Source organism: Malurus melanocephalus, unplaced genomic scaffold (genome assembly GCF_030028575.1).
Source record: "Malurus melanocephalus ecotype Western Australia unplaced genomic scaffold, MMel_1.1 scaffold_36, whole genome shotgun sequence".
Lineage (NCBI taxonomy): Eukaryota > Metazoa > Chordata > Aves > Passeriformes > Maluridae > Malurus > Malurus melanocephalus.
In genome coordinates, this window is record NW_026623268.1 from 3,256,093 (window position 1) to 3,328,181 (window position 72,089).

Genomic DNA, 72,089 nt, shown 5'->3' on the forward strand with positions numbered 1-72,089 from the left:
TGCTATCTTTAAACGTATTTCCAGTTAAACTAGTTTCAAACTGACCATGTAAAAAGGAACAACTTATTTAAAAGCCATTGAAACTATACAATCACACTTATGTCCAGGAACTGGTCTGGTTGAGCACTGAAACCGAGTGCAAACACAAGTTGGAATTTGACTTTTAAAAAATGGTTTGGTTCCTGTTTACATGGACTAGACAGTTCTRTTGAAACTCAGTCAGCTGGAATCAGGTTTAAACAGGCTGAATTCAAACCTGGATTTGGAGCATGGCTCAAAGCCCACTTCTTCAGGTTGCAGTACTTAAAAAAAACTAGTGCAAATGGCATCTTATCACAGCATTGCAAACACGCAGTGTTCCTCTCCTTGTCCAAAYATGGTTGCCATCAGGTCACACCACAAGGGAGGAATATGCAGCAATCAGTCAGCCAGAACAGCTCAACCTACAGAAGTTCTTTATTTTACCACAGCAGGAAAGGCACTCTGGACACAGCAGGATCAGTAAACCCTCAGCTTCACTTTTTTTTTTTCCTGGAGCAGTCCACTACTCCTCTTTGACAATGCAAATCCATTCTGACAGTAGCAATATATGCAGCTGCCTTAAACAAGGAAACAAAAACTCACCTAAGCAAAAAACAGGAGTATTGGCTCATTACATGAATTAACTTCAGCAGACAGACTTCATTTCCTCCCATATCACAACTCTGTAGCTGTCACTACCCTTACGGAAGCAAATGCCACTTCACAAAATAAAGGTGCTCTTCTGTCTCTGAATTATGCTGGCTCTCAAATGAACTGTGCTTTTGTTGGGCATCCACTRACTCATTACTGAAAGTTGACCTTCCAGTGATTTTCATCTTAGAGGGCTCCTGCAGATGGCAAAGAAAGAGACTGTGTGTTCCATTGTCCCACTYGCTTTCAAGGGAAGAGTCATTCAGTAGTTACTCTAACAGTACATCAAGGTGCATCTCCAGTTCTTCTCTTCCAGTCCTTTCAAGCCATGATGGCTGAAATCTAAGAGTGGAAATCTCAAAGCTCACCAGAAAAACACATCCTTAACTCCAAAATCTCTCCTGGTTCCAGACAGACTTGTTCCTTTCCACMCAACACCTGCCTCTTGTATATCACGCCTTCTCTAGTTCTTGACACTTTTGTCAAATGAGGCAGCCCAAAGACTGAGCAGCAGCAGCCTACTTTGCATTGGGAACTCTGTGAAAGGTTTGTACTACCCATGTCTTGGTACTAATGAGGCCAAAATATCTTAATTTCAAATCTAAGCAGAAATTCAGGACATGAATAGATTTCTAATCCCCCAATTACTCTAGYCTTGTCTTTGCAATTGGATGAGTATCTCCCCTTTTTTGTCCATGAAACCCCTGTGTACATTAGAGAGGCGATCCCTCCACTACAGGACCAAAGCAGATGCACTCATCTTTTACATTCTTCTCCCAGTTTCTCTACAGAGCATTTTTCAGGAYCCTGTTTTACCATTTGGCTAAAGTTGTGATTATAGTCTTACTGAAGAGATTCAACTCAAACTTTTGAGATTTTATAGATCACAAAGAGCTACAGCAGAGAYGGACCTTGCTGCACATTGCTACCGTTTTAGTTTTTCCTCATAGTATCCTTGTTACAAAACTAATGACCAAGGTATAGGCCAGCATGCATCTTGACTGTAAAAATATTTTCCAACTTAGATTTCCATTTGGTTCCAGCTGAAAGCCTTCACAATGCTAGACTATCTGTTTAAGRAGAGAAATCAGAGAGAAGAACTCAAAATACTAGACAACACCTTTGCCTAAGCAGGAATATTTCTGTATGTACTGAATTCCACAKCACCCTTTCTTGCCCAAATGTCCCTCCTGTTTCCTCTGCCCCAAAGACTTGACTGGAACACCTGTAACTAAGTGTTCAGGATGACTGTTTATTGCACTGTTCCCATATCAGCCTCGGAAAGACGTGCTTTATTTCAGTGACCTTCCCCTTTGGTAAGTCTGCTTTGTGACTTCATCTCTTGAGCTGAGAGATCCTGCTTTTACTGAAGGGATGCTAATCAYAGTCAAACCTCTGGAAGAGATTCTATCCAACAACGCAAGTTTTGACATTGGAATTAGGAATTGGTGTCTTTATGGTGAAGCCTTACAAAATGAGCAGTTCTCTTAACTTTCTCACAACCCCAAAGAACGCTCTCTACAAAAAGGGGAGAAAAAAATCTGTAGCACCCAGAAACTTGTGATGCCTCTTCAGTTTCTATTACAGTGCTCTATTTATTTAAACAGAAGGWATCCAGTACAGCTGTCTCAGTGTCTGACTAGTTGCTTAAAATAAAGGTAASCCCACTTCTCTTTCAACCTGGTCAGGTTTATGGTACATCCTGTTTTCTGTGCCTGTCCCTTTCTCTTCTCCCTTCCTGCTTAATTGGCCCCTTCCAATCCCACCACATGTAAATACRTTTCAGTAGTGCAATGCAGTGCAGTGCAGTCATACTTAGTGCAAAAATAAAAAGCCTTATCCAGACCAAAAAAGCACAAACTCCCTCCCCATCCCACCCAGCCCCCAAGAAAACAGCTCTCAGTAAAAGTATATGAATGCCCCTAAACAAAGGGGGATTTGCAGTCTCCCAGCCATACTTTCACATGCCTCATTTTCTCTCCTCCCAGTCGATGTGGAGATCTCATTAACAGGACATTTATCAAAAACTGAGTCAAATGACAGAAATTSAAAAGGAGACAAGCCATTGTTTGGGGGCTGCAGAAAGAAGAGAGAACTAAATGGATACAGCAAAAAAGGTCAGTAGTGGTTTTACACAAAGTTGTCTAATGCAAACTTTGCAAGGACACAYCTTGCGAAGGGCATGTGTAAGTGTGGATAAAAAACCTAAAAAGCTTTYCTGTTCCAAATATACAGTCCCTATTTTAACAGTGCCCAAGCTAAGGTTCTGTAGTGCAATCAACTTTTCAAAGTGGCAGCTCTCTGTAGCCACCCTAAAACAACAGTTCAACACTAACTTCGGTTTTCTTCTGCTCACRTAGGCACACATGTGCATGAACAACTCCCTCCCCCATCCTGCAAATACTTGGGGATACATATAAAGTGTTTTTTCCACAGCCCATCTAGGGCTATGGTGGGAAAAGCAGAAATTTAAATGACAGGCATATAAGCTCTTAGGTACCTCAAAATGAAAACTTACAAGGAAAACAAAATAAAGCTCAMTAATTACAAAGGCAAGCAGGTTACTGAATCCCAACCAGACCACACCTCCCCAAGGCTATCTATCTSTTTTAACAAAGGAAAACATCTGCCAGGGCTTGCCACTTGTTAAAATATCACCTGGGAAAACACAACAAAGACTTTGGGGTATTCACTGSTTTGGAGGTTGTAACTTCAGTTTGGACAACCACAAGAGCCTCCATCAAACCCTTGGAACTACTGGAAAGGAGTGTGGGGAAACACAAAAACAGAATAAGAGACTGTATCAGGGAAAAAGGAACAAGAAAGGGAAGTGTATGAAAAATGGAACAAATCTGGGCAATGCTGCTGCTGCAATACTGATCTCATTGTAATTGCTCAGTAGAGGGAGGAATACTGCATGCTGCTTCATTTGGGCTCAGGCACATGCTTCCTCTTCTGCCTCTGTTCTCACTCCCAGTCCCTCGTTGAAGATGGCAGCCCACCCCAGAATGTAAACAAAAGCAAATACCAACAGAAAAACCAAATTACAACCAAGAGGCAAATCTTTTTCTTTCCCTTGCAATGTGCCCTTCCCTCCAGGCAGGTACACTGTTTCATCCACATACACAGAAATAAGGAAAGAAGCTAAGAGGAAGAATCTAAAKAGGGGTGCAGGGATCCTGAATATCTACCTCTAAACCAGAAAAATGCCAGGCTGCAAAGACTTTTGCTGTTTAYCTTTACCAATGAGCCTTTAATGAAAAATACAGAGCACAAGATGGAATCACTAGGCATGAGAAAGGGACAGCACCTAAACCCACTCTCTCTGGGTACAGAGCTACAGTGGTGCATCCCATGCCTGAGCATACATGAGACACAAAATGAGAATTACTTGCTAGSTGTTCTGTAAAGTCCACAAACTTCAATTTAGCCACTATAATCAGCAGCAATGATTTTTTTTTGCTGCTTGTCTGCATGTATTTCAAAGGAGGTTCTACSTTTTTGCTGAAATGCTGTTCACTCCATCCATTCTCCTGCATACCCAATGCAGTAGCACTTTCAAAAAGTGTACCAAAAAGCGTGATGTATGGTCTGAATCTGCAGTTGTGCAATCAGATATTATAGAGAAACAACTTTATTTTACCCACATGAATATGGGACCACCATAACTGGAAAGGTATGGCCAGAGAAATTCTGGGTAAAGCAGTCAGAAACCTGGAACCAGCTCCAAATACCCAATACCCAAATGCTTTTACATTGTTCTGGCAATAGAAAAGKGACACAGCAAGGATGTAAATTGGGGTAAAGGGGTTGCTTTGTATCATATCTACACTAGTTGTTGTGGCTCACTATTTAATTACTTAAGATAAACATACTACCACCAATCAAACCCAAAGAAAGACTCAGGGCTACTCAGGACTCTCTGAAGAAAGCCAAGTTCCAAGCCTTATTCAAAGGGAAGCAACTGTCCTGCTCTGAAGGACTTTTTTGAATTACGTCTCCCAAAAAGAAGGAGCAACTGTATAATCACAGAGCCCTTAAAACAGGYAAAATCTGCCTGGTGGAGTGAAATCAAATCTTGAGTCAGTTTTASGAGGAGTAGAAACTTTGGGCAGAAACATGCTAAATTTTGGGCAATGGTCCTGTGGCWTCTTAAATAATGTACATGAAACTAATTTTTAGGACTATAGCTTTCTGTAGGACTATATGTGCTTTCTCTGTCAGCGAAAATGGACTCAAGTCAACAAAAGGGCATGTGACCCCTGCCTGCAGAATTTGGCCCACCAAGTATTGGTCCAATCAGTTTTCAGGATTAAGCATAGACCTCACTGATGCTGACAAGAAAAGTCATGCAGTACATTCTGCCTGAACTGAGCAGCCTTTTTATATTATGTTTGATAAACAAAAACTCATTATGGATGGAGTGAATGGGAAACACCAATTTTCTGCTTCAATTCATTGTAAGAATTTCTTTGARCCTGACCTTTGGAACAAGGATCTAGGGAACTGATTGTTCAGAACATATGAAACYGGGAATAAATTCCAGATTTAAAGGACCCCTATGAGTTTCACAGCAGTCCAAGCTACATCCTGGCATTAGGACAAAGGAAACAGGACACCCCAAAGACAATGAAGCTTGTTGAAGATACTTGTGAAAAAGTAGTTCTGACTCCATTAAACGAGTGTCACTTCTTTAACCAATAAATAGGAACTATTAATTTTTTACAAGTTATTCACACATCAAAAAATAGAAAAAAGAGCAGCAGCAGATACTGGAGATTCAGTCTTTCCTCTAAGTGGCACAGGTGAAGAGCAAGTCCCTTGTATGGAGTTCAAGCATTTCCCTCTCCTGGGAGGCCCCCTGTCTTTGGTGCAAACGCCCCCAAAGTGGGGGACTCTCCTCTTATTTAACCTTGCAGCCAAGAGCTTAAAAATCCCTTTCTGTCCCGGCACAGTAGCACAGAGCAACATTCTCTTAGTGCAAGGYTCTCCCTCTCGTGGCGACAGTGTTACCTACTTCAACTGTTGCGTTCCTCAAAAGCTTTACAAATCAGAAAACAAGTGCAAAAAGGAGCTGAATATAAATGCTGCCGACCACAGAAATGTGAGACCATTGCTTGCATTAGCCCTGGAAGCCTACTTGGTCAATAGGAGATGGGAAATGAAAGTAATAACGAAAACCATATATTAGAATAAAGCTAATATTTGGACAGAGTCTTCCCTTGATGTTTATATCATTCAAGGAAAGTTGCCAATGCAAGAACCTATGGAACTGTAAAGTTGATATCACCTCCTGTTTTGTCTCTCCTTAGAAAAGCAGAAAATATGCACATATGAAACGAGTTTCTTAGAACATCACAATTCTCAAGGTCAGTATTTCTTCAGAGAATGAAAAAGAAAGGATACATGTTCCAAAAAAAAAGCAAGATTTCTGGAATCACAAATGACTGACTGTCTTTTATGTAGAAGATATGTTAAAATAGTGTTCACCAGCTGATTATTTTGTTAGTTTCACTTTCCCTTAGGCAATTGTATCTGTACACACTGCGTTCTAAAAGTACAATCTCTAGTGTGGATAATCTACATGTTTGGTACCATCCTGTTTGTAAAACCACTTCTTAGCCTAAAAATATAAACTGTAAACTGTATAACATGCAAAATGAATTGAGGTGTTTAAAAAAGCATTAGGAAAAATAAAAGGCAACAAAGAAATTAAATCAAGAAACACGTTAAACTAGTATTTATGCTAAATGAATTACTGAACCTTACAAAGGATTAGCAGGGCAAGTGTGGAATGGGTATGCAGCCATTTAAATGATCTGGTATTCTCAGTCAAGTGAGAACACTCTCTACAAAAATATGTATGATTCAGCATTCAGTCAAAGGAAAAGGCAAAGAGCATGGTCAGAAAATGTGGACCACTGAATCAGCACTCCRTTGCAGCAGCTAACTGGAATTAATTTGGGAAATGGCACCTGTTTGGCTACATGGGACAAAGCCCATCCTTCATGTAATAGAGTAATCTAGATTTGCTACCTGTGTAATTGAGGATAGTCTCCTCCTTCCCTTACAAATGAGTACACACAGAGTAAAGAAAAGCCAGACTCAGAAATCACTGCTGGAAGACCATAACTTTTTAACTGTGAGTAGAAAGAAAAAGAATGTGGTAGTGGCCTCCACGTACGTGCAAATGGCAGATGACAGGAGACTGTAAGGAATGCCTGCACTTGATGATTCTCATTCTTGAAGTTGTCATTTTAATATCCCAAGCTGTGGTATTGGTAACTCTTGCCCTCTCTTCTCACTCCAAAATAAATTTATTGATTTGCAGTGACACAGACTTGCTCATTATCAATGAAAACATGGCTTGTAGCTGATGTGACCAACTCTGTGACCATTTCTTCCAGTCTTCAGAGTCAGGAGAAATGAGACAAAATAAATACCTCCTCCACAATCCTCATCCACTTGATTTTGCACATTTTTATTTAGGAGTGATATGTTATCGACCAGAGGAATGAAGGTCAGCCAAATTAGATGTACCTGAATTAAAAAATCAAATATAAATTTCCATGCTGTCATAAGTTTGCACTCTTACTAATTTTGAATCAAGACTTGCTGCCTGGGCCATCTGTTGCAAGATGAGAATACAGAAAGGACACCCAAAGTCATGAGGCTTGGGTGTCAATCAGCTGTCCCTGGGCTATCTGGATCTAGATGTTGACATATCCCYAGTGACATTTTTTTCAGCAGCTCTGTGGTGACAATTAAAATCCAATGAGATTGACCCAAGATTCAAACTCAACAGGAATGTGCTATGAAGATGGTAATCGGGACATCCACCTTGAAAAACTTATGAACCGAAACTAAAACTTTCAGAGGTTGTTTTCATTTGAAAAAGGGATGATCAAGTGGATAAGTAAGGATCTAATTGGAATATATTAATAGTGGTGGATGGAGGTATTTCTTAATCAATTCCTGGCCACATTCTGCTTTACTATACAGAGAACAATATTTCTTTTACCCCACCCCAGTGCAGAGGATAATTTTAGGAAATCTTAAAAAATTTAAAAAACAGAACTTGGAAGAAATGAAAGACCATTTTCGGCATCTTTCTCCAAGGCTAGGAATGGAAAAGGAAAGTCTGACATACACTTTTACAAATGAAATAACAGGACATCTTAGAGGAGAGCTAATAGAGAACCTTAATTGTCTTGATTAATTGTTCTTCTGATATGAAAGGGTAGCAGGGAACAATCTCTAATTTTTTGTAGAGCCTAATACTGTTTTACCTTTTCATTAAAAAAATTACTTTTCTACATCTTACTACATAGAGATTTTAAAAAAAGCCTGAAAAAAATGCTTGTAAAGACAATAAAGAAACCAACAATATGAAAAAGCACAATAGAGCTGTAATAATTATTGGTAAATGCTTCARATAGCTGCAGCAGTTGATTGGGTTGTGAATGATACATGTGAAAAGTTATTTTTCTATGATCGTAGGCAGATGCAAAAGTTAAATGATTATACTATGTATATATATTGATATAGAATTGCTATATATATTGGGTACTGTATGTTCTAGCTTTCAGAAATACTGTATTGTAGTGTACTGTACTTAACTAAGCAGATCTAAATAGCAACTTGTCATTTTCCATGAAGTCACTAGTACTGTTAACAAAAACCAAAAAGTCTATTTTCTCCAGTAAAAGAAATACATACTGTTACAGTCACAGACATTTTGACTATAGAGAGACAATGTACATTTAACCAAAGGAAAACCCCAAACCAAAATAAAAACCTCACCCCAAAATCAACCAGCCAAAACTGTTGCATTATTGACTTATTCAAAAGGGGAAGGGATATGCCACCAATCTAAGAAGAAKAATAAGGATATACACTCACATTTTTATGACTGAAATGAAAGAAAACAAATATCCCCCCAAATCTTCATTTACCCTTTCTGGAGCAAGGAAAATCCSCTATTCAGGCAAAAGAGTTAAAAGAATAAAACACTACTTTCGGGGCCAGCATGATACCAAAGGAGGAAGCTGTAGCTAAATATACTTACTCATCCCACTAACTAAATGGGTGCAAAATGGGTTCTAGAAATCCTGCAGTTCTCATGGATTACACACTGAATAATCTTACTGACCAGTTTCTTTTCCTTCTCAGTATCTACTAGTCTTCTAGACACACTAACAATGGTCCTGAAAAGATTTTGGCAAAGACCAAAGGAGGAAAAGTTGTTATTTTTTAGTGACTGCACATTTGGAATGGATTACTCAGATTACATGTAAAGATATTCATAATCAACATGTTTCAGAGTACATGAGGTGGGGAAAGAGCTGTTTGAYATGGTGCTTTGGAAACTAAAGTCCCCAAACCTGGAATATTTTAGAGCCCATCAATATACTGTGCTGCTAACTATTTAAAGACTTGGTAATTTTTTACTGTTCTTTTTATGGGAGCAAACAGGCAGGTAATTTTGCTTCTCTTTTATTCCTTTGTCAAGTAAACATGTTGAAATTCAATGGAACTGAATGATTGAACTCAACCATATTGTTCCAGAGCTGTCATCCCCCATGGATGCCTAGCTATGCGAGTGAGGCCTACTGAGATAGATTGTTTTATTTATTTTGTGGCTGAAAGACCACATAAGGCTCTGAGAGGCATACTTGAATCTTCTTTTCAGAAAGGGCACTCGCAAAAATACACTGGACCAAATTTGGGCCTCACATTTTCAATGAGGGCAAATATCTAATTTGGGCAAACATCCATTAAATAAGAGCATTTGGCTAACAATGCTTTTTTATGAATATATGTGTGCATATGCAGTGTATCAGTAGTGAACTTTTCATTATTAGAGTCATGTACCAATGCTCCACAGTTAATGTGGAAATTCTTGTTTCATCTAAACCYTTCCCTGCATCTAAACCATGCATTTTCACACACTCAAAGAATCTGTAAAGCCAGGAAGAGATAACTGCTCTCCCCCTGCACATGCACTCATCCACATGCACACTCAGACATACAACCACACACACACATGCCATATAATTTGATTTTACTCAAAGATCCCAACAGCCTACATGAAAATGAAAGTAAAGGACTTCAAGAGAAAAATTAAAAGGAAGTTGGGCAGTTGGGTGAATGTAATCATGCTTCTTGAATGTGATAATCCTCTCTAATCAAGTATATATTCAACATAAGGGTTTAACTTTTAGGGGGCTTTGTAAAGATTAATGAAGAATATGGCAATATCCAGGTAGCAAAAAGGAGCAAAATGAAATAGAAAAGATACTTATTTAACATATAGATCTCAGCTCTCCTGTCCATTTTGAATGAACAAGATCTCAGAAAGATATGTCTATTTTCTAGGAACAAGATCTCAGAAAGATATCTGTCCATTTTGTAGGAACACTGAAGAATCAGACAGTTGAACACAACAGTAAGTATCAAACTCAGCTCTGCACATTCCTCCAGAGCCACTGTGAACTTGGCAAAAAATCACCAACAGGTCAACAGTAAGAAGTGTGAACACTGTAGAAGTCTGCAGCTCTGTCCAGAAAATACGTAAAGAAGGCTTTGCTTTGCTACACTGGTACAAGATTTTTCAGCAGGAAAAGCTCCAGTGGGGAACTCATGAAAGCATATGGGCTGCTGTAATACCTAAATCCAATCTGACAGAGAGAWTTTATGAGGGATGCTTGGGATGTGGCTGCATGGCTGTAAAGGAAATTTTGCAGCTCAAAGAAGGCTCACGTGCAAATGAAGTTTGCATGAGGAACGAAAACAAGAATGTCCCTATGGACTAAGCTGGGTAGAAATTCTCACATGTGATGGGATATTGGTAGTTATTTTGAGTGTGCGTTGCTGCAGCAAAAGGGTATTTTTTAGAATATGCTTTTCTTAAAAGGAATCACAGCTAAACTATTAATAGGGGCTGTATTTATCTGCAGTGACACGCATGAAATCCTAAAACTGCCAATATATGTTGCACTGATAGAAATTTAGAACCCATGTTGCACTGATAGAATTTATCACTTGAAAGTAGCTTTTCACTGGACTTCTCTCTCATGAATTTCCCTGGCATTAGAAARGTTGAAGTCAAATCACACAGCCTTACCCCTTATTATTAATTTGGTTTAGGAAGAGCATTTTTTCTCTGGATAAAAATCCAGTGTTTTACAGGAAGCTGATGTCAACCAACCCAATCAAAAGTAGATCACTTTGGAAGAGGAATAAACTTGTAGCTGTAATTGAAGGTAAGGAACAGTGGAGAAGCACTATCCAATGTGAAGATACCATTACACCTCGCTAATATTCCTTTACTTCTTCCCTACCCTTTCAAAGAGGAAAACATAACATAATTTGTAAGAAGGGAGTGTTTTAGATGAAACCTTGCTACCAGACACCAAACATAAGTACACTTTGTACTGCTCAGATGCATTCCTGCTTTACAGCAATTGTTGATGAAGCCTGTAGTGTATTCAAGGCTGTAGTGTATTTACTTCCCAAGGAAGTACCTTAATGCTCTTTGCTTTTTGAAAAATACTAGTGGACAAATATTTAAGTTGGGCATTAAAATACAGTTAACAAAGTGTTTAGAAGTCTCCACAGTGGGATCTGGTGAAAAGGAAGTTGAAGGTGAACCTCACTCTCTCTAAAACTAACAGRAAGGAGGTTGTAGCAAGAAGGGGATCGGTCTATTCTCCCAGATAGTAAGTGAGAGGATGAGAGGAAATGGTCAGAGAGTGTACCAGAGGAGGGTTAGATTAGATATTAGGAAAAATCTCTTCASTAAAAGGGAGGTAAGGCATTGGAGCAGGCTGCCCAGGGAACTGYTGGAATCACTGCYCCTGGAAGTGTTCAAAACACGTGTGGATGTGGCACTTGGGGACATGGTTGARTGGAGGGYATGGCAGAGCTGGGTTAACTACTGGACTCAGTGATCTCAGAGGCCTTTTCCAACATGAATAATTCTATGGTTTTATGATTGGTTTGCTTGTCCAGTGTTACACTCCATTTCCCAGTGGAAACATGAGGTGTTTCTTTGGGCATACGTGCTTGTGCACAAAATCTCACTTCACTGACTACAGGTAAAGTCAGTGAAATTCACGTRGATCTGGTGGTGGAAATTCTGATCATGTGTAACATTATAGCAGCACAGTTCTGCTTATCTTGAGCTGRTCTCTTTAMTTTTAAAAGCTATTRATGAACAATTCYTGGGGAAACTGGCATTTAAAAACCAYGACTTATTTTTCTCCTGATATGACTCTGCTAGAATGATGTGTAGAATATGTTTGATTCCTTTTATTTTAAAATAAACCTAGAAACTCTTAGTTGAGTTGCCAATTGCAGCCTGAATAGYGAATTAATGCACATTATGGGTTCAATTTAATTTTTAATCTTATTTGCAGTACATCAGTCAACTCTGCTTCTCCTACACTTGGACCCTCTCTTAATGCCTCTGAGTCAAACACTACTGCAGATGCCAAAATGCAAAAAGATTAGCAACTCTGCTAAATATATAATGAAAAAATATCTATTAATATTTAACTTTGGTTTTTTTTTCACTAGAAACATAGTTTTAAAATCAAAATTATCTAACTATCCTATTAATTATAAACATTAACTCAAAGAGGGTATTTGTCCAGATACGGGCAGACCTGCATAGGGAAATAATTATTTTGTTCACCAAAATTYTGCATTTGTATAACTCTGCTCTTTCCACCTTAGTTACTCCTGATATGTCGCAGAGGGGAATCAGAAATAAAAACAATGAATGAATAATATTTTCTCTATTCTTASAGGCACTAATCTAATTGATTAGTTATCAGCACTGGGAGTAATTAGATGGGTATACAGTAATACCTAACACAKCTTGTTTCTCATTTACATATTTCTTTAGAAAAACAAAATCAAGATTCCCTCTTGTGTTGCCTTAAAACAATAGATCCAAGAGAGTTAAGTATTCTTATTTTTCAAACAGATTGTCTYCCTTGTGGACCAAATTTCTCTGTTTTATGCTACAGAAAGCATAACCTGCCTTTTAGTTTTGTTGGTTTGAAGAATTTGCCCATACCTAAAACTCTGCATATTTCCCAGCTTAGTGGTGTGTGAAAATATGGGGGCTCCTTTGCTCTGGCAGAAATGAACTGGATCACTGAGTAGCTTTAGATGAAACTAGATGAGAGCTTATCACTTTTTGCATGACAAATAATGTAAACAGCAGCAACAACACTGACTTGGCGTGGCCAGAACCAGCCCTTGGTGGACATGCATCCAGCATTTGGCCACTTGTCTGTCCTACTGGCCACGCTGCAGAAACTTGGCACTTTCAGCACCTGTCCCTCTGCAAGGCCTTTCTACCTGCATTTGGTTTCTGTCAGCCTGACTGTCAAGTGTTGGGAAAGGTGTTCAATGCATTTGCAAACTCGAGACTCCAGACTCAATGCATTATCTGTAGTTTCCTTCACAAGCTTTTATTTCAGCAGAACTGTGATTGCTTAGGGGCCACATCTTACTGAAGACAAATCTTCTGGGAGCAGAATAGGCTCAAAACCTCTCAGGGCCAAGTTCTTATCGCATTACACCTATTTAATTTATTTTCACAGCCAGCATAAAAACAAATCAAGAAACATGAAAATGTGAATGTGAAAAGCAACTATTTTGCTTTAGGCTGATCAGATACTGCTTCAGGCAGGCTATCTGCTGACTCTTTACTATCATGTTTATTCCAATAGYTCAGAGGAGCTGGATGCTGAATTGAAATGGTTGACTACCAAGGTCTAGTTTTTCTTGGCAGAACAACCAGCAGGTGCTAATTTGATATTATCATAGAATCATAGAATGGTTTATGTTGTAAGGGTCTTTAAAGATCATCTAGTTCCAACCCTCCTACCATGGCAGGGGACCTTCCACTAATCATGTTACTCAGAGCATCCAGCTGGTCTTGAACACCTACGGTCCACACCTTCTCTGGGCAACCTGTTCCAGTGTCTCACCACTCTTATTGTGAAGAATTTCTTCCTAATATCTAACCTAAMCCACTTAAGGCCATTCTCTCCAGTCCTATCCCTACATGGCCRTGTGAAAAATCTATCTCCAGCCTTCTTGACAGGTACTGAAAGGTTTCCCTGGACCCTTCTCTTTTTCAGGCTGATGCATTTTTTTCCTTTTGATCAGTAAGTAATTTTCAGCAGTGAGAGCTGGAGAATTTCCTTAGGACAGGACTATCAGAAGGGTCACAGATGTCAGCATACTGAACATCTGATTATGCTTGAAATGGTTTGGTTGCTTCTGATTTTGGACTGGACTCATTACCCCTGCGAAGAACATGTTTTCTATCTTCTCCCTATGGGATTTGTTTTCATTSCTAAGGGAGAGAGGAGATGTTGGGACAATATTCACTAAAGGCAAGACATTTTCCTCCACCATGTGAATGATCCAGTGTTAATCAAGTATCTCAAGGCCAAATGAACTCAGTCAGTGGGATTGGTAAGAGGTGGGGGTGCTGATTGTATGTGSGTTATTACCCAACACTCCTTTGGATGAAAGAGAAACCAAAAATAGATAAATGGGTTCCCCTTGGCCTCCTTAATCTTAGAGCAAAGGGAAATCTCATTCACTTAGAAAGTCAATTGAATGCCACTCTCCACTGTTACCTTACTGTGAACTTGAGCTGTTTTTGAAGGTAGAAGCATAGGTCAGAAGTGGTTAGTAGAAGCATGATGGATGTTGAGAAAGTGTCCCTAGCACAGCTCCTGCAAAACATCTACATCCGTTTCCYTTAAGAGAGGAGAGACCAGATGGAAATATCATATTACAATTTACAGACTGGTGTACTGTRCTGCTATGTTCCCATTATTTAGGAATTGTGCCTGCCAGTCTTCTGCAAGAGATTACTGTAGAACCTCCCTAAAGCACATGCCCCAGGCACACACAGGGACACACTCTGGAGCTGTCCTCTCCTTGCTAATCAGCAGACACTGAGCTTGTGGTCCTGCATTCCTTGTGGATTCAGCTTCCCAGAGAGAAGCAAAATGGGCAAGAGAAGTTAAATTTTGGTTCTCTGATTTGTGATTTCATATAGTACAAGAATAAGAGTGATTCWGTGAATGACAACAAAATAAACTTGAAAAGGAATCATTTCAACAATGTGGTATTTAACCTGAGGAACTCACTTCCACAGGACAGAATGGAGGCCACCTAAGAATTAATTAACTAGATCTTTGAAGAACAAKGAGAATTATCTGCCACAATATATAATTTTTATATGGGATAAAAAGGTAAAGTCATAAATTATGATGTCTTTAGATTATAGGCAAATACCTATTTTATTTGTATTTGTRTGTATTTTATATGTAGAAATAGCTAATGAGGATTATATAATAAATCTTCTCCTATAGGCTTATTGCTTGTAATAATCCAACATAGGTCTTTCATCTTCATTGAAATCATCTCTAACTGGCCACAAGGCAGAGATGCAATACTGGGTGAGATGGACCACAGGGGAGATTTGCTCWGCCCAGTCCTACATTTCCAATTCACTTCACCAGCCTGAGCAGCAGTAAGAGAAGGCACTTACTTCTCATTCACTCTAAGGCTTCCTTTATTGCACTTTTTCCTTGAAGAGAGGCCTAGACTTGTAAGCTTCAATTTATGTTCCATTTGATGCCCTTGTCCGTTACCAAAGCAATATAAAGAGAGCTTTRGGGAAAGTGAGAATCAAGCTCAAGGAATGCAGGATATTGCATGTTTCAACAAAAGCATATGTGCTACAGTCTGCATTTTCTCATCTGTATCATTTCATCGAGTGTTTTGAAGGAAGCCTTTCAAGCATACTGAGATAGATTTGCTCAAACATTGTAGCAGTTTCCAGATCACCGTGACTGGTGATCATTCTTTCTAAGGCATATTGAAGCAATACATGAAGCTTGAATMTACCTGTAACATTCAGATATTACAGTTGTTTCCAAGTAACGAATAAGTATTTCAAAGATGAGAGGAAGCATTGCTAAAAAGACTCTAACATTCTTAAAGATAAAGGGATCTGTGTTTGATCTTTTAAAATCATAGTGRCCTGACAAGCACTTTTAGCTACATTTGCAGTCATGCTGCAAGWTRCTCCATGTTTTACAAGATCAAGTCYCRATGTYCAACAAAATCAGTTTATAATACAGGCAGTCATTTTTGAAGGCCTTGGTCTAAATTCACTGACAAGTGTTTCAGAATTCAATCTAGTATGTCTTAGCTTTACTTTAAGAACTATGTTTTCTTTTTTTAATTGGCATCATTCATTCATTCATTCATTCATTCATTCATTCATTCATTCATTCATTCATTCACAACTTATCTTTAATTCACTTCAAATTTATTAGACCTTTTAAAAAATTTGTGTTTCAAAGATAATATTTTGATTTAGGGAGAGATGAAAATGAAAGGATTAAAATTTGGATAGKACTTGGATTTTGGTGGATGTAAACCTTGGTTCTTATATCCTGYTTACTGGCATATCTCTTCTGGTATYAGRAAWATATTCCAGAATATGCTACATCTTGACTACAGTTCACCAGGTTTAGAATGGCAAATTAAACAGCTTTTCCCCAGACCTCAGATGACAAATGAGCAGGTACATATTTTTAAGATGGCTAAAATTCTTCACTAGCTCCTCATATGGGAAAATATTCTTTGATGCTAAAGATCTCAGAAAAAAACCCTCCTAAAGATCTTAGAAAAAGCTTCCTTTCCCCAGAGAAAAACCATAAATCTTTTTGTTTAGCTTCACCTTCCTCATTTTCTTCCACACCCTTGTCTCCTTTCCTGTATAGATTTAGTGTGTCTAAATGGCAGATATAATTTCTCCCTCTCTGTGTCTTGGGTTTTGTCTTTTCACTCCTTGGTTTACAGGCCAGCATTGCTTTTACCAGTGTGGTTATTAGAACAATATTTTTAAACTAACTTGTGCTCCTTCTCCAGCCCCTTGAATTACCCATACAAATTGGTAACAAAGATATTACCATATAAAAGACTCAACTGCCCTGGTGCTCACCTCCAAGTCTCTCTATCTGGGCTTCAGCATTTAGGATCTGCTGAACAATACCTTGCAGGGTACAGAAAGATTCTGAGACTGAACCACCTGTCAGGTTTTTTTTTCCCCAAATAAATTGTAATGGAACAGGCATAGAACATATGGATGAAGTTATCTGTGTTGAATCACAGACATCTGATAGAGAAGCCGCAGGTGTAAAGAACACATGAAATTGTATATGGAGATCTACCAAATGCATACTCAGAAAATTGTCCAGCATAAAAGAATSTCTCATGTGAAATGCTCAGTGTTCACAAGCAAAAAGTTTTGTAAACTTAAGAAAGCTGAAGTTAAATATAGACACAAGTGAAAGCTAAACTAGCAATTTTTCTTTTTTTTCTTTTTGCATATTTTTGTTAGGTGCTTCTTCTCTGCCTAAAATATGAAGTCCAGAGTGCAGTTGGTGTAAGTCCTCATAYTGATTTCAAGCAAGACAAAGATAGTGTCAGACACTGATCCAACTGAACTAAGGACCTACGTACTTTGGGAGTTGGCTTTGGGGAAAAAATTCTTACACAGACACACAGAAGACAGCTAGGGAGAACACCAGTCCAAACACAATAAAACAAAATACAAAACACCAACATATGCAGATCAGGAATCAATCTTYCACACTGATCCTACATTCCTTGCATAGCTTTGTCCATGCAGAGAATGTGGGATGTGGCCCTTCAGTCASACGTTTTTGCAAATGAAGGGAAGATTCTTTGCAATGGTAACGTTTTAAGTTGTTTTGGCATCAGCACAAATTATCAGGGGCAGGATCAGATTCCCACACAAATATGGAAGCTCTCTAGCGAGCAAGGCAGGGATGAGAGAACAATACAGTAGATTAATTCTTGTCCAGTGACCAAAAAGAAGGGAAATCCTAGTTATTACACACTTCCAAAACTTTCATTACTTTTTCAAAGAAGAAAGACTACAGTTTATATCATCCCCAAAATCYAGGGAACATTGCTAGAAAAATCTCTTTCTCAAAAGGAACCGTCCTTCAGCAGAAATAAATTCTGAGATGGAACCAAAAAAGAAACAACAGAAGCTTGGTAAGAGCCAAAAAGAGAACCATGTAATTCAAAAAACAAAGTAGCAGTCCAAATGATACTGCAGGATGCACAAACACTAGTAGATAATCTCACAGATGACTTCACAGAGCCCCTCATCGACCCAGGTAATTCTTGATTCCATTAGAAAAGAGAGAGAATAATACTAGAAAAGAAAATTAAGAAAACATCCTTCCTCTTTTTTAAAATAAAAATCAAGATCATCTCCCCTTCCCCCCTCTATCTGGAAGCAGGTTAGCTAACCTTAACAGTCTCAATTTAAAATAAAATATATATTTTTATATATATTCATATATATAATAAAAGAGAAGATATTAGTGGCAGTGTATGCAAAACAAAAAAGAAAACAAAGAAAAATTACTTTTAACAATCTCACTTTTTTTGTTTTTTTACACAAATACTGTTGTAAATATATTAAAAAAATCAGCATTCTATCTGGTAAACGTCACTTTTGCCCCTCTATAAAATTTTGAATTAAAAAAGTCCCAAGAACTCTTTTTTTTTAGTTATTATTCCCCTCCCCTCCCACCCTCTATTCCTCTTTCTTCCACAAGAATAAATCCTGATGCAACTTTTTTTTTTTTTGCAAAGATTGTGGGAACTAACCCTTCTCTTGTACCTAGATCCATAGGTTGCAACCTCTGATATCTTTGATTTTCCTCTGTGTTTCTCTTTGCCTTCTGTGAAAGTCCCTCTTGATTGTGCTGAGGCCCTGTGCTCAGCGAAGACACTGAATAAATTACAAAAAAGCCACCGTTGCTCGTTGTCTGAATCTTCTTGGTTTCTGCTATAAGGTGGTGGTGGTGGTACGAGAAAAGCAGTGGGGAGGGTGCGCCAGACAGCGTGGGATGGAGCAGAATCCAGGTGAGGAACCTCTGATTCTTTTTCCTCACCCTGCAGGGACTCCACACTATCCAAGCCACACTGCCTCGCATTGCCCTCAGCCCTTTTGTGTGTTTGTGGATGCGTGTGTGTGTGAGAAAGCAGACACGTGGTGGAAACCAGCAGGGCCTTGTTTCCTCTGGTTGCTGCTCAACCAGAAGCAAAATATTCCACAGTTCTAACTGGATACTGTGAAGTCCAAAAGCGGTCAGCAATGTGAATCATGTCCATTGAAACACTGCAAGCGGTGTACTTATAATGACAGTAGGCCTTGTAGATTTGTAATATATTTTGTTTTGTTTCTTTTTTTGTAGTGCTCTTCACAAGTGAGAAAAAAGATTTTTTTTATTATTTTTCTGTCTGTTTTTTAAATTTTTTTTTGTGGTTTTTTTTTTGTTGTTTGCTTTTTGTAGTAAAGAAGGGTTGTATTTAGAGGCCAGTAGCTAGAGATCCAACCAGTGGAGCTCATGAAGCACTACCTGGCCTTAAGGCCACCATCCAAGGGAGGTTGGGAAAATTATTATTCACCCAGCCTCCGGAAATGTAATGTACCAGCAGGCAAAAAACAGTTCTTCATGTAGTACAAAAAAACAACAAAACGAAATGAACCCAAAAAAAGGAGGAAAATAAAGGTAAAAATGAAACAAAAATAATTTCTTAAATTCTAGTGCCATAGCTTTTTTTTGTTGTTGTTGTTGTTGTTTCTAATTTTGTTGTTCATAACAAAGAGAGAGAGAGAGATTCTACTTATCCGTCTGACACATGCATCCTCATGTGGTCGTTGAAATGCTCGATTTGGTCAAACTTAGCTGGACAGACAGAGCAGACGTACGTGGTCCCCTCCGTGCAGGCCACCACGCCGGCGGGGACAGCCCTCGCGCCGGYGCCGGTGGCTCCGGGCGTGCCGTTGGTGGCACTGTGCAGAGCCACATGCCTCTCCAGCAGGGTCTTGTGGGAGAACTTCTTCTTGCAGATGTAGCACTCGTAGGATTTCTCCCCGCGGTGGAGACGCATGTGCACATTAAGGGAGCTCTTCTGGGTGAAGCGCTTGTTGCAGATGCTGCACTGGTAAGCCCTCACGCCAGTGTGTGTCACCATGTGTTTGATTAGGTAATCCTTTAGAGAGAAGGAGCGCCAACAGATGCTGCATTGGTGTGGTTTCTCACCTGCCCGTTACCAATGAGAGAGAGAGAGAAAAAGACAAAAAAAAAAAAAAATCGTAAAATTAAACCAGTTCGGTAGAACTCTTTGAAACAAACTAATGGTAAATCTCATGGGGGTCTTGGGAGAGGTGCTCTGGCTAACAAAGGGCAGGTCTGCTCATCAGTGTGTTTTGATACACAACACCTGCAACCAGAGGTTTCAAAATGCTTTACAAAGGGGAATGTAGATATTCCCTATCCACATACAGTAAAAAGGAGGTCAGGTAATTTTTTCAAGTTCACATAGTAGGCACTGATAAAGACAGCATTACAGTTAAAAGGTCCTGGCATCTACACCCAGTTTTGATGGCACAACCTCTCCTGTCKGTGCTCTTGCCTTGCTCCTTGTGCTCATTTTAGACAGGAAGGTCTCAGCCACACTTCTTTAGCTTTTGGTGCCTCTGTTTCCCTACTGGCATGCAATACTAACAGGGACAAAGCCAGTGATTACCAGACAGCTACCCTGTGTCAGACTCATTTCAGTCAAATTGCTTTAAATTTTTAAGGAGAGGAATGCCAGAGATTGTCAGAGAATCCAACACTTTTTAAGAGGTTTACATTTGTTGCTCCCTTTTCTGGTCAAATACATATCTGAAGCATGTATAAAGAGTTCCTGAAAAGGGAACCACCATTGCCTAGGCCGGCCAGCACCATGCAAAGGGCAAACTAACAGATAAACTTCCAGTGTACAAGACAGGAAACTTATTTAACTGGCAGCCAATTCATTCAAAACACATTATGAGGTAAACTAGAGATATAAAATACTTATATRATCTTCTACATTGCCTTGTGTGCCCAGGACTGCTGTAAAACTGACTATGGAAACTCATATAAYTGAACTCTGATCATGTTGAGACAAACCAGTGACTACCAGGATGAACTGGGAAAAATACTTAGCTGAGMACATATGACTGTTTTGTTCAGACTATTCTTAAAATCTCCTCATGCTCAGTTATTCTGAAAGACAAGGCCATGATCTCATGTTTTATAGTATGAAGCAATGTTTGCATGATACACTGCTGCACTGATTATGTAGATAACCACCAACACTCTGAATGCCCCATCAAAAGYTACTTTTAAATTTGCTTTCTGAATCCCTTATGGTATATTTCAGGTGTAGTAATTCATCAWCCCCAAAGCTGCCAGGGATAGAGATGGTACCATAGCTCTGTAACAATCAAAATGATCCTCTCTTTCACTGACTGAGAAAATTATTTTCCTGTGGTTATTCAACAATTTCCCCTCTAGCAGAGAACTACTTTTTTTTTTTTTTTTTTTTTTTCCCTCCACAGACATGCTGCTTCCTTCTTCTTACAGTCTGTTTGGCACTGTTTTAAATCCTGAAGAGTCAATCTTCAGGGACCATGGCATGCCTGTGGTAATATATAATTCACTCTTCATACAGTGAGATTACAATATGTTACTTATATTCAATTTTAATAGGAGGTAATTAGTATGGACTAGATGTGAAGGACCTACTTTTTTATCTCCCCAAGTCTCTGTTTCTTTATATWTCATGGCTTGCATGTATGATGATACCATCCATGAATCCAATCCACTTGCTGCTCTTGTACTTGAGATTACTTTGTCCCTTTCTTGTGAAAGACACTTGGYCAAAACACTAAATCCTTACCTTCCTGATGCCTTTGCCACACACAGGGCTGTGCTGAGTGTAAAGAGGCCAACATGCTTGAAACATGATGTGGAAAATGATGGTGTGTCTGTTAGAATAACGTCTGATTCACTTACTAGAGACTGATTGTATTTAGGGAGCTCATTTTTGCCTGGGGCAATATATGTCCCAGAGTTTGTAATAAGTTGGTCTCCTCCACTCTAGACCTTGTTAAGATGATGCTATAAAAACACCTAATTTTTTTGCCTGCACATGTTTCTAGGATACACTGGGTTGTGGCTTTTTAATCTTAGCTTCAAAGCCTTMCTGGGATTTCTCCTCTCCAAAGAATCAAAAAACTTGAATTTTTCTTTTTTGTATGCAAATAGTTGTGCTTCCTCAGTTAAGATTCTTTATTCCCATGATTCTTCATCTTCAAGTCAGAGAAAAATTTTCTCAGTCAATTAATTGTGCATATTCTTCCTTTAGCTTCTTTATTTTGTATTTGGCTGGTATTGGACAGCAATATGGGATGGTTAGAACCACAGAATCATACCATATCCTGAGTTGGAAGGGGGAAGAAGCAGCATCAGTGCCTGGCCATGTCCCCTTGGCATGCCTTTTCCAGCCCTTGTGTTCCTGGTGCTGTAGTCTACCCTTAATGTACGCTTGATGCTGACACTGAGGTCACAGAATCATAAAACCCTGAGTTGGAAGGGACTCACAAGGATCAYTGAAGTCCACCTCCTGGTCATGCACAGCACCACCCCAAGAATCACWCCATGTGCCTGGGAGCATTGCCCAAGAGTCTCTCAGACTCTGTCAGGTTTGGTGCTGTGACCACGCCCGTGGGGAGCCAGCTCCAATGCCCAACAACCCCAGCCAATGGGTGAAGAACCTTTTCCTAACACCGAACCTAAATCTACCCTGAGGCAGGTTCATGCCATTCCCTCGTGTCCTATCACTGGACAAGAGAGATCAGTTCCTCTGTCCCTGCACTTTCCCCCATGAAGAAGCTGCAGACCACTATGGGGCCTCCCTTCAATCTTCTCCAGGCTGAACAAGCCAAAATGASCTCAGCCACTCCTCATATGACTTCTTTTCATTACATCACCATGGGTGACCCAAAATAGAAAGGTGTGGCTGCAGCCTTTCCAGATTTTACAACAAGGAAGCAAAGAGATATATTTGACTGTGTTTTGAAGGGGATATTTTTCTGAACAACACTATCTATGTAGCATGTTAGCTACTCACAACAGAAAGAGAGAGAACGTAAACAGACACAAAGGTAATCTTGGGATTCAGGACTCTTGATCCTTGCAATAATWCATTTTGTACCAGTCCTGAGAAGTTGATCTTTTTGTGTATGTACATGTACATGTCTGCCTTAGCTGTCTAAAGGAGTTTTTCATTTAAGTGATAAATACAGGTAAATAGAAGTTAAAAGTTTACATATGCACATGGAATTGAAGCCTATTGCATACAACTGAGAGGCATGACCTACATTCTTCCCATACTTGGGGCAATTTTTCCAGGTTCTCTTCCATGTATCACAAATCCAGCATTTATTTTAAGATCTGATGTTAACAAAGCCACTGCTTGGAGAAAGAAATATTTACTCTTTGTCTAAACTAGAATTTCTCTCCAATGGCAGAAAGAGCCAAGGGCTAAAGCAAGCAAAACTYAGACCTGAACCCATGATAGCTCCTCCATGTAAAATACATATATATCCTTGCTTTGGAGTCTCATTACTAGAAAAAAAAAAGTAGAAATGGCAAAGGTAGAAATGGCAGTTTGGGCTCAGTGGAAAATATGGTTACCTATSTTGTCTCAATAGACCATAAACCATGTACTAAAGCAGCTGCAGTTTTAAACAGAAAGGTGCTGATGTTGTGTTCTGTTGTGTTCTACACATATTCTTTAAATATTTTCTCATTGACCCCTATGTTTCTGTACTCCTATCACAGCTAGTGATATCTCTGACTTACCAAGAGACTTCAATCAGCTTCAAGCAAATACAGAAACACCTTATGACAAAAGACTGGATTTGCTTTCTTATAGGAGTATGTCAGATCTGGAAAATATGTAGCAGTGTGTGAAGCATCCAGTTCTGGACCTACTGCAGCTCCACCAGTAATGAATTTGTCCCAACCTCACCACCACTTGAGCTTAATCCCCCATAGCTGTAGACCCTATATGAGGATGTCCCTTCTTCATAGATACAATTTTTCTTATCACCTATTACAGTTTCCTCTCTTCCACTCAATGTTGCCTGGTCAGCTTTGCAGGATACAATGAATGCTTACCATTTCCTTGGATGCATGCAGGACACATTTTACTCCAGGCAAAATGAGCTTGTTTGTGCACCATTCACAATTAGACCCATGTTTGGGGGGCAGTCTGTCAGCACAAGAAGCTCAGGAAGTGTTCACTGACACCAGCTCCCCAGATTAGCCCTCCCTCCTGTTTGTGCTGGGGGCTGGCAGGTTGCAAACAGAATCTAAGTCCACGGCTGYGAAGGCCTTTCTCTGGCTCCATATGCAAGCCAAAGGGAAGTACTCTTACCTGTGTGTACAAACATGTGCTTGACGTAGTTCTGTTTGGCGGTGAAAGTCTTGTTACAGAGAGTGCACTCGTAAGGCTTTTTTTCGCCTTGCCCACCTGCTGTACTGTGGCCCGCAGATGGGGCCAAGGGCTGTGGGGCTGGCAGCTGGGCTGTAAAGGTTGACAGGCCCGGCTGGGACACTGTCACAAACTGTGTCTGTTGGCCAGCTATAGGCTGGGGCAGGCTGAAGAGAAAAGGCTTAGGGCCACTGCCAGCAGACTGCGTGGTGAAAAGGGCAGGCAGGTAGGTGTTGCCAGCTGTGCCAATGACCTGAGTGTTGCTGGTCAGAGTCAATGGCATCCTCAGATTGCTGGTGAGGGTTTCTGTCTGGCGTAAGTAGATCTGTGTGGTTGGTAATGGTTGGGCAACAGATGTGTTGACAGAAGGCTGCAAAGCCCCCTTTTCGGTACTGTTATTGACTGTGAGTACTTTGTTGTCCATTTCAACATCATTGCTTCTATCTGGTGAGGAGGAGTTGGCATCTACGTGTTGCTGCTGCTGCTGAGGCTGAGTGCCATCAGCAGGGACGTCATTTTGATCTGCTTGTGAAGGTTCTTGCTGCCCATCCCGGCCCAGACCAGCCATGAACTGCTGCTCCATGGAATCAGGCTCAGTGCCAATGGAGGAACTGACTCCCGAGTCAAAACTCTCCCCTTTGGGCTCACTCTCAGTGCCTTCTGCTTGGTCAGTGTCCTCAGTGCATTCCTCAGACTCGTTGCGCTCAAGGATCTGCACCCTCTGTTGGCCATAGTAGTCATAGTCATCCTCCATCTCCTGTTTAATATGGATGTTGCCCATCAGGGTCTGAATTCGGACAGGGCGGGGTTGTTTCCGGCAGTGTGTGGTCTCTGGAGTGGTGGAGAGGTACCGCTCCATCTGCTGCGATCGTTCGTGGATCCGGGTAATCCAGCTGGGRTCTTCTATGTGATGGTCCCTGGGGAGTCCCAGGGCTGTCTCATGGTGGCTGACCACAGCTCCACTGTAAAAGGAGCGCTCCCCACTGCCATTTTGCATGGAACAGGCATAGAGGGCTGAATAGATCCTGTCCACACTGTGCTGTGAATGGCTCTGCAGGTAGCCAGACTCCGTGTCGGTGCTCTGCCCCGAGGTGCCTGATTCGGGTGTCCCCCTGGGTGTTTCTTGGCCAGAATCCTGAATCACCGGGTAGACATCTCCCACATTTTGTGAGACAATCCTTGTGCACTCATCGATCACAGTCTTAATCTGCAGGATGCTGGCGGCCGTGAGGATTTGGAGGGCCTCCGATTGTGAGACCCGCAGCACCCCGCTGTACATGAAATCAATGAGCTTTTGCACAGATTGGACCGACACCACGGAGGGGATCTCGATGTCACTGTAGCCCAGCAGCAGCTTGTCCTGGAAGAAGGGGCTGCCAGCCGCCAGCACGCAGCGGTGGGCGCGCAGCATGCTCCCGTGGATGCGGACCGTCACGTCACAGAAGTGGCCACGGTTGCGCTGCTCGTTGAGGGTCTCGAGCACAGAATTGCTGAAGTTGTGAAGGTTGATGCTGTGAATGCGCTCTGTCATCCCCTTGCAACTGATGTTACCTGGAGCAAAGCAGGTGACAAAAACAAAAAAAGAAAGAAAAGAATGAGTCTTGTCCTCTGCAGGGCAACAGTGAGAGCACTGGCGAAGGTGACTGCGCAAACAAAACTGATTGCACTGGAAAAGTCAGGCATAAAGACATTGGTAAGAACACATCATTTTYTGTAAAGCTACAAGCAGACTTCACTACTCATTTGTAGAAGCTCAAGTACTGAATTTTTGGACCAAATGAAGACAGATGAAGCTGGGCCTAAATTCGAATCACACTCCTGGGCCTTGGACTTTGCATCAGTTTATATGGCTTTAAAAAGCTTAGAGCCAGCCAGTTGTAAATACTGAGAACATGGATTAAAGCTGGATTTTGAGATTTGGATTGGACCTATGCCAGRAGATATCAGAATCTTACTTTAATGACCCTAAGTTGCTAATGCAAAGAGTATATATGAAAATACAGTTTCTATCTAGATTGGTATTTTAAGGCATTTAGATCCTGTGTTTCACAGTAGTTACTTGTAACAAAAAAACTGGCATTCACTCCATAAAATCCAAATCTGGTTCAAGATTTAGGCTGTAAATGTTCCTAAAATCCCACACACAGTTTTGTCTCGGGTTGTGGTTTAGAACATTTGCTACCCAGTAGTGACAAACAGTCCTCTGAAAGAACCCAAAGCAAAAAGTTAACATGAGCTGTCCCCTTCATTTTTAGCATATCCCAAGTTCTGACTTGCACCAGAATGSCATCATATAAAAACAAATGTTCTCCTGCTGTTATTTACTTGACAGAAAATGGAAAATTACAGACATTTACTCCAAGGAAGATTTTGTCTTAGTTTGGCTGAATAATCTAAATAGGGAACAGTTTAGAAAAGCATCTAACCAATTTGGATACAGAGACACCATAATCTTCAAAATTAACTTTTACAAGTGACTGAAAAGAAACTTCTTAATCTCTCAGTCCACTCAGTTCCGTATCTTCATCTTGACTGCTGTGGTTTTGACGCTTTCCTATTTCCTCTCCTGTTCTTTACCAAATTTTCATCTATTTAGATTTTGACAGTCAGAAACTACAGTTTCATGTTTTAATTACGAAGACTCAACTACCCCTTGGATGAACAAATAAAACACTATTAGTAATTTTTTTTCTCTTAGCGTTTGTAGTACATGCATCACCTTGGTTTCTAGAAAAGTAGACAAAGTAATGCTAGATCACCACTGGRACTACAGGCATTTTGTCTTGAATACTCGCACCAAAGATACAACCACTTTTGCCACAGTAACTTGTTAATGTTGAGCATCCAAAAGTAAAAGTTGGTAAACAAGTGTGAGTCAATTAAACTAGCTTACTGCCACTGTCTAACAAATATACAGAACAAATAAACAGCATTGAAAGCAGYTGAAAGGCATACATGTGCCTTTTAGCCCATCAACGTCTCTCTGTCCACCCTAAGGAGTGCTTTCCATCTCATCCACAGGCAGTAGAACACTACTCACTGCAATTTGCAGGCAAATGAGGCATCCTCCCTGCTCTGCCTTTTTCTTCACATTTATCCACTACCAACAAGCACACTGTATTCTGGTGGTTCAAAGAGAAACCACCTTGGACACAGGTGGTTATTTTAATTCTCTGAAGTAGCTGATGATTAAAGGGAAGCACAAAGGTCAGGAACCAGAAATCCCAATGGGGCCAAGATGTCTGAAGAAGTCTGATGTTAACAGATGTRAACCAACCTGTACCAACCAGAAGATTAATAATTTCCATGTGTGATTAGGACACTGAGGGGATGCTCACATAGCAGAAACAAGGAAGAAATCACTGATAGCATGATGGAGGCTGTGAAATACATCTGTCTTGTTCATAGGTTTAGCCAGGACACCTGAGTTTCTTTCTCTGATGGCACTAACCATGGGACTTGAAAAACATCTTAGAAACTGGGAGACTTTCCCTCAAGGGCATTGTAACTATTATTACACAAAGTAATGTTCAGAAGAGATGTATTTCCTCATCCTGCCAGATAGAGTAATTCTCTAGGGCAGTTACAGATTCTTTCCTGTCCAACACACGAGATCATATAAGAATCTGAAATGTATTTACACAGAAAGTCAGAATTCTTGGCAAAAGCTTTGTACCAGTGGGACAACAGAAGGGTGGAAAGTTATAGATAAATATGTGACATATATTTTCAAGTCTTACTATAGGCCATAGSAACTGACTGTACAGCTACCCATTTACCTCCTTCTAACTTTAAGTAGTATCAGTGCCTACCTGGTTTGCTTCTAGGACTCATTTTCACATAAACATACCTTTATGTTCAGCTTTGTCAAATAAGGTATTTGATAATAAGAAGAAAGATGCAGCAGTCTAACCCAACAACCCAAAACTCCTACCTTGAATATGCACAGTGTGGAATATTCTACACATATTAGAGAAGATACAGATGGGTCTCTTGATTTGAGAAAAGAAACTACTTTGTTACTATGCACCTTGGCAGACAAACTGATTTTGTGAGTATAACTCTGAAAAACGCACCCTCAGGGCAAATCCTTTCCAGAAAGGTGTGACATGCATCATGAGACTGGATGACTTCCTGGGGAAGTATATTCTGCCATTTACCCACAAATCATATCTAGAAAGGAGGAAGGACAAGGTTCATCTGTAAGTTTCAATAGCTCTTCTCAGGTCCTGGCTGTGGCAATCAAGAGTTGTAGCCACATTGCATTTGGTCCTTAACTAACCTGATGAAAACAGGCAGCTGGGGTTGACTCTGGCTGATCCAAGTGGAAAAGAGGTTTGTATGTATGCATTTGGAAGAGTGATGTGAATAACTCTCYTACAGGAACTGATCTAGGATGCACMTCGTGGTGCAGGAGATAGTCTGAAAGCCAATTATGTCACCTCATAAATGGCATTGTTTTCAGCTGTTATTCGAGTTTATCCTTAACAAAATCCTCTCTTTGTTGGAACATCTATTACTTCTTTAACTAAGAAGCAAATGACATTTACTCCTTAAGGATAAACAAAGAAGGGAGGTAGGAAGAGACACACAATAAATGGTAAAAAGAAAGCTAATACGTATTTTGAGAATGACTTTTCTAGGCTACCTTCCTTGACATTCAACATTGTAAAACCATATCCATCCAAAGTCCAGGCAACCAAGTAATTTGCAGTAGTGTCACAAACACTACTACACAAGCCACATAAGTATAAAGAGCAGTTTTAACAAATTCCAGAGATTGGTCTGCAGCAAAACCTGCTGTCCCACGCAGATTCTTTCCCTCTCTGCAGGAAACCAGGTCCAGATCCAAGTTTTGTGGTTGACCCCTACTTCATGCTGTTCTAAGCTGAAAGTCCAAAGGTGCTGTTCCCGGCAAAACATGGACTTGCCAATGCCAGTTTGATTCTAAGTAAATGCCACACTGTGACAAAGACTCCCAGAGCCTTGGACAAGCCAGAAAGTGTGTCAGCTCCTCACGAGGCCCAGCTGCACATGCACACACTCACCTACTCGTCACTGCACAGAATGCCCAGCTCAGGAAAAAGACTCCTGTCTCAGGCTCTTCTCAGGCCTGCCACTCTTTTAAACTCGAGACAGTGGGAAACTTTCTGTGAAATTCAAGTGGTCTTTGTTAAGTACCCCCTTTTTTTTTTGTCCAGTAAACATGATGTAGAGATCCCAATGGACTTATTCTGAGAAACTCCTGTAAAATGGTTTTGTCCGCTTTCTGTGAAGCAAGTTCTGATTGGAGGGGCATTCACAAACCATATAGGAAAGAATGGGTGTGAAAATGCAAAGGCCATTCTTACCCAGATGGGCAATGAATAGGCATTTGCCAGTTTAGAAAAAAAAAAAGGCAGAAAAAAAAGAAAGGAAAAAAAGCCCAGACAACTGCACAGATTATGCACATTTGAAATCCTCCTGGGATACAATTTGAAGCTGGCATGGCATAAAGGTGAAACATATTACTGTGCAACTTTGAAAAAAGCTTCATTTGCCCGTATGCAAATGTACCGATTAAACTGTCAGGCTATTCACAGAAACATGCATGGAATTCATCCTCAGCTAGTAAGAAGGAGCACAACGTGGATGGGAAAGGAAAAAACTTTTGTTGTGTAATACATGACTGAATGCTTAGATTAGTGTTTCCCTGAAACTCATCCACCCCTCCTGCTGACTTTTATGCTATGGGCATTCAAAAGAAAGTAGGTTTTACCATGACAATAACAATGACAAGCTCTCCAAGTACAGTACCAAAGGGGAAGGCATTGGCAGAAGGAAACAGCAGGAAATGGACTCCTGGAAGATGCTATAGAAAATGTGGAAGTGCAGCAGTGAGGTACATCAAGCATGGCTTGAGGCAGTTTTCTATTTGCCAGTTACCATGCAAGACCTACACAAAGCTAGAAAGTTATGGCTTGAAATGGTGAGGTTTTTTTTGTTCATCRAAACCATAAAAAATAACCCCAAGAAAACATGTGATGTAGTAGAACCAAAAAGATGTATAGAATAGTGAACACTGCAGATCATACACAAATGGCTACGATGTACATTAGAAAATGCATTTAGTAAGGTTTTTTTTCTGTACAGCCACTAGATGTCCCTTTCTGCAAAGCCAATTGCTGAAAGTCTTAATGCTCTGATAACTGAAGGATATCAGAGAATTTGATTTTCTCTGGTGTCTTTTAAAATCACAGTACCTCAAACTCATTGCACAGTAATGACTACCATTTCTASAAACACAGTGGTGATGAAACCACCACAGCTACTGTAACTCAGCAGTAGCTCAGTGCTTCACCTGAAGCAAAGCTGCCTAGGATGCTTGAATCCAAACTTTTTTTTTTATTTTAAATTTACTTGTGCTCTTTCACAGGAATTATTAGCAGAGTGAAACACGGAGGCTGTGTCTTGCTTTCATACTTATGGGGAATAGAGAGTAATTGTCTTAAATCCTTGAGAACTGGTGGGCTTGCTGAGACAGATAAAGTTTTTCCTCAATCTTACGCAGTAGAATTCAAAAAATTGTGTGGCAACCCATTTCATCGATGTCTCACTTAGACAAGATCAATTAAAACTAGCTTGGTGTTTTTGCCTAGTTTGTCTTTCTGAAAACCTTCTCAAGCCTTGCATTGTGAAGGACATGCACTCTGAGAGATAGTGGAAAAGCTGAAGGTGTTGCACCTTGTACACATTATGGTATCTTTATGTTCTTATTATAAAAATAACAAATGCCTCCCTAGTTGAGAGAACACCCTGGGCTCAGACTAAGATGCAGAATTAGGCTTGGTAGGTGGTCTTCCTGCTTCTGTTTTTCTGTGCCTCAGTAATCCAGCCACTAGTTCCTGGGAACACAACAAACTGAGGTAACCTGCTCCTTCTGGAGACAAGCAGGATCACCTAGTCTATATYCTCTTCCTCTTTCATGTGTGGTTTCGGAAATACCTAATCCTTGGTCTCCACAACAAYTGCTGGATGACCACAGCCTCCTGTTTGTATCAAAAGGATGCATTAGGTTCTTCAGACAGTCATGCAGTCTACTCCTTTTCCTCCTGTGGAAACAATTTACCTATAGTATCTCTTCAGAAATTTGTCTACCATGTTTGCAAAAACAACACTGTGGATTTCCCCTCCCWGCCCAGACAGACTGTCTACTGTCTTTCTAGCAAGAAAGATTTCTTAGCATTTAACTTTGAAACTGATTACTCAACCCTTTYCCCTAACAGACAGGGAGAACTATAGACCATTTTCCTCTTTGTAGCAGGAAATACATATCTCTCTCATATACTGGAAGGTGCCTCACTTTTCTTAAGACCTGTCTTTTTTATAAAATACAAACTCAGTCTCCCAAATCATCCTCATTGATTATGGGCATTCTCCTTATTCTTATCTTCTTCCATCTTCTATCCAGCTAGTCTTTCTTTCACTTAAAAAGCAGCCCTAAAGTGGATTAAGTACTCTAGCTGAGCAAGTGAATGGACGAATTGCCTATACACCATTGTCTTGGCTACTCTTTAAAGACCTTACAGAATAAATAACCCCAAGCAATCAAAGCTCTGTTATCAAAACAGATTTTCCTTAAGAAAGATATATRTGAGGAAAGAATCCTTAAGTTGGAAAGAAAATCTCAACTCTTTCACAAACAGAACAGTTCAGTAGAAACACAGCATTGCCATCACATGTGAAAGCTACTATAGCTCCACAGTTTCCAGAGGAAGTTCTTATTTCTAGGCATTAGTGTATTATATTCCAAACGTTGCACCATAATAACCAGGGGTGCTTTCTTCAGCTCCAGTGACCTGATTTATCCCAATTGTTAAAGCTTTGTTTTSTATTGTTATCAAGTTACTTACTCTAAAATAAAACTGGATTAACAGAGCAAAAATTCCTCTAGAGTGTTTAGATATACAACATTTGTCCTGCACCAGCTTCCAACTCTCTGGGACCAATTTAGTGGAGTAACATTTCTTACACTCAAGAAGTGACCAGAATTCAAATCCTGAAAACCTGGCAATRTCTGACTTCTCAGTATATCTCAAAGATGCCAGAGAGACCATTTCAGCCATGCCTGTTCAGACTGATGCTTCTGAATATTTGGCCTTATTCTAAACAGGGGCCTGCAAGAAAAAAAAAGCATCTATGGAGTTTCAGGAACATAGAGGAACATTTGTATCCTCAGCAGGAGATCTGACCAGGAGTAGCCCTTGCTTTCTGTTGCTTTAAAGGTTTGCTGGAGTTTTCACCCAATCATCTGCTTGAACATCTTGAAAATCAGTATCTCCTTCTATAATATCTATCCAAAACAAACACCAGATGACACTACACAAATTGCCCTAACCCTACCAGATTGTTGTTAGAATCAAAATATGTAGCAGTCTACATTTAACAGGAAGTACTGTATTTTTACCAGCACAACATCTATTAATGTGTCAGTAATACACTCTATGGAAGGAAGAATCACTGTGTTCTGAAAGCTGTCAAACCTCTCTAAATTTCGTAGCTAATAACTGCATTTGTTTGAAAGACAGAAATGCATGCACACATAAACACAACCTTATTCTCCAAGGGCAAAACRCACCAAGGAGATAGCAAATAAGAAAGAGTTTTCTTAAACTTTTTTTCAGGAGTCTTTTCCAGCAGACTAGAGAATGTTCTGCAAATTTCCTATGGATGATTTATTCAGTTAATTGCCCTGTCCTTTTTAGCATTTACCAAATGATGAGATATCCAYTTTACATAAAACTGAAGACTAAACCATAGGTGTTCTGTACATAAAATGGCTTCTACACCCATAAATYCCCAATGCCAAGCATAAAAGCTTCTGTTTCAGCCTCGAGACCTGGAGGGCAGGCAGGGAGTCACCTTCCTATGCTTTGCCTGATAGACCTCAGGAGGTGTTTGTTGGCACTAATCCTTTCTCTCTAAAATCCACAGGTGGCAATGGCTGTGCCTCTGTTTGCTCCACACTTACTATAAGGACAGCATCCTACACCCAGTCCTGCAGGACTGCCTGTCTCAAGGAATTTTAATAGATTTTTTTGCATCCTTGGACAAAGAATACAACAGAAAGATCAAGAATTAAGTCCACAGGTCTCTTCAAGTTTTATTCTCCAGGCTTACAAAAACCTAGTTTTCTTCTCAAAGTACTCTAGTGCCTTAATTCCTCTATTCCTCTTTAAGGTGAGCATCCTACTCACAATTGTACAACACCAGGTAAAAACTGGCTCCAATTCATAGTGGTGTAGTGACCAAATGCTTCAGTGTTACAGCATGTTCACCTATTTTTAAATTAGAAAAGTATTACTTTTTAAGCCAGGATATTTATTTTTCTCACTTTCAATCCAATTTGTATACTTGCTATTTTAGAAAATCCAAAGATACTTTGAAGGTGGTACAGGCAAAAGCCATTTTTTTTACTCCCAGACACATGTTTGGGATCAAATATCCCTCTGCATCAAATAGTGGTGCCCATGTACACCTAACCTGTTTATCTCAGTTCCTTTCTCAGACCTTGTCTGCAGACCATCTAYAGCCATGCCATGGTATCCCCCTAGCATAGACACAGACTGCATAGACACAGATGAGGGATACTTTTCCTGTGCTATCTACAACACCTTCAAACAACTTGTGTGACATTACAGAAGCAGCCCTGGAGCCCTCACCACAGCTACTTTAAGAGGGATTTCAACTGGCTGCGACCATATCACTACAWGGATGTTAATTTGCATGCCCCAGTCAGTTGTAATCTATTTATGCTAGTGAAATATAAGTTTTCYATGTAGAATTTTAATACTATTTTTTAAAAATGTAATGCACAACTGCCCTCTTAAAACAGGGAACAGAGAAAACAACATCTCCACATGATGGCACCATTTCCTAGGAAGAGAAGCGATGCTGTGCTCATCCCTTCTTCAGTAGGGAACATTTTCATGTTCTACATGAAATCTGTTTCAACCACACTGTCTTGTTCCCAGAGAGCTCATGCAYGATCCTGCCAAGCCCCAGCACAGTCCAACTGCTTTTACTGGCTRTAAGTTTAAGGAAGTTTGGCTCTTTAAAAATCTAGGTGCATCTATTGCTCATTTTCCTTCCCAATGCCCGATGCTGTTATTTGGAGTGCATGTTTCACTGGGGGACCCATAGCAAGAGAGTCACTGAGCAGGGAAAGGGTGAGATGGGACAGCAATGCTGGTGTGAGCACTCCCTACTCAAGTCTTAGCGGGGTGCTTTTTGGGATTAAAAAGAAAAAAAACAGTAGGCAAATAAGGTGATTTGTTTTGCTATTCTATGGTCCTGATTAAAAGATTACTCTAGTCCTTAAGAATACCTCCACTTGCTTTTAAGGCTTTTGTTTACATCTTAATAGTGTATTTCAGACTGAATAGCCAAAAGGAAAGTAAGGATTGCTTTTGGTTATCTTGATATGGGAGCCTGCATAAACTTAYATCCTCTCTCAGAAACATTATTTAGGGAGGAGAAGGGGTTGGGGTTGGATGTGGGATCTGTGCCTGGAGAAGGAATAAATAAGAAGGATAATAGGGGCAAATATATTAAAACATTTCTCCGAAAGAGACAATTGCTATTCCATGAACTCTTTCACGTTCACTCTGTATTGTTAGGTTTTCCCCCAGGCAGAAAGACAAGGAAGAAAGCTTATCAACCTGAGTGTGGTTAAATACAGTAAGCCTGAAAGCTTGTGGGCTTTGGTTAAAAGGAAAATATAGATTAAAACCTCTTAAGGTTTAGAAGGTTTCTATTCAAGATAGAATCCTCTACAGGGAGTGTTTGTAGCAGTCTGTTAGGAAAAGGGTGCTGACAGTTACAGCTGAGTTTTGTGGGAGAGCCTGTGGAAGAGCACTGCTTATTTCCTCCATGATTTCACAGAAAAGCCTTTCAGTGTAGGAGATTTTGTTCTGGTCACAGAACTGTGGTTGATGGGAGAAACAAGGGATGGATGAAAAATTGTAAATGCCAGTCCTCAGGGCTGAAAAAAGGATTCTTTTATCTCTTCCAGTGCCTCTGTCTCAGCCTTGAGTAAAGGAAAGCTATCACATGAAAATGCTAGATTTTATTTGGTTATTTTTTCCATTTGTCTTTTTTATCTACTTGTGAAAGGGTAATTGTTAACTAATACAACTGGGTGCTTTGGTGAATATTTCAACTTAGAAATATCGTGAGACACATATTCATACTCTTTTGGACTGTGGCTTCTTTATTTTGAGTTTATGGGATGAGTGTTCAGGCCTCCTTATAATTCAGATTTAAATATCAGTGGGAAACAGCACATGCTCATGTCTACAATACTGAAGGCCACARGAAATGTTTCTGTCCTCAGTGAGACCTCTACAATCTCTGGGAACAGACTTATTTCCAAAATCATCTACTTCGTTTTGAGGAATATAAATGTATGGCAGAATGCTTTAAACTAATAAATCAAGGCAATAAGCAAGAACACAGCATTSCTGGGTGGCTCGTGCATTAAATGCACATTGTCAGTTCCAGTGCTTCCCTCCATTCCCTGGGGAAAAAGCCCTGGAACTACATGTATACACAAGCATTCAGACACCAACAGGTGATACCAATGCAGTGCATGAGAGTTATTTCTCAGGTCTGCCTTCAGGCACATTCTACCCTCTACTCATCCAAAAGCACTAGAGATAGCATCTGGGAGTTTTACTTTTGAATACAGGGAATATGYCCTGTTTTGAAATGTAGCACAGGATCAAAGCACAAAGTATTCTTGTTAAAATTGACATGGTTGCCCACACAGGCATGAAACTATGAGAAGTCCCTTTCTCTGTTTTCATTTCTTATATCATACCCCTTTTCACACAAAAAATTGCTACTTTGTGGGTTTTTTCTCTATCTGKGTAACATCAATAAATTACACGTTATCACTCCTATCATCTAGTTATAAAGAGCCTTTCAAGATTTTTAATAGATGCACAATATTGCTACACTTACATTTTCACTGGTGAAGAACTCAAAAATAGCTGTTGTGAGATTACTCTTAATTTATACTACTTCTCTCTCGTGGGCTTTCAAGAAGAAGCGTTTCACCACATGTCACAGATTGATATAGAGTATATATTGCACATCCCAGCCARGCAGAGATCCATTCAGTGTTTAACACAACAAAGCTGGATGAGTAGGGGTTCTAGGATTTGTTTATCTCTTTCATAGGTGCAGTTAATTCCTCAAGGAGCTACTTGTGCTGACAGATTAACTAGAGATCTGAAATTCTCTTTGTACTCTCCTTCCTGAACRGTAGACACATAAGACTGGATCTCATGTTATTTTAGCCTTGTGAATGACTCCATGGACAATGAAAACAGCCACAGAAAACAAATGAAGAGATGGCACAATGGCATTCCCTCTAGAAACAACAGCACTCCGTGTCTTTGGGAATCCAAACACACAGTGCCAGCCAGAACACGCTGCTGTGGTCTCCATGCACCGGGATGTCAGGCAAACACCCTGATGCAAATGAAGCTYAGTGACATTCTGATGGCTTACAACTGACTTTTACCCATGGAGTAGATCAAACACCGTGTTTCTTGTGAATGTGATCTTCCCCCACAACACCTCCTAGCACACTTTATAAACATTAGTAGGTGGTATTAAACAACCTCTTGATTTTATGTTTCAGGATCTCTCCCCATTACCATGTTAAGGCTTCAGTTTWAAAAAAAGGTTTGAATGAAAGAACTCCCTCTGTTCAGTTGTTCAGTAGAGAACAATGCAAGAATTGTTTTGTTTTTCTCTTTGAATATTGGTTTGACCACACCTTGCTCTAAAGTTTCTGAGGGGGGGTCACAGCACAAAGATTACACGGCTATTCTACCACAGGTAAACAAAAGAGGAGAAAGGAACTATGGAAGCTTAGAGGAAAAGAGCAAAAAGCTTCAATGCTAAACAGTTCGCAGAAAAAGAGCGGGAGCTCACCAATATGTTTTTATACTTGTAACTGTTGAGTTGTGCAGTTGCAACAAACCAGACAATGAACGCACCAGTCAATGTTTCTCAACGCATGAAGGTGTCTCCTTAGAGCACACAAGGGACTAACCAAGAAAGAGCAAGCACTGAGCTACACAGCATTTTAACAACTKCACAGTAGGACAAAAGGAGATGTAGATGCAACTGCTTTAGTTTCCTTCAAGCAAGAATCACCTGTCAAACGTTGAAGTGTTCCTCTGCAGACCATATTGGGGAAATGGCACATTTGGTTTAGTCTTCTCACCCAGTTAAGACAGAGGAGATGACAGCAGTAGCATGTATGGTTAAGACATGAAATAACAATGATTGGCATTACTATGTTTGACATGCTTCAAGCAGATCGCAAAGTGACGGTTTTGTTATGTGCAACTTTGAGAAGAACAACTATTGAATGGAAAAAAAGAAGAGGAAGTTAGTCAGAAAGAGTCTGAAAGGAAAAGATAAGGAAGTAAAATCTGTAAGAGCAGCAGGGAGGTGGCCTTAATAATACTTTAATAGAGTCCATATGCATATCCAAGGACAACAACAGAAAAATGAGGAAGTAGAAAATGCTACAATGCTTAAATAACAAGGTATAAGAGTTCATTAAAGCTGAAAATTTATTCTTCCAAATATGGAAATCATGCCCAAGTGACATTAATAGAACGARCATAAACTGTAGCAGACTAGATGTRAAACAAAGATTAGGTAGGGCAAAGAGGAAATTTAAAGAAAAACTCATGAAAGGCATAGAGACAAATAATGTAATAAAACACACATCAGGCAGAGAAAGTTGAAGTTTACAGAACARGGATTGTAGCTGTAGACTATGTGGATTGATAGATTAAGTAGGCAGTGTGTCAACTAGACTAGTATCTATGAAATCAGTAAAGGTAATCAAAGAGGTTACAGAAATTCTACAGCAGAATTGACGTTATTGCTTCAGTGTTCAAGATGGAGTATGATGGAAGAAGGTAAGTTAGCTCAAGGGGAGAAGAAGAAAGTACTCTCTGAAGACATATTTAAAAAAATCCAACCCAAACCAAACACAAGCCTCACGCACAAAACCAAACAAACAAAATCCMAAATAYTGAAAAAAATACTGGAACATCTTGATATGTTGAACAGCAATAGATACCTGTACATATTCATCAGTCTCTCATTTCATTGAGTGAAGCAGTTGAAACACCCATCCAATTTAGATCCCTCCATTACAAGAAGGATTTACTGAAGTTCCTCACCTGAATGAATGGTAACTAAAATCTTGGATGGGGCTGACTATGAAGACATGAATAAGCAAACACGGAAACAGACTGGAGACATCTTACTGGACAGTCACAGTGCGTCTCAGTGGGTGCAGCATGACTTACAAACACCACAGCTCAAACAACCCAGTCACCTCAAGAATGGAAGCTATGGAACTGTAAAGAGCAATAAGCCTCATCCTTTACCCTGGTATTTGGAAAGAATAGATACACTGGGAACATATCTTCAAGTGTCCCCTGAGATCAGGAGAGTCAGGAATGTGCATGGCAGTTTTAAACCAAAGCTGAGACTATGCATGTAATCACTGACATTTCTCTAAAAGGAGAGCAGTATGAAAAGCACCGAACACCACAACCTAGCATCAAGACAGTATTACAGGGAACCATTATTCAGGATAATTAGATAAATTTCCAAAGGCATCTATGTATTGTGAATATAAGTGATTTATGCATCAGTTAAAGCTGGGCTCCAAAGTGACACAATTGCTTCTGAAAACATACTCACTGACTTCATAACTGAAGTACCATATGCTGTTAGTCATTTCTCAAGAGATGAAAAGCCCGAGAGACCAACCTGACAAAACTTACTTAGTGCACTGATTAGAACACAGAGACCAGCTCCCACCAGTAGCACAACATTTTACACTGCCAATTCTTCACTGTATTGTGATGACTTTTCAAGAGGAAGGGTGAGATCAGCTTATAGCTATACATACCTGCACTTGTACTTTTGTCTCAACACAATTCAAGCAACATGTATCTGCTTYTATGAAAACACAAGTTATTCCTCACTGATATTTCTTTGGTAATTTTGCAAACAGAAATACAAGTGCACAGGACATGGAAATCACTACTGCTAAAAAGAGAAGCAGTTACTAAACAAAATTTCAAATGTTCTGCAAGAAGTAAGTATAATTAAGTGTTGTGACATCAGTATTTGAGAACTATGGATATTTTTGCTTTCAGTTTAGCTTTCTACAGAAAAGGCCTGTATCATTATTATTATATCATCTAAAATAGATATCTAAACATACATAATTTCTTAGGTCACCAAAACCAACCTAAAAATATTCAACATTAGCTAAGACATGCCATACTTAGATAATCAAAAATACAGCTGAAATGACTACTGACATACTGTCTAACTCTCTAAATTAGGAAGCTGGTAGAACCAAGGTCCCCCTTCTCTTCACTGAGAGTGGAGACCATTTCAAATCTCCAGAGCATTTCCTAGGGAATCACAACCRCACATTTCCAGAAGGAGAGAGAAGATCATAAGGGCACGTAACTATTCTCCTTCTGTCACAGAACCTCAAAGAGAAACACAGGAAACCTAAAAGGTGAAGATGAGGCCAAAGCATCTTCAGATCTATTCAGCTTCTATACCAGCCCCAGGCAAATCATACTGGCAGATTCATGGGAAGGRAATGCTGGCTCCCTCTAACTGCTCAAGACCATGAAAACCCAGAGTTTCCACACCCACTCTCAATGTTCTGTGAAGTTCAGGAACTTTGAGAAGTTCCCTCTCTGCCTCTTCMTGTCATGCTGGAAGGCTATGGAGCCACAAAAATCAGAACTTAGAAAGAAAAAAAAGCAAATACTCTGCTTAAAAGTTCCCATCCTGTGAAAGCTGAAAAATGCTGGAATTGGACCAAGTCAGTCACGGWACTTGAGCATGTAGGGGCAAAGAGTTCAGATGTGGTCTATCATTGACASTGTTTATAAAGCCTGTTCTACTTAATGCAAAAAACCTCTCCAATCCCTTGCTAAAATGTCACTTTAGAAAGTCCTCCCTTATTTCAACAACTTGCCAATGATTGTTTAACAGGTTTTTAWAAAAATATTCATGCCTTACTTTCMTTCTGAACACATTCCTTAYSAGAATCTCAGGTCCCTGCAAGAAGYCCRTGTTCTCTAAAATCATAAAAATTGCTTCAGAAGTTTTTCCAGTGATTGTACAACCTGCCTCTCAGTCCCATGGAAACTCTTTGCAAAGATGTTGCTTTTGTCTTGTCTGGAACAAATTCCTTCACAGATGGACCATCCAATGTCTAAGAATAACTCTTTTAACTATCAATAGAGACAAAGAGATTCAGTTGCACTGTTCCCGTGGGATTCCTTTGAGTTTGGACACATCTGTTAAGATGCATACATCAGAGCTTGAATGAAGTWTTTGTCTGATTGTATCTTTGAGAACTCGTGAAAGTTTGTGCCAAAATGATCTTATCTCTCGGCACTTGCAAAACATATATAGTTATAAATGCTTTCTGAAAGGCTCCTGAAATAAGTGGTCTAWACAGACCAAGCCAGTTTAAATAGAGCCCAGTCCTGATGACCTTCTYCCTCTCAGCAAAATCTTTAGACACTTTACTTGAGGCTGTTCAGCCTTTGAATTACAACCTTATGAACTTTATGAATTCTCTATCTATAAGCAAGGAAATATGTGAAAAAATGCAAATAGCACAAATCTCATATGCTTTCCATTGCTTTTTTCTACAGAGCACCTTTACAGAACAACCTGTGCTTGTCCTTACACAAACACCTTTCTTTTGGGTAAGCAGATATATCTGTTTGTGACAGCTGAGTAGCTAGAGGTATAACTCGGYTGGAATTCTATGAGCTCATTCTAACACTTAATTCCAAATTAATTCAAAGTGGTGTTTTTTATCTGCCAAGCCCTCCAYGAAAACAGTTACCTCAGGAAGCACCTCTTCCTCTAAATCATTTCTCCAATTGCATTGCATGAGTCAGCATTTCCCAACACTAAAGGAGATCAGACTGGACACAATGCATCCTGTGTTCTGGATTTAGCTTTAAGGATTCATCTGTGCTGGAAATACAGAGTTCAAATCCAGAAATCTAGGACCCAGTCCTACCAGTGGGAGAAACAATGCAATTTCATTTGGAATTAGTGGCACCAGAAACAGCACATAGAACATACTATGCTACAGAATTAAACCCTAAATTATGCAGTGCATTACATATGACTTTACCCAGGTTTTTTTTTTTTTTTATTTTTGCTAAGTATTCATATTAGTAAGGCTAGCATTCAGACTACTGCTTTAGGCTTTCTTCACCTCTGCCTTTTACAGCTGAAGAGCAGATGGCTATCATAGAGTTTTTATTTCCTATGCTTGAAAAAAAATTCTGATTTGAATCATTCCAAAAGCACCCTGATATTTTAAAGTAGATTGGCTTCTGAACATGTCTCGTAATAATAAATATGTGGTCTTGTTTTCTGCCAAGCACTAGTGACTGTGCATGCAAAATGGTCAGTGAAGATTTCACATTGATTTGAATAGGTGGCCCATAAAATACAAGTTTTTTTTTTCTCCCAGATACATGAACGAGGCCTTATGAAACCATCTGTACATCTGTGCGTTTTTCCAAGAATTGATATTCCCTACCATGCTGACTCTTTCTGGGTGTTTCTGGTATTTCCAGTGMAAATTCCTCTGAAACTTCCTGTCTAACTCTAGTTTTGAAGTACTTTTGTACTACTAGAAAACTCTCCAGCAGAATGAAGAATGACCTTTGAAAATGAAGCATCTGCCCAGCTATGGGGAACACAGGCAGTAGGATGGTCTGGGCAAAYGTGGGGAAGCAATGCTGTGTTGTTTAAGGTAGTGGAAAGGACAGGAAGTCTTGCTGGCCCAAAGAAGAAAAATATCACCATGGGTCCAGCAGCTGAGAGGAAAAAAGATGTGGCAATGTAGCTCTGAGAAGAGGGTAACAGGAGGACATAGAAAGGGATKCTAAAGTGAGGGGAAAGAATTGATYCAAAAGACAGGGCACATCAGAGCTGTGGAAAAAGCATTTGTAACGACAGGGAAGCCCGTTTTTAAATGTTGGAAGCCACAAAAATTAATCTCGTGTCCATGAACATATTCCAGCMCTAAGGATTGAGGCAATATTAAAAAAAGAAAAGAAAAAAAAATCACCACAAAACATGCTAGAAAGCTAAATATGCAGTAAATATTCATCATGCCTCAGTTCATGTGAGTTCTTGCTATTTTGTAAGGGCATGCCAAACACTAATTATATGCATACCACCCCTAACAAATACAGTCTGATAAAGGTCATGAACCATCACAAATAATTGTAAGCTTTTCTATTGGTCTCAAAGCACATAGAACCAACTAACAGAGATCAATACCACAAGACATCTCATTATTTCCTGAATTTTTGCAGGACTCTAGCTAAATTTCAACAGTTCACAAGATAGGACAATATTAATTCTGAAATTACTATAAACCTATTTTCTGAAAAAAATCCCTCACACTTTCAGTGTGAAAGAGCATCTATACTTGGGCTGGCATTTATTCCTATTTATAGAATAGAATGGTTTAGGTTGGAAAAGGCCTTTGAGAWCATCTGGAAGGTGATCTCATCTAGGGGCATTAAAAACTTAGCGGTCTAAAAGACTGTCCACAGAACAGGTAGAGCATGAAGAACTGCAGGCTCCACCTTCCCCTGCTGCCCTCTTCCAATATTCCTCACCCTCAATTTGGCCACTGCAGAAAGCAAAAGCAGGAGTTCATTCTCCAAGTTCCCTACAATCCCTGCTGGCCTCTGTCCTAAGGTTGCTTTCATGAGTTTCCATTTGTACTGTCAAAAAAATCAGTGTGAGGTTTCAAATCCCATTTACTAATGAACTCTTTCATCTTTGTGAATGGGATAAAGGGATTCTTTGTTTGAAAATAAGGATTATTTTTTCTTGTTGTTCTGCTAATTTTTTGCATCTTTTCACAAGCTTTTTATTTTCAGAAAACATTACAAGACAAAAATGCACCCCAGTTTTAACAAAGAGCCTGACATCTCCAATTTGAAGAGAATTCTTGTATATACTAAATWGCATGCTGCCTGCTGTTCAATTGTTTCACATCTCTTTCTTCTCCCCAAATCACCAGGTGAGATTTAAAAAAGTCTCCCCAATGTTTACCAGCTCTATTAAAATCAAGATCTCTAGCAGAAGCTCATAATGAATAAAGTCAGAAGCCAACAGGAATGAATTGCAGCTAAAGTGATTTTGATAGTGATGATCCCTATAACCTGGCTGCTTCCAAGCTTGGCCCTGAGGCAGGATTTTTAAATTAAAAAAAGAAGAGGATACACATACTTTTTAATCTGATTTTTTATTGTCATGCCCTGATTTTTTTTTTTTTACAGCCTCCGAGCTGTTGAAACCTGGTGTCATCATCTTTCTCCTTTTTCCCCCTCTTGTAAATTTTACAACACCCTAAACCACTATGGAGGARATAAACTATATATTCCAAACCTAGTGAGTGATGAGACTCACATTACCCTGCACATTCTTGCCCAAGAGACTTCCAGACAGACACCTCTATGAAATGACAATGTTTTGAAGAGCTGACAGGCTAAGATGGCTTTCCAAAAYCCAGTTTTAATGATTCCCTCCCTTATTTTTGTTTTTTATGGCAAAATGGAAAAGAACATTATCTAAAGGCCAATTAACCCATGCTGAATAATCTAAAAGTGAATGCCTGCAAAACAAGGGCCTTAAAGCTGGTACAACCACACAGGTCCAAAAAGATTTTCCAGACTCTCACAGACTGGTCCTCTCCACAAAACACTCCCCTTTCTTCATGGAAATACTTTACAGAGTAAATAAGAGCCAGGCACTTGTTTCCAGCACAGACTGAAACCCCCCAGTTAGGAGATCTGGTTGGGTAATGAAAAGCATGTGACTACCTGGAGAGGAGCAGCAGTTCTAACTGGACAGGGACACGCTTGAGGGGTCTTTCCTTTTTAATTTGTAATAAGCAGCAACCTGACCCAACAACATGCTCTCAAGCCTTCTCTGGCTGATTCCATTATCACAACCTTAACACAAAAATGTTCTGCTCCAGCTGTAATTCCCAAAGAAGGGAAAAGGTAAGCCCTGAGGAGGTCCYGCTTTTGACATTATGGAAAAAGCATCCAACTGGAAAACTTGGTCCACAGTAAGGGAAGGTGTTTTCAAGAAGCCCAGCACAACCCAGCAGCATGTTGGTGTACTCACAATCAGATGACCCTGTGTGTGCGTGCAGGTTTGTTGGTGAATGTGGAGAGTGGATGAGGGCCGGGCTCAGAGAAGGAACAGCTTCAAGGTTCAGGCAGGGAAGGCCYGGCTTGGCGCTGCATGCACCCGTCTGAGTAATCTCATTCTCCTCAGACGCCTTCTGGTTTTCAGCTGTCTTGGGTTTCTTCCTGAAAATAAACAAAGAGACCTTTGAAGGGACTGACTGCATATTTGGGAAAAGGCATTTTTAGAATCTGTTAAAGATAACTTTCTTCCCCCACCACCACCCCCCTCTCGCCTCTCTTTTCCCTTACAGGGAAGGAGGCAGAGAAGACTTTCCTCCATACTTCTTGTTTGGAAACAAGCTGCTCCTTGTTTTGACTCTGATGCAATGGCCCTGAGACTGTGTTACAGCAAATAGGCCAAGCATGAAGCTCCTTATTCTGCCCCTACTGATGACATATAAAATGAAACTCGTCCCAGTAGTTTAGACAGTCAGAGCGCCGTTTGACAAATATTAACCAAGGCTGTAGCATTCTGAATAGAGAGAGTTATACAGAAATATAATAGAATTGTCTGAAAAGCAAACAAATATGCAAGTTCAAAACAAATCAGTGCAGAGACTTGTTTTGTAGGGAAAAAGCACTGAGATAATTTTGAGATGCAGAGGTCATGTAAGTAAACCATTAAGACCTGCAACCTGAAACAACTGTCTATAAGCACTGCGCACACGAGCTCTCAACACTTCCCTCCACTCGGGACCTCCAAGGAATTAAGCCTCAGTGTTACCTCAAGCAGGTAGTCAGTGACCACCTCGGCTTCATGGATGGAGAAGGCGAAACACCGGGCAAAGGGGGATGTCTTGAATCACACAGCGAGCACTCGGAACAGGGCGGCGAGCACTGGTCTCACTGTCCCCGCTCCGCTCTCAGGTGCAGGTGCTCCCTCTGCGCTTCCCGAGCCAGGGAGCTGCTGCCAGCTCGGGATGCGGCTCTGGCCGGGGACACTGCCTGGGATGCAGCCACTGTCCTGGGGACACTGCTTGGGATGCGGCTCCGGCCGGGGACACTGCTCAGGGTGCAACTCCGGCCGGGGACACTGCTCGGGGTGCAGCCATGGTCTGGGGACACTGCTCGGTGTGCAGCTCCGGCCGGGGACACTGCTCGGGATGCAGCCACTGGCTTGGGGACACTGCTCGGGATGCAGCTCCGGCCGGGGACACTCCTCGGGGTGCAACTCCGGCTGGAGACACTGCTTGGGGTACAGCCACTGGCCGGGGGACACTGCTCGGGGTGGAGCTCCGGTCGGGGACACTGCTCGGGATGCGGCTCCGGCCGGGGACACTGCTCGGGATGCGGCTCCGGCCGGGGGACACTGCCCGGGATGCGGCTCCAGCCGGGGACACTGCTCGGGGTGCAGCTCCGGCCGGGGAACACTGCTCAGGATGGAGCCTCCGGCTGGGGACACTGCTCGGGATGGAGCTCCGGCCGGGACACAGCCACCCCGGCCCAGGATGCGGCTCCGGCAAACACCCGGCTACTCCCGCCGCATGCCCAGGGGGAGAACCGTGGTGATTCTAGCGGGAGAGCAGAATGAGCCGGGCAGGCTGGAGCCATCCCAACGCAACCCGTTATATCCTGCCGGAGCACCCCGGGGCAGGTCCTGCCTCCCATCTGCCGGCAGCGCCTTTGGACAGGGCGGGACTCTCCTCATGCGGGGCCAGAGAGGGACTCTCCTCATGAGGGGCCAGAGCGGGACTCTCCTCATGAGGGGCCAGGGCGGGACTCTCCTCATGAGGGGCCAGAGCGGGACTCTCCTCATGAGGGGCCAGGGCGGGAGCCCCATCTCCCCGCGAGTCTTTGCCCTCCTGCGCCCCACCCGGGACGAGGTTTGAGAGCTGCGCCGTCCTCTCCATCCTTAACCCGACTGTTCAGCGTGGAGAGCGCCGTTCTGGCCCAGGGCGAGGCGGAACAGAGCGGGGCAGCCGCTTACATAAAGGCCTTATATAAGGGCGGCACGCCCGGCCGGGGGCAGGGCCCGACCCGCCGCCATTGCCCGCGGCCGCCGGCGGGGGGCAGCACCCGCACGGCCCGGCCCGGCCCGSGGCGAGGAACGGAGCGGGGAAGAGAAACTGCAGTTGGAATAAAAAAAATAAATTAAACGGGTCAGGAAGAAAGAAAACAATTCCTTCCCCCATCCGCAAAGCTCCCCTTCCCCGCCAGGAGGTGCTGGGCGCGGAAGGGATGCCCCGGGCCGGGGTGCGGTCGGGGCTGAGCTCTGCAGGTGAACCACGAGCAGCGATGGGGTCACACCGATAACCCTCAGCTTCTGTCAGCCCTGGTGCGTTTCGGAATACSGGGACTACAAATCTGCACGCCACGGGACGGGCAGATGGTATTGCGGCTGTAAACTACGTGTCCATTATAAATATGCTCAAAATACACTGGCTGAAGTCTAATCTGATCTAAACCAATAGCACTTGACTACATGGACCTAACTTAAAGTTAGRGAGGTAAAGTACTGTACTAGTATTTTCCACTGTAAATGGAAGGAAAATGAAAGCATTTAAAAGTGTGGGTTTTTTCATGATGAGTAAACAGAGCATCTTGTTGCTCCAAGCTTGGGCATCTTTCCTTCTGTTCCCCGTCCTGTCACCAGGATCCATCTCTTGCTACACAGATGAAAATGCCTGAGACACAGAGCTTATATGTGGGCATGTATATTTGATAGTACTGTGTGGTATCAAATGGATGGACTGTGTGTGTTTTGTTTGTAAAAGTCTGCATGGATCTTTGACACGATCCAAATGAACTCTGGCACACCTTCACACACCTCATTCCCAGATCCCAGGACATTCCCATGTGCAGCCAGCATACACTGGGGACTGCAGGAAATCTGTGCATCAGCCAGTGAGTTTTTACAGCATTGTTACCCAAGCAGCTTTCATACAGCAGACGTTTTTGGCCAGGGAGTGAAGGCTGTATGTAGCCTTGGACTCTGGATGCACAGGGCAATRAAGTTCCTTGCACCCAGGAGCTGAACTGCTGTATTTAAGATCTGTTTTCAGCTCAGAGTTACACACTTGGAATACAGCCTCTGACTCCTGCTCTATATCCACACACAAAGCCGCCTACCCTGGGCTGGAGACTCYTGTTATTTGCAGAGTGGAGGCTTAGTCTGAGTAAACAAGACTTGTCAGTCACTAGCACAGCCATAGTTCTGTTGTTAAACCAAGTAATGACTGATGCTTCATCCTGTGGTTGATCCTGCCTGTGCCTCCCAAGCCTTCAAAACTCATTAGAGGGACAGGTTAAAAAATACTGTAGCAACAGTGACACCAAGGAGGCTGTGCAAAGGAGACAGTGACACCAAGGAGGCCCCAGCTTTCTTCCTATCCAAATCCATGTATTTTCTACTTTGCTCCTAAGGCTGACACTATCTTACGAAGATGCTCCTGTGTCATCACCTTTCCACATTGTAGTCCTGCAGCTTGGTGACTTTTGCTCCCTTGGATGGTAAGGATATAGCAATGGTGMTGACTGGCACTGGAGATGACACCTCTCCACAGCATTTACTTTCTCTCACTGTTCAGACATGCTCTGGGTATCACCATCACCTGAAAGGAATGCAGGCTTCCACAGGAAGAAGGATAAGGGAATCAGCAAAGTCTGCTAAGGATATGAAGAAAGCTTCCCAGAAAAGAAAAATCCTGGAGACGCTGTGATCAAAACTATCTAAGAAAAAACCCAAAGTTCCCCAGTCTGCAATGTCCAACTACTGTTGCCAGCAAAGGCAAAGCCAGAGCAGTCTGACTGTTGCTCTAAATATATTTCTATCCTTTGTTCTACCTTATCACCCATACAGAAAGCTCTTATTGCCGTGATCTTCACCTATATATTCTAATTAAAAATTTTTACATTCTCTTCCATAGTCCACTTCTATTGCTATCTTTTTGCTATAGTCTTCACAGGGAGARTTGTTAAGTACTCAATCAGGTTGTGGCATCTCCATCCTTGGAGATTTTTCAAACTTAATTGAACAAGGCCCTGAGTAACCTAAACCAGCTTGGAAGTCAGCTCTGCTCTGAGCAGGGAATTGGACTAGAGACCTCCAGAGGACCCTTCCAACCTAATTTTTTTCTGATTGCACACTATTTCTATGAACACTYCCATCAGCAAGCTCTCTATTACTTCTTCATGTTCTGGAAGGTAAAAATGGCACACTAATTTTGGAAAAGTGGGAATTGTTATAGCTATGTCAAAAACCCTGAAAGAACAAGGGTAGGAGCAAGAATGAAACAAGTAATAAATATTGTTTGTGGAACCTTCCCAAATTATACATACTTACGTCCCATACCTGGACGTTATTGATTAGCAATCCTGTGTAATTATTTCACTAGTAAGGGTCAATCTACCTTGCTASTTTAGTTCTTGTGACTATGTTCTTATCTACATACTAATCCTGGAAAAGAGCTATTTGCTATTTCTTGTTAGTAAGGGCAATAGTTGCCATGTTGGGAATGTAAAAGACATGGGAATGTGCTCTTGGAGCAAGGGGCTCCATTCTGATCTCCAGTTATCTCCTTCTCCCCACATACAATGTGGTGCATTGTAAGTCCTTTCCAATACTGAACTCATTCTTAACATTATCAGAGGACCATCATCATCCTTGTTCCTTGTGAAGAAGGGCAGAAGGAACTATAGCAAAGAGGTGGCACTTCTGTACGTGGAATTGATGCGCTGGGATCAGAATCCCAGGCGCTGGGAACAGAAAAGATTCTGACCTTTCCAAGTCTAGAGGGTCCCTGCAGAATTCATAGTTGCTACTGATTTATAAGAGATTTATCCAGTTCATTTCTAAACATCCTATGTACTCTATCACTTTAAATTTCCTATACTATGTTCATCTACTTTCCTTTTGTTGGTGTTCATTTTCAKCATTCTCTTATATTTATTGTGCTATTTTTCATTATGGTAATTTACGCCACTTAAAATATATTATCTTCTTTCTTCATTGTATGCTCTCTAGTACTCAATAGCAAGCTAACTGCGTCCACTGTCATCCCTGAACTGAACTGTGGGTATCAGTACTTGCCAGCTCATGTGTAAAGTAAAACATACAATCACTGCCATAATTTTCTTTCTGTTTTCTTTCAGCATCTTTGTTGTTGCTCTGAGGCATTCCCTCCTTTCCACCTAACTAACATTGCACTGTCATACAACAAGGTCTCAAATGGTGGGCAACTCACAATGATGCAGTGATTGCAATGATCTGGGCACTGGCTGTAAACTAGAATTGGCTCCTTTCTGTTTAATTTGAAGGCAGAATGGGTAATATTTTAGATGTCCTAACCTCAAAGCTATCTAGAAACTAATTACTAACTCTGAGCTTTGGAATCCCTTTAAAACCCCTGCCACACTCCCCCTTTCTTGCTGCCACTCTTGCATACAACTTTCTCTCCCTCAAYCCTCCGCTTGCTCTCCACAGTCGATTTCTTTGCATGTATCTCCCTTGCAACCATTACTTGAGTTTGGAATGAATTTCCCCTGGATGAGTTAACACGTTCTCACAGCGGGGCCAGCAAACCAGGTTCCTGTCAAAAATAGACAGTGTATGTTGTACTTCTCACACAGCAGCTATAACRAATGCTTGAACCTTCCCTTACAAGGGGAATAGCTCTCTGTCCTGCAGAGACATCAGGTTAGCAATGAACAAATTAGCTCAGGTATAGGAACCAGTGTAGCTGTGCAGAGCCCACAGTAGCATCCTGGCTCTCAGGGGAAGCTATGATAATGTGACTGCATGAGAATAATACTACATAATGAACAATAATGAGGCAGTTTTCAGCCTCTGAATACAGGGAGGGCTGGGTCACCAACCAGACCTTTGTTCGTCGCATATTAAGCAGCACAGAGGGAACATGCCACAGGGTTGCTGATGTTGTTGTAAGTGCAGCTGCTGGCTGAGTCTGCCCACCCATGTTCCAGGCATTATTTCACCTCTTCACAGATATGGCATCACGTTATAGTAAGTGCCCTCAGGTCAGAGATGCCTGTAGTGTCCAAGCACTGCACTTAACTCACTGGTGTAGTTTGTTTGTAACCTTAGTAATTCACAGAGGCTGTAAATAATTGGAAAAAAAAAAACAACCCCAAACCTCTGGCTTTTCAGATTCTAAAAATAAGAGTGTGAAAATAGTTCATGTCTGGTTTTAAGCAATATTTTCCCTGAGTGTTCTGCTGCACATTCTTCCTCTGCCTGTGTGCGACTAACACAGCTCCTGATATCAGTGCTTATCACTGCCAGTGTTGTGTCTCTTCCAGACATGACACTGACAATACATATTTAGAAACTGACAAAGTAAAGAGAGAGAGAGATGAATACAATCATTGAATATAAAAAAATAGGCCTGAAAGAACAACAAAAAACCACTGAAATCTGTCCCAGRGACCTCACCTCAAAATTCAGGGCACACTGAATGCCAGAGCTGAGGGAGAAGCTTCCCAAGACAAGCTTGCTTTCAACCACCTGAGCCATCACAGTTTTCCTGCCAGAAATGTTGTTTCAGTAGTTAAAAGTCCTGCACGGGCTGACTGCCTGAATATTCACACAGCTTCTCTGATGATTTTGCAGCCACATTGATCTTCATGCTGTTGCAGCTACATGACTGGCAGTTTGTTTAAAATCTCTGATTGCAAGTTTGTGTCATACAATGGAAAACACAAACTCCTGAAAACATCGCCATAAAATGTAATATGAAAGAGAAATCCCAGCAGAACACTGCAAAGCAAGAATGGGAGGCACGGAGAACTGACAAGAGAGACCCAATGTTCTAGTGCAATAAAAGCCTGGAAAATTTAATCAACACAGAAAAGTAAAATAAACTCCAAAATCCCTTACAGGAGACTGATTAACATAATTAAATTAAACTCAGAGATTAAGTTAAAGTAAGATTGAAACTTGCTGGGTCCTTTTCAGGCCTTAAGTAGGGTTAATATGGCCCAAAATTTGTTCATTTATTTCATCTAAACCACAAGTCTCATGAGAGTTGGGTCCTGACTACAGAGCTTGCCTGAYTTGCAACATCAGAGCATCTCAGCTACACTAACACTGTGACAATACAGGCAATTACTGAGAATTGAACAAAACAAATCAGAACTATTATATTTACAGGGGGAAAACTACAAATATCAGACAAACGGTCATTTCAGACCATGATAAAACCACAATGCAAAGTCAAAATTCTCTCAGGCAACTTCACCTATGTAATCCAGCCAAATCTACCAAATCATGATGGCATTAAATCATAAATGACTCAAGGCCTGGAAAGAGCAGTGTAAACCTTTAAGCAGTTGCAGTAGATTCCATCTATATTGCCTAAAACACCAATGAGAGGAAAGGTGTCTCATTRAAAAGTAAAAAGAATAAAAAARAAGATAAACATTGSAAAGACAAACATGGATGAACCAASTAGAACAGCAMGAACTAGAGCAATAGGTAGGGACAACCTGCCAAACTAAAAGACACAAGCAGATCAAACCAGCCATTGCTGAACTATGCTGTGAGGCTATGACTTAAATATTTAACAGTTTTTTATTGACATACTTTTTGCCCACATATTTCCTTGCAAATTTCAAAAGCAAAACTTAGTTTACCCTCATCAGTAAGGCTCACAGGTGCTGCAGTTTGTTTTTGTTTTTTTTTAAGATGTCTTTTTTTTTTTTTTGCTGAACAAGAAGTCTTTTATAAGAGATAAAATATACTTACAGTGGTTTCCAAATGGTATCACTCTTCAGGTAAATTACTCCAAGCCTTGGACCTAGTGCAGACGTTCATTGGGGCAGGGAACAGAGAGAGGCTGTGTCTGTACCAGGAAGAATCAAAAGGAAAGGTCAGGGGGAAATAATAATTATTTACCGAGAGCAAGAAAACTTGCTACAACTCTAACTGGCATTYTGTGCTGTGAGCACAGCTGGCTGCAGCCTGCTAGTGCTGAATTCTTCCCACTTCAATCCCTCCAGCCCTGGCTGCAAACGACCACRGAATCAACCCCCAGTTAGCCCAGTCTGCCCATGCACCCTAATCTGGTGAAGCAAGGAGGAGAGGGAGGATTAGCCACCAGAATTGTTATCAGTAGGATTCCTTCTGAGAAGTTGCTCACTCCAATGGCATGAGCACGGAGCACTGATGGAGAGCTAGCACAAACTTGGCACTCAAGTGCATCTCATCAGAACAACAAGGCCAGTCCTGTTCTGAGCAGCAGCAAACACTTCCTCAGGATTGAAAGGCAGGAAAAGGAAGGAAAAAATCCTCCTTCGTGTCTTTTGSTGTCTTTAAATCACAAAAAGCAAGTCTCATATCAAAGCAGAAACCCCATTTTTCTCCCATCAGTCACCTGGTATACTGCAGCGACACCAGGGAAGTAASTTATTGTCAGCCTAGCTGGAAAGGTAAAGCTCAGCAGCAGTTTTATCTCTGAAATCTTCTGAGCCAAAGAGAMATTTGGAATCAATGGACTAAGATGGAAAGGGATCCACAGAAAAACYTCAGCTCCAATATTAATCAGATGATGATTTCAGCATCCAGATCTAAGTTTTTGGGAGTATTTACRTTTTTGAGGGACTTGAATCCCTCCTCAGACTAAGAGAACTCCTCCTTTGGTAKCTTTGGTAGCTTCTTATAATCGTTGGGTGGCTCACTGTGGATGTTGGGAACATGTCTGAAGTGGACATCCAGGGACAGAATTAAATACTGTGCACTTCACCTAYGCAAAGAACTCTTGGGACATGAACATATTCAGTCCTATCCACAGTGAAGCTACTGGTGCTACTTCCATGAAAAAATGCTTTTGCCTACTCTGARCAAACCAGAAAAGTAAGTATTTGTTTTATCAAAGAAATCAAGAAGGTGAATGAAAAATAATAAGAGATGTAATTGTTATTTCACAGGTAGCCAATGYCACTGTGTCAGTTGGAATTCATGTCTGAAAATGCAACACAATTAAAAAATCCACTGTTTGTGCAGCAGGAACGCTGCAATGAGCCCCAACACACAATGAATGATTTTAGATGACACTGTAATAATGTACTTCACAAAATATACATTCAGTTTTATGTTCAATTCACACATTTTGTAATGACGATGTTTCTTAGTGACTGGAATATATATTAAATTCTGATTTCAACAGTCTACACAAAACCTGGCAGCTACATTTCACAGGGACTCAAGCAAACATTTTCTTTGATTCCAATTTTTTTAGGTTCTCCCCTCTTGGAGTCTGCTTTGAATTGCAAATTAAGTAAATTCAAACATACACACACACACACACACACACACACACACACACAAATCTACAACTTAGTCTGAACCTCTGAGTTTCACCGAGGCTTGGGAGAAGAACCACATGCATCAGGTTTAGCTTGAAAGAATTACATAAAACAGTGACACCTTTGACCAGAACCAAGGAGTGAATTTCAAAGGTGCAATAAYGCCCAAGGATTCTGTAGATTTAAGTCCTTGCTAACACTCAGCATGGCTTACTTTCAAGCTCTCCTTCCCACTTCCATATATGCCCCACCTGTTCTGTTAAGACTGACCTTGCTTCTTATATCCACTTTGCACACATCAGTCTGTCTTTTATGYGGCTGTTGCTCACCTTTTTAAGACATAAATCCCCTGTGCCTTAAAGTCAGCCTAATACTTCAGATAATGTGCGTTTTAAACTTGTACTAGAAGCAGAAAAATCACAGGATCAGGTCTTTAGTCTTTATTTCGGCAGAACTCCTGCTCACTTCACTCCTAATTTCACACAAGAGAAGCCTAAGAACTGCATGTACTAATCCTGCATATTTTGTCACCTCTCTTTTTGTGTCATTATTGCTCTTCCAATCTCTGGGATCCCAATCCAAGTGGCTCTCTCTTGTAGCACTGCCTAGCACTCAATCTGGCTTCACATCAAGGGTCAGGCAGACAAGTTGTTAGAGATGGGCTGTTGGAAATCTTCTASAAAATCTGGGCACAAAAATCTCTGTGAAAGGCAATACTTAAAATATCTTCATTTTTCTCCATATTTTTTGCTGTGGCCTGGGAAGATATATCTCTTTCCTCCAAAGTGATGAGCATAAAGCACTGAGATCCTCAGCAGTTTTTAGGTWCTTTTAAAGTACATAAAATCAACAAAGTGATGGTACTTCTTAAGACCTTGRGAGTGCAACAGAAAATGAAGCACCCCAGATTTTCATAAAAGACTTAATCTAACTTTGAAATAATTAGAGGAAAAATATCTTTGACCATAAGAAGACTGGGCAAAAAGAGAGACAAGCAGGACAGCAGAGGAATGGGATGTGTCACGTTGGGTTAAGTAACTTCTACTCTGTCTACCTGGGCTCCTCTGCACAGAARAGGAAAGCATTATATTTCTGTTCCATGGGGTACTGTGTGCTTAATTAAGATTTTGGAGGATAAATTTTCTGCATGAATGCATTCCAGAAATGCAGACTTTTATTACTTAAATATTCCCACTAATGATAGCAACTAGGGCATTTTATATATGCTCACTTTTATTCTACCTTGCTCTTTCCAAATTTTATCTGGTAATTTAGAAGGTGTGAGGAACATTAATCTTATCAGTGTTTTTATTAAGGAAGGTCCATTTTATGAGAGCAGTGATGTACCACAGATTGTGATTTAAGATGTACACTTTAGGTCAGTTTTATACTGACTTCAGTACAGTCGCAGTGGGCATAAAGTCAAGAGAAAATGTGGTGCTTTACATAATAATGCTGATGATTAATGGGCTCCTGGACCATAAGTCTATATTCTGAGGCACTGRTCCTCCTTCTGCCTCCTGAAATTTGTGTCTTGACCCTTTCATCTCTTGTTAGCTACCTTTCCAGAGCTGTTCATTAATCAGCACCATTGATCTGATGTGGTCTGTCATATTGTATTACCTAAAACATACAGAAGCTAGCATTGGCCTGACTCTGCTCTTTACACAACACACCACCATATTTCCTTTACAGATGACTTAAGGAATATAAACACCAACTTACTGCTGTTGCTTGGTCCTGAAATCGGCTTTTTCTAGATTAGTTCCCTGCAGGATRTTTCTATCTCTCCCTTGGACAGATTTTTGTCTGCTCAGAGATACCATCAAACACATTCAGTATTCCCTGCTTATTAAGGGCACTCCTATGTCTGACCAGCAAGGGTCAATTAGCAAAATAGTTCATTCTCTTTGCTTGAGACTTGGTGTTACAATCTTTAGTGAGTCCTGCTCAAGCACACTCAATTTTTTAGTTAATTGCTATTTGTTTTATTCCTGCAATAGTCTTTTCCCTGATATCTTCAGAATGCTTCCTTCTGCCTTTCCTGTGATCCCTAGTAATGAAAAAATTAAAAGATGAGCTTCTTGTGAGCTTATTGCTTATTATTCTTATTTGCTGYGCTGGAACAGTGCTGTCTATCATGAGGCAATGGCAAGGAACTGGCTGGTGCCTCAGAAGTTAACATGTCTGATCTTAATCCACACACTGTACAGGTCTCTTGAGTCAGGTGGGGCCAGTTTTAATTGATGCTTTCACAGTCATGATATATTTTCAGACTGGGCTTTCTAGGCTAAATTCAATTCTTTCTGGTCACTTTTTCTTTCTGGGAGTAGCATTTTGGATTAAATTCTTAAAGCCACAACAAGAAGGCGGAGATGAGAACAGCAGTATTAGCCATCAACAAACATGATTCCAAAATAATCTTTCTGCATGAAGTAGGTTATTCCAGATATATTTTACTGTTTCTCTAAAGGAGAAAGGACATCCTCTGACTAGAACTGACTATATAATTTACATTATATGAACAAGGTTAGGCCGTTGGCTACCTGTACATAGATATCCAACCCCAACATCTTAAAGAGATCAAGACAGACTGAGATATAAAAACCACCATTCCAACAGAGGCCATAACCTACGCAATAAACCCCCAAAAATTTAGCAACACAGGACATGTTATCAGAAGGCCATAAGCATGAATTTTTCACAATAGCCAAGGCTTCATTTAGGAGAGGAAACTGCTCATTTCTTATTCTGCTAGGAATGCTGTATGTTCACTATCAGTTTGGCCTGAAAATCAGAAATTAATTTGTTAATGGATTAGACATTTACAGAAAGACTGTTTAAAGAGGCTGGACTGCTCTAGCCTGGTAAAGGCCAATTTCCCACAAGGATCTATTCGAAATAGCACTAGAGAAAAAAATGTCTCCCTGAAGTCCCAGAGATACTTACTGAAATCCAGAACAGCAATGTAGTTTGTAGGAAAGTCTACATTATGTTCCCACTTTTTGTCTCACAGGCSCCCTATTACTTGTCTGCATATGTTTCTTTTTCCTGTCTTTCACTACCATTTACTTGAGACTATAGAATTTCAYTGCTCATAAGCTGAAGTTCTTAAGTCTGATTTTGGCACTTGGAATAGGCATTTTCAAGGTCTCACTTTTTTCTGTTGATTCTTCTGATATTTCTTTTTATTTGCCAGCAGTGCTCTCAATGCAGCAGCTAACCACGCCTAAGAGTTTGGGTCAAAAAGGATAACTTTTCTCCTTCTTTCCTTTTCACTTCCCATGCTGAATGGCCCCTGATACTTGGGGCAGTGGTACAAGGTCTCAACCCAGAACATTCTGAAAAGTTCTCTCTCATTGAAGATCTAACTCCAAGTGCTGCCTATTTTCCAGTAATGGAGATCTTATTGTATTGGGTGTATAAACTTCACCCCTGCAGGTGTGGCAGGTGCCCAAGCAGAATGTGTGCTGCTCTCTTGGCTGCTCCTCGTGGTGGGTGGAGCAGGATAGAGCCATGCTTGGCAATGTTMAGCAACTGTTTGGACTTTGCTCACCTGATTTGAAATGAAGATAACTGCTACTTGGAAGAGGCAACTAAATGTCAGTAGTTGGTAGGCTTAATCAGAGCAGGAGCAGGTCACCAAAAGCCCTAATGTAACATTCAGCTAATGGTTTAAATTAATACAAGAATCTATGATGCCAGACTGAACCATGGCAGTGTGTCAGACCACTTCTCACAAGTGGCAGCAACAACACACGGTATTTACACATCAATAGATATATACATATAAAAACCATATATATGTATGTATGTGGAGCTACACACTTGATCCTTATTTTTAAATTATCTTATTCTGGCAAAACATTATTGGGTATAAACCAAGGGATTCTGTATATTCCTACTATGGAGTCTTCACAGTTGAACCTGAATGTTGAGTGAAAGCACATAATTTTCAAGGCAGTTCATTAACGTGGGGTGTGACTGAGTCAAACAGAYAAAGCCCTAATTTTATTGATGTTGGTGTTGAATATGGAGTAAATCATCTGTGCTCAGTGGAACAGCACCTACATAACCTTTCCTGGGAACAGACTGATTTGTGGGTAGTGCTTGTATACTGCGAGTGTTGTTGAATCTTGAGTGCTACTTTTCTACAGATACTTAGTATTAATAGAAGCAGTTTGAGGGTAAAAACAGCCTCAGGCATTTATGTGCTGATGCTGTAGGTTACAAGGCATTAGCATTATGGTATGAAAATCAAAAGGTTCGTGGGAGTAAAACAAATAAGAGGTTAAGGTTTTGAAGCCATGAACACTAAAGAWGGCCAGTGCAATCAATATTTTCTTGTTCCAAAGAAGGTGGCACTCGGATAACAYGACACTACTGTCTTGCTACCTTAAGCAAGATTCTCACAAAACTAAAGGTATAGTTGTGCTGCAATTAATACCAATGTTTCTGAAACTGAAATATGAGTTGCCATCACTGCAATCACCAGAGACGAAGAAAATGTGTAGAAATTAAATTGTTACAGTAATATATCCGCCTAAGCTACTGCTTTGGCTAGATGAGCCAGATTAGCTCATGACAGATGAGCTTCATGAACATTTCATTGCCAAGGAACCCTGTCAAAATATTGGTGATTTCTCCGAATCTGTTCAACATCATGGAGATGTCAAACGAAATCTGAAAGGACATTATTTTTCAGGAAGAACAAAAACAATGAAAGCATACGAAGAAAACGAGCTGAGTTTCTTCCTCCTCCCCTACACATTTCTTTGGTTTCATTAAATGCTGTCCTTGCAAATACTTTGGCATAAACCCTGAAACCTTTAGTCCCATAGATGTGGTGAATTGCAGAAAGTACTGAATGTCCTCAAAGAACAGATCTACAAATGTCAGGTTTTCACCGAGGTGCAGGGATTGTATAATCTCAGCGCATAACAATGTAATCAAGATTGACACTATTGACACTGATTCTGCCATACCCCCTCCCTCCTGGTCACAATGGTACAGCAGCTGATGCATTAATGTCTGGCTACCAAGTTTGTGGTTCTTATGCTGAAAGATTATTTCAATCACAAGTCCAAAGCACCCTGTCGTGAGTATGGAGCATGACACAAAAYGGTATCTGATAAAAGTAATTAAATACTTTWTTTTCATAGCTTGTTGSTTGMAGAAACKATGARATACTGTTTACATTAATTAAAGAYRGAATTCYGTGTAGGACAGTGGAATGAAATTCAGCTAYAAATTTCAATAGATTTGATCCATTTGTTACCAAACTGTCCCCCTCAAGACAAACTAATAAAAAAAAATGGCACCAATACATCTGGTTTTCTCAAGCACCAAGAGCCAGGTTATCAAACAGATAAATAGAAAAATTGAACACCCCCCTCCCCACTCAAAAACCCTCAGCATCTTCTTGACAGAACTCCTCCCTCTCTTTCATTATGTGACTTTGTCTTATAAGGAGATGAAAATGCTTGCATGATTTTTATCTGCCCTTACTAGAGGAATATATTTATATAAAAAATACTTTCTATAAAAAAATCACATTTGCATGGATTCTGAGGTGCAAAGTCTGAGACAAGGAATCTTTTCCTTAAGTTTTAATTTTTTTACCACCACTACCCGAATGCCGAGCTAAACAACTGCGTTACTGTCAGTTATGAAAAAATTAAAATGATTTAATTTTTTTTTTTGTTGTTTTGGATGACTGTCTCTTGTCTCTGAAGATTTCCCTTGCCAGTCATTCATTAAAGAGTTGGTAACCAACACAGTGAAAAGAGTAGGTAAAAAGCACCACGAACATGTTTTCCCATACCATTCTTCCYGTGTGTTTGCTGCCTCTGGCCTCAAACTGTACAAATGAAAGCTTGTTTGATTTATGTCWAAAACTATATATAAAATATCACACGGGATCCACAGAGAAACCGAGTCACTCTGGGCTTTAGTTTCATTATCCATTGAGGAATAACTGACTACAGCCTTGGAGTATGTAGAACTGATCAAAGCGCTTGCTTCCTCAAAAGCAAAGAGAAAACCACTGTAGATTTCCTGTTTCATGCTTCAGTGCCAAAACACAATGAAAAAAGTTCTAGATGAGCATGTGAATTATTCTAAAACATTGTTCAATCAAATCTGATGGTTATGCGCATTTGTGAAACTCATCATTTGAAATGTCAAGTCACTGACAGCAGTGTGTCCTGAGGTGTGATGTATATTTGTGATAATTATTTGCTTTTTAAAGTTAYGTATCATCTGCATCAAACCAGAATTTTTCTTAAGTGTGCCTGAAACGTAGAGATGTCAGTGCCAGCTGCGTTATTCAGATCTGGGTTTTAAACACWCTGTGCCAGGAAAACACAGAGTCAGGATATGACTACAATGCCATTTTTAAGGCACTCTGAGTTATTTTTCACTATTCTGTTAAAACTATATGCAGTGTGGCTGATGGAGAATGATTACTAACATTAATAGTAGCTGAAGTGATTYCTGTGCAGTATATGCAGCATGATGCATTAAGGAAAATAACATAGCAATAATTGTTGTTATTCTTACTTCAGTATTATCAAATGATACTCTTGAGATTTATTGTAATTCAGCATTCAGCTCTCTTCTGTGCCTCTTAGAGGCCTCTTCTCTGGTCATTTCAAAACTTTTTTGAATGAAACTGAAGGCAGTTGGCTCTGTTGTTGGATAAGTTCTGCTAACGTAGGAGGGCTGTCTCCTGAGTGCTAAAAAGACCATTTGCAAATCTTCAGCATCTTCTTCCGTGACAGCAGAAGTTACTATGCAGAATGGTTTAGATGATGCTGAAATGAAATTTTACAAGAGATCCACAATCTTCCAAGAGGAGGCATGGTAGGGAAAGGCACTGACTTGAGGGGACCTGATAGCAACTTCCCCACCTTTTATTTTTGGAAAGTGACACTGTAAATAAGCACCCCACCAGTGTCTGAACTCAACATTTTTTCTTATCAGGAAAGAAATTCTGTGAGGAGGTGATTGAGTTTTTGACTGTAGACAATCTGGCAGCTACCTTACTCCTGCTATTTTGTGACAGAAAATCTTGTAAGAAAATGGCCCAGATGAACAAAATTATCAGGGCGCTTGCAGATATTCTGATTTCTGCCACGACCAGCAAGAAGTACCATAGGAGATGGATCAGGAATCTTAGCTGTAGGGGAGCTTAGAGCTATTCTAGTTCAATCAGATTTCACAATTTGCTCTAATGAAGAGTGCTGGCAGAAGTTCAAAGCTACTCCAGGTCTCGACTCTCCCTCCACATTACTATAAAAATGTCTGTRGAAGTGTTAACTGCAGAGGAGCCAAAAGTTGTTTTGGTTCCAGTCTTTCCCAGCAGGAGTAACTGAGAAAATAGAGTAGGAGTGCTAGTTCTGCTCACAGCTCCCTCAGCCTCCTGCAGAACACCAGAGACGTTGCTGGGAACACGGCAAAGTGTGCCCAAAATGCTGTCACCCCTCACAGCTCCTGCAGCCTCAACCACGCACTGCAAACACCACAAACACAGATGCACCCGCTCAGTAACTCCAGAATCTTTGGAATTAGCATCAACCTCCACTGCTGATAACCTGAAGTCTGTTTGAGAAGCAGCAGGTATCAGGAGGATGGCTGTGTTCAGCCAACATTGATTTCTTCAGCCTTTTGTCTGTGTCTGCTCTCTGTCTGGTTTGGAGGTGGTTACTGTTACTACAAGTAGCATGAATCAYGTCTCTGTTAAAAAACAGAGCTCCAATTGTCTTACATAACCCCTGGTAACTGCGTGTCTAATAATAGCAAGCCATTCCCAGGTAGGGATTCTCTCTGTGTCCCAGACCCAGACACTCACACATATTGGTACCACTTTCTACACCTCACTTCTGGGAAGGAGTGAGCTTTTCACATGCAATATGACAGTTCTGAGCTGCAGGACATGGCAACTATTATTTTAAAATGCCATTTTCACTTATTGCCTTGAGAAGCCAGTCTGGTATGTGCAATTTGCTTCTCAGCCCAAGCAGCAAGAGGAGTGAAAAAAAAAAAAAAACGCCAACAGCACTATTTGGTTTTGAGAGAACACTGAATGGTGAAGGCTATGGTTGGATCCTGTCCTGAAAGCTTGAATCTTTCTAGGCGTTAACTCTCCTTCTGTCTCTTAGTAAAGGCCCACATTTTAATAAGGTACTTCTCATGGTTCTGACAAATTCTTATTTTTACACCTCTCAGTTTCCCCCTTGGAAAAGTAAATGACAATATGTGACTCCCTCATTACTGCAAGGCTAATAGATAAYGCTGCAAATCAATGATAAAGTCTTCAGATGGAACTTCTCTAAAAATTGAAAATATGATTCTTTTTGTAATCCATGAGTGGTCCACAAAAGGAAGGGGTTTCTGAAGATTACTCTGGTGCCACAAAATTCTGAACTTTCATTCAGTAGGAGGTCATCCTTGCATGACTACCTACAACTAAATCATATAATTGAGCACTGTCCAGACGCTTCCTGAACTCTGACAGGATTGGTGTCAGGACCTCTTCCTTTGGAAGTCTGTTTGCAAATGGAGTGGTTCTAGATATTTCACAAGGTGTTCCAAAGAAACCAGTTCCTTCTGACCTCTCATATCATCAATCAACATTTCTGGGCATCTAAACTTGAAGATTCGCTATTATCAACGTAAGAGCCAGGTTTCAGTCATCCTAAACCTCTGCATGCTCTCGTTTTAAGAGATATCTTGGAGCCAGGGATTGGAAAATCAGTTTCACTCCTGAACTTGTTCAGTTTACGTTCATCTCTTCACATTGCATGAATAAAACACATGTGTGAACAAACCACTAAAAACATAGGTGATGACATAATGAAAAATGTTCTTCTTGAGCTTTTATTTCTAAATYTATTATCTTTCTTAGCTCAGATAATCTTTCTTGAAAGTTTGTTGGAATTACTGGRAAACAACAAAACTTAGTGGATCAGATGTCAGACTCTGGTTCTGTGCCTACCTCTGATCAAGGCATGCCTTACTGAATTCCAGGCAGTATCTTTGGAGAAATCCTACATTCTGGTTTCTTGGGATCTATGCACAACAAGTGACAACTTGGCACTGCTATTATGGGATCAAGTGTCTTACTTCTTATGAAGTAAGGATCTACAAATCACCTCACAGTAAAGTCAGACCTGAACTAAACCTAGACTGTGTTTGAACTCACAAAATGACTGGTCTGGCCAACAACTGCAGACCAACTTTCATGGATGCCCTCCCACTAAGTTAGTCTACAACACTCATATGATCTCCCACAGATTTCTGTGGGTGCAACAGGGGAAAAAATGGACTGATACTTTTATTTGTTATCAAATAAAAGCCTATGGTTCAGCAGCAGTAAGCCTACTGTGAAAAGTCCAAAGACCCAAGCAAGTGAAAAAAAMCAAATCAAACAAGAAACCTACTGRGYTGTAAACTGTAGTTTATCAGTATCATGCAGYCATGAGCTGGCTGTGTTACTGCCCTAGGGTAGAAAGTTCTTACCTTCTCTGTAGGAAGCCAAATTAATTTGCCTTCACTATCTAGTAATCCCTTTGTSAAGCAGTAAGAAATTCAGATATTGGCCTCTCCGTGTTACCACGTATTTTTTGGAAAGTCAAAAGAGAGAAACAAATAGAAACCATAGAACATGCATCAGTTGCTGAACTTGCAGCATAATTGCTAGAAGARCAGAATTAATATTTTAATTGCTGATTATAACACTATGTGCCAGATTCCAGCTAAGCATYTGAGAAACACAATGGATCTTGTGCATCCAGGTTATTTTTATTAGGGCTGAAACTCCTGTAGGAAACACTTTAACTGGTGACCCAATAAGCGGTTAAACAAAAGTTAGACTCAAGTTTCCAAAGCCATCTGAACTGGCTTCAAGAAGACATGAAACATCAATGCATCTGGAAAATGGAACTTGCAATTGACTTTTCTGTACCATCTGCTCTCAAGAACATTTTCTGCTTGGGAGTTGCATAAGCAATGAAAAAACAGCACACAAACAACTTCCTGTACCATGTTTTCGGTCACTTGTAATGACGCATTACAAAGCAAACCAGCTAAATATGCACAACTGTGCCTCACTCCAGATGACAACATGTATTATATAAGAGCAATGCCTGACAGAAAGACACTTATTTTAAGGTATCACGACACAAAGAGCACTCAAGGGGGATGTATTGACTGCATGTGAGAGTTGGGGGCAAGAGCCAGGGAGAGTTTTGTCTCCCTCTCAAAAGGCCAAGAGTAGTTCAGAAAAACCAAAAAGCAGACATTTTTTGGTTTACAAARTAAAATGACAGAACTTGTTGCACCTCCTTCTGTAAAAAGGAGTTTAACTTGTAATGAATGTAAGCTTTTTGTTGTTATTTAATGCCACTTTAATGCATTTTAGATTCAAAATTATTCTTATCCCAAAAGCTTTCAAAAATATAATTTGTTTAGACTCGCTTTGTTTGTCTGTTGGGAAGCCATGGCCTGATTTAATCTTGTATTGTGGCATAAATAAAACAATATCCCCAGGAATTAAGAGCAGTTTAACCAGAATAAAAATATCTACCTCTCCAAATGAATCCCAAGCCTTTAAAACTGTGTATGTATGTATGTATGTGTCGGCCTTTCTCTTTCCAGTGACTGCACTAATGGAATTGGATGGAGGCATATGGGGAAATCCTGCTACCTGTGCAAACACAGGGAACTGCTGAAGATGGAGAGGGGCTGAAGCCTCCACTGAAGCAGGGTGTGCAGCTAAAGAAGGTAGTTTGCCTCCACTTGGGGGTGTTTTTGAAACTGAAGTTGAGATGAGTTTTCCCACTAATGAACAGATTCAGCTCAGTTGTCAGTGTAGATCTGACTTGGTGTGGCCACATGATCACATTACAGTTAAATTAGCAGGAGTTTGTGTTGCTGTGAAAGAACAGATGATACCTAATCTAGCCTGAAGTCACAGTGGTGCAGACAGGTGATACCTGATCTGACATCCAGCCTACCACATAAAGATAATCCATTTGTTCTGAAAACATCCAAATCAGCATGTAAATTTATCCTAGATCAACATTTTGTGTTACATGGCTGTAGTGGTTTTGATATGGTTTTATGACCAAGATCCACTATGAAGTCAAACTATAGCTTCAGAAACTGATTTTGCATGGAAACAACCAATTCTGTCAATCCATGGGGTAAATTTGGGCATTCAAACAGTTCCAGGGGAGACAAAACCCCCCATCAGAGAAGCACACTGTAAAGATGAGCCATGGAAGAATAAAGGGGCTCATTTTCAAATCAGTATCTATTGCTTTCCATGGGCCAAAGGGATTTAGACCACCAAATTTTCTTCCTACGTTCAAAATACAGGGGTTTTATTGTTAATACAGGGTTTTCCTAGATAATGAACCCTGTAGTCTAGAATCCGCAAGATTAGATAATTCTCAGGAGACAAGTCTGTCTCCAAGAAAATATCTCAGCCTGTGGCAACAAATTCTCAGGTTAATGAAAACTGTTTTAAGATTTCAGCTGAATTAAGGAGGCGCACAGTTCAWACAGGTCACCTCTGCATGGGAGGGAACATCAATATGTTTTCTGTACATACAATTCATTAACAGCAAAACCTGGTTCATCTACTTTTTGCTACAGTATCCTTCCTTTCCTGCCTAGCCCTCCATCCATCAGAAGGACACCATATAAAATTTTGTTCWTAATTACACTGCAGGTCTCCTCTGGTTTTCATGGAAGTTACATCCTCATAAATGAGAGCAGAATTTGGCCCTCTGTCTTTTGAAAAGGAAGACTAACGATCAAATAATTTTCTCACATCTCTGTTTGCACTTTCACAGTCTGGTTACATTGATTTGTGTCTCATAAGTAGACATTTCCTTTGTTGGTTACAAATCAATGTTATAGACCTAGCCTGCCTGCACATTTTCCCCTTCCCTCTTACAGTGAGAAAAACAAAGTGCAGCTTCAATTCCTCTTGCTYTATAAATGTGAACTTCCTTGATGAAGCATGAGAGAAAAGCAGATAAAATTCCAGCTCTCCCTCAAAAAACAGGAAACGTCTGTGCTTAAATTTCTAATTACCAAGATGCTTTATGGTATGATAAACACCTTTATCATTCCAGTCCTGCCACTGCTTTGTTAACCTAGYTATAATCCTCTCCTTCAGATATCACAAGACTTCCAGGGCAGCCCACTGTGATATCACAGACAGCTATGACTTCATGGCATGAGTAAGGAAAAAAAGAAGCAAAGGTTTTAGTCTGCAGCAGGACTGAGCTGTCACACAAATCTCCAGGAAAGGACAGAAGAGAAAAAGGGTTTTCCTCAGAGGCAATGAGGTTTTTGACTGCAGTGTGAAAATACAACAGAGAAGATAGATGGGTGTTTCACTGCAAATGGATATGCGTGATAATAGAAAACGAGTAGTAAGAAACAGAGCCATCAATCATAATATACCAAGTAAAAGAAGGTACAGGTGTAAATGTGGAACATATCAGTTTGATTTTCCTTTATTAAAAGAGAAAAAATAAAGTTTAAAAAGAAGAGTAAAAGCAGCTTCAACTCAATCTCACCAATTTTAATACTATGAAGAAGTTTAGTAAGTGACGGTTCCACCAATTTGATGGAAAACTTGTGACTACCAAAATGAAAATATAAATGGTTTAGAGCTGGCAGCAATAATAATATATTATTATTATTATTATTATAATTATTAGAGATCAAAAAAGRAACAATTTTATAAATATTAACAGGGCAATCACCACCATCAAARAGTATCCTCACAAATCAAAAGAAAATTCTATTTATGTTAAAGGACAGCATTAGGAATTAGGAAATCTGGGTCCTACTTATTATTCCTCTTCTGGGGAATCTATGTTTGGCCTTGAGAAAGGTATTTCAGTGCTCTGTGCTTCAGCTTCTCTGTAAGACCAATCAAGACAATAATAGATCAACTTCACAGGCATCTTAATTCATGGGTGTTGAGCAAACACYAAGTTTTTTTATGTAGAAACTATTAAATGGCAGGGAAGACAAAAAGGAATTTGAAGATTTGAGAAACATTGGAAAAAGAAATTACACAACACAACCACCCCCTCAGATCACAGAAAGAGAACAAATAATGTCCTTTTTTGCATTTTATTTCCAAAGGAAGTGTAAAACTTCCCAGCCAAGTGGGCATGCACTGAAGTTGCCCCCTGCAAACACAGTCATGTAATGATAAGAGGGAGCCCTGCCTGGCTGCAAACTTGAAATGTTGTGCTCATGTGCCCATTCCCTGAGAGWTAACATCACATTGCTTGCCTGATGGAAAGAGAGATGAGGAGAAGTTATGACTACTTGGAGAGTTCTCTGTTTGCACAGACTCTTGACACAGCAGTTCAGGCAAGAAACCACGCTGCCATAAGACTTTGGGGACCAACCATTTGGTCTCTCTGTTCTACCAATCCACAACCATAGGCACCTATCTGTTTTGCTTGTGTTTGCATTAGGCCTGGCTTTCTAAAAATTCTGAGTTTTCTGATAGTAGATATGGTGGAATAGGCCTGACAGAGTAAACTAGATTTATGGAAGAAAGAAAAAGTGATACCAAATAAGAATGCTCAAATGAACACAATTATAAAAACAAAACAAAATTAGTCTGATTTTATATTACTGTGGTATTTTGGATACAACTTTTTCAAACCCTTTTACTTGGACATAAATGACAAACCGAAAATACTAAGATGCCATGAGTCAGACCTGCAGAATCAAATAGGTTTATCAATGTCTGTTGCAATTCTTGTCTCTAGTCAGAGTAAAGAAATAACTAAAGAGACAGAACTGCCCAARCTCTGGCTAGTTTAGTGTTTAGGAATGTATCTACTAAAACTCTCAAGCAGTGATGTGCTACCAGCCCAAAAGGACTAGCACAACCATGCTCATCTATAGGACAGAGAGAACTCAGTATGCATTTTAACACACAAATATATTTATAGCAGCTTGTTTACAGCTTATGGTGCCTTTGACTGTATTCTGCACATTTTTCTTATCTTGCACTATCAAAGTTAGCAGACAGTAGAGAGGTATGTATCTTTTTCTTATCTTATCCTGAACAGGCTTCGCTAGCGAGGGCATAAATTCTGTCTTTTCAATACCAAGCTACAATTAGCACAGAGGTCATGACATTGCAGTGAACACAAAGGTCACAAGTAGTGCTGCTACCCGGGTGTTCCAGAGCTAAACAGGAACCCAAAGCACTCTGGACATATGGAAATGCAACAGCTTTTTTTTTTTTTTTTATCTGCATATATGCATGTCATGAGTAAATATTTAAGGAACGAGCAACATAACAAAAAAACACACCACCAAGTTTGTAAGCATAACAGGGCTCAAAATATGCAACTGACAGGTGGACAAAGTAGGTTTACCTGGTGGAGAGCACTGGAGAGAAATGAAGCCTTGCCTTTTACATTTCATGTATTTTAAGAAGCTGCTCAGATGATTTGTTTACTTTAACCTGACGGCTGTTCTTTTCACAGTAAAGTGCCAGAGCAAGATTTGTACTGGAACACAAACGCCTTCAAAAATTCCAGAGYATCTCAACATGGCATTTCTCTTGGATTCTTTCTATACAGTTGTATAGATAAACATCAAAAGGTGAAATATTTGGGCTCAAGTCACTCAAAGACTTGGAAGTGCCCAGGCTGAGTCTGCATGTTACTTCAAAACTTAGTCTCATGAAGACTCATTACTGACCTGAACATTTTCAAAGAAACCTTGGATAGACATAGCTAAGGGTGAGTATAAAGCCAGTATTTTCTACACATTGGAGCAAGCAGCCTCAAAAATCCTGGCCCACAGGATTGGCTCCAAAAGCAGGTGGAGCTGAACTGTTAACTGAAGTATTCAAAACACATGAACCCTGAGAGGATTATACTCAGCGTTGTGACAGCTACAGGTAAGGAAAAGAGGGAGGAAAGGGGCTGAAGGARCCTGAAAGGAAAATGAACAATTCAGATGAATGGAACAGGCCTGGAGGCTTCTAAAGAGAATCTTTTAAAGAACCACAGACAATAGCCACAGTCTAGACTGAACACACAGAGAAAAGTCAAGACAAATCATCACCATTAAAAGCTAAGTAATCACATCACATAATAGCAAGACACAGCAATCGTCTCTCTGTCTCTGCTCTGAGATGAAATCACCTGGAATGTGACATTTGTTTCTGGGCACCTCCTCATCAGAGWGATTGCAGACAGTTCAGAGAAGAGCCTCATAAGCAACCAGCCTGGTGGAAAGTCTGAGCTATTAGGGAAAGAAATTAAGAGCTACATCTGCAATAGCCTGGTTACATGCCAATGACTATCAGATGARGGCAAAGGCATGAAAACAAGCTGCATATAATTGAAAGGTGAAAATGACAAATTAAAAGAACAAAAAAAAGAAAGAAAAGAGGGTAGCTAATAATGTAAAGGTATATGGATGACATCAAGACCAGTGATATGAAGATGAAATTCCAAGGAGCAAATAGCAAAGACCTGGAAAGTAGTCTCCTCAGGGAAGGAACTGAAGTTTGACTGTGTATTTAAAACTGACCTAGACAAAACACTAGACAGGCCATGCACACATCCTTCATTGGCCCTGGGGAGATGGGCTGAGCAGGTCTTGATTGTTTTTCCAGTTTGATGATGATGACTCCAAGGTACGCTATGTTTTGCTGGCCTAAAAACCATCCATGAAAATATGGAAACGCATGAAACTAATTTTGGTAGTTTAGAAGATGATTAACCAGAAGGAGACCAAATTCATGTTCACTGGATAAGCCTGTGAATTAGGCAGAGTTRTACATGAAGAAAGAAGTAAAACAGCAAGGAGTAAAACCTACCAGGTTGAGSAAATGGCTTGTAGCATCAGGTTCCCAAAGAGGAATAGCCACACAGCAGAGTGGATAATCCACTGCATAAAAAGCAAGCAGCAAACATGGATCAGACAAAAAGTGGTGAGAATGGAGTTGGGGAAATGACCTTAAAGCATATGTGACCTCCCAAATATTGAGATGGCTASTCTATGGAAAGGTTAAATGCTTGTGTCACAAATCCAGAAACCTGAGTGTGCAAAAAGAGAGCGTACCTCTCTCTAGAAAGGATCCTAAGAAATGACAGACAAAGTGAGCTTTTCACTCTTTGTACTGTTGAACCACGAATATAAGTCTATAAAAGAAAAAAATAATACTCCACTTACCTGAGTATTGAAACACTGCAAAAAGCTGCACACACAGATAGAGAATATGACAGAGACAAGCAGGGGGTGGCAGTGGAGGGAGTGCAAGTGTCTGGACACGATGAGWTGAAACATTGCTGTCACTTCCTATCCATAACCTCCCCAGCAGCAAGTTGTGCAGACAGGAAAACCACCAGCTAAACCTGAGACGTAGAAGTTACTACAAAAACCAAACCAGATCCTGTGGAAATAATGCTTAGGTTTTTTAAACTGGAAAGTAAAGACCTTATAGGTGARAAGCAAAGGGAAGGTAGAGACAGAAAAAGAAATGTGTTTTTAGTGATAGTTTTCTTCAAGAAGGACAAAGTCTGTCTTTGTCTGAAAGAGCAGCACTGCTGACTGTTGGCTCCTTCCACGGTGTGAAGGGAGAACATCTCACCAAGTTTCAGGTGACATTATGCAAAGAWAATATTGGTTTGTGAGTTATACTTCTGCTAACCTTCCTCACTGGTCAAGTACGACATCCAGAAGACTCTTCTTGCTCCACCTTCAGGGGCCCGACTCCAAATTCAGCATTAAGATATACCTGAGAGGAAGTTTAGCTGGTTGTACCAGCAATGGTGCTTCGTGCACAAAATGGTAAACATAAATGCAGTGCTGATTACTTTGCAAACCATGCCCCAAGGCTGGAGGTCCAATGAAATAGTGATTTCAAAAGCARTATCAGATAAGGCATTCTCATTACTCCCCAGGCCATTGCAAGGAGTTACTCCCCGATCCCTGCAAAAATTCAGGATGTAAAGAAAGATCGGTTGTCTCTGTTCATAGCTGGACTCTACAAATATCTGTGSTGGCATGAGTGGGAGAGTTGTGCAATATGTGGGCAAATCTAATCAGCCAAAGAGGGAAATTTCTTCAATTGGTTTGGTCCCTGAAGCCCATGTATTGACCAACCCCAGCCTGTGCACTTTGTTAGCTTTCTGCAGGTCCCTGCTAACTCATGGTACATACCTGTCCATCTGCAGAGCCTAAAATAGCTTCTTTTAAAGGACAGAAAACAATTCCTGGTGAGCCTGACAGAAGACAAGGCCACCATGTGCCTGCCTGGTGCTGAGCAGTCTTGTGGCAAAGGTGGCTGGAGGCCGTGTGTTTATTTTCCAGCTGATGAGCACTGATAACCTGATCTCTACACTCACAAGACTGATGTAATATTCCATGGCTCAGCCCACCTTCCACAGGGCCTGCCTCCTAAAGCCCCATGGACGTCACACAGGACCTTCCAAGCAGACAAAACACTTCTCACACCCATTCTGGCATAAGGATAACACTTAAATATGAGGAAGAAATACAATGCTGCTCACTCCTCCAAGTGCAAACTAATTTTAAAGTTCATCCTGTRAGTCCTTATAGACAGGATGTTTTAATTACCTTCAGCCTGTCCAAACCAGCACTCCTACCCCTACATGTACTGCTGATATGACTGACAGCTGAGAGCTTTTCTAAACACCAAGYATAACATTGCAGTCACTAGCAACTCAAACTGCCTAAAGTGGTGTGATTTTTATCACTTTGACAATACTTGTGAAAACTTTCTTTAAGTGTAAAGGGATTTTTAAAACTTACCAAGATTTATAAAATAAGCCTACCTAAAAGWTTCACATGTGTATGCAAATGCTGCCTAAAATCATATACAAAGAACCATCTGACTTTGCTTCACACCACCACTAAAAAAAGGGCTCTCAGCTCACAGAAACAAGCTCCTCAGTTTACACAGCCTTCCACTCAAGCCTGGGAAAACAGATAGGGCTTTCCCCCCCAATAAAACAATATAGGACTTTCCCCAACTAAGGATACACCAATGTAACCAATGAGACAAGACATGGAAGAAAATCAATGGCAGAGCTAATCAGGCTAATTCAGATGTTAAGAAAGCAACCAAACCCCATAAAGCCCCTCAAAGGTCAAAAWGTATCTCCAAGATCATGCCTAAGAATGACCCAGAAGTCAGTGTCATCCAAAGAGTGCTAAAATATGAAATTCTGTGCAAGCAAGAACTTGCTCTGTATAGGAGCTGAAGTTTTCAAACCATCCCCC

The 72,089-nt window shown here is 40.6% G+C and overlaps 1 protein-coding gene across 1 annotated transcript; it reads right to left on the minus strand.

Moving 5' to 3' along the window:
* Positions 1–16,188: 16,188 nt before the first annotated feature.
* On the minus strand, positions 16,189–52,270 carry ZBTB20 (zinc finger and BTB domain containing 20). The gene is made up of 4 exons (XM_057364220.1): positions 52,213–52,270; positions 44,446–44,633; positions 24,088–25,695; positions 16,189–19,874 (listed from the first exon to the last, which is right to left on the minus strand). The coding sequence occupies exons 3-4, from the start codon at positions 25,673–25,675 to the stop codon at positions 19,456–19,458; spliced, it is 2,007 nt and encodes a 668-aa protein (XP_057220203.1). The 5' UTR covers positions 25,676–25,695; positions 44,446–44,633; positions 52,213–52,270; the 3' UTR covers positions 16,189–19,455.
* Between the last annotated feature and the right edge of the window lie 19,819 nt (positions 52,271–72,089).